The 72,089-nt window shown below is 37.3% G+C and overlaps 1 protein-coding gene and 1 pseudogene across 1 annotated transcript; both read left to right on the forward strand.

Moving 5' to 3' along the window:
* Positions 1–26,810: 26,810 nt before the first annotated feature.
* Positions 26,811–28,667, forward strand: LOC149234864 (protein RTF1 homolog pseudogene; annotated as a pseudogene).
* Positions 28,668–38,165: 9,498 nt separating this feature from the next.
* Positions 38,166–41,135, forward strand: LOC149234865 (putative disease resistance protein At5g63020). The gene has a single exon (XM_089368397.1). The coding sequence runs from the start codon at positions 38,268–38,270 to the stop codon at positions 41,133–41,135; it is 2,868 nt and encodes a 955-aa protein (XP_089224523.1). The 5' UTR covers positions 38,166–38,267.
* Positions 41,136–72,089: the final 30,954 nt, after the last annotated feature.

Consider the following 72,089-nt stretch of genomic DNA (forward strand, 5'->3'; position numbering starts at 1 on the left):
AGATAACAACAAAAGTATATCAAAGCTTATGCAAAAAATACATTGAAATGTGTCTAAGGAAAAATACTTCTAGAAAGTCTTTTTTTAAATTTATTTGAGTAATACTACGAATAATTTGAGGGTAGACCACCAAATACCAATGCCATTACTCATGAAATGAAATAAAAACAAAAAATAATAGTCATAAATTTTATAAAATTTTTAGAATATAATATTTTATAACTTAAATATTTTTTTTTCAAAACTTATAAATTTTATTGAATCTATATAAAAATTTCAAAACTAATTAAAGTTGATTTTTTTTTTACCTAAAACAAAAAAAACAATAGAACCTGCCTTCCACAAGTATAAATAGTGACAACATATATTTAAATAAAATTTGGGGTCTTATTGTGATTAAATTCATTTTGTCAATACTCATTGCATGCGAAACGTACTTTCTCATTTAAAATTGACACCAGAAAAAATAAAATATAATTATGGCTTAACAAATATAGTTTAAATTCATGGACCGAGAATCAAGGAGATGGGCCACTGGTCGGTGGTCTGTCCCTTCGAAACTTCTACAAGTGCAAAGTTATTTCAATTATGACCTCGACCTACAGGAATACTAGTAGTGTAGTTGGACTTGACCAGTCCACAAACAGAGTAAGGTCCCAGAACCCCAACCTAGAATATGGAGGAGAGGGGATGGAGGCTCCCATATTAGCTAAATAAGGTCTTGTGTAAGCGATTTGTGTATAAATTCTTATAATTATTAAGTTTGGAGCTATTTGCAACATGCGATCTGTGCATGCAAATTATTATGTAGACATTGAAGCATCGTTGTGTGGCTTGGAGCCTTGTACCATCAGGCAGTTTGAGACCAAATGTAACGTCACTCCACTTCTTGTTTCGACAATAAACCTCTGTAAATATCTCGTAGTCCATTTTCAGTTAACATATATTTCTTTTAACATTGTGTGTATATATATATATGTGTGTGTGTGTGTGTATATGTGTATATATATATAAGCATGTTTCGAGATCTAGTGGGTGCGAGAGGAGACAAAGGAAAGTAACAAATCATTTCATGTTATGCCCTGAGAGCTTTGTTGTGAGTTTCATTACTGTTGAATTTTCATTTAAGTTGTATGTAGTTTTTATTCTTTTAGTATAGGAATCCTGTGCAAAGATAATTGTCGTAGGTGAATCTGTAAGACGAAGGTCGAAATGAAGGAATGAATTGCTTTTTATTTGTGCTTTTGGTAATTTTACTATGGGCCGTTTTTCTGTAGGAGCTATATTAAATTCATATACTAAAAGTTCGCATAGGGTCCACCGGTGGTCGAGAGTCAGTGTTGTTACCCACTCCTAATGTTGTCAATGAGCCCAAGGTCTAGCATCTGACTAGTCGGGGTGAGCCAGTCAACTCAATTTTTTTTCTTTATTAGGTTGTTGATCGTTGGAGTACTATAGGTCGGGGTTAGATGAAGTCGGTCATACCTCCTATTAGGCTCATGTCCCAATCTTTTACGCATGGCCCGATTTCCTCAATTATTCAATAAACTGCACATAGATGTAGACTACTCATTGGCATGTGTATTTACAAGTTTTTTTTTTGTTGAAATGGGTGTCCATGTGACTCACAAGCTCACTCGTAATGTTCAAATATTGGAGAAAGTTGTTTAACAATAACTAGTCTGCAAAGCTTTAAATCCTTTGCATCATCATAATATTTATTATAATATTGAAATGATTGACAAAAATATACATTTTCAAGTTTAAACTACTTAAATAAATTATGATTAAATATTTTAATAATATATTATAAAAACATGTATAATTTTTTATTTAATATAAAGTTAAAAACATAAGAAACTAAATTATTTTTGGAAAATTTGATCTTTACCAAACACAACAAATCTGAAATCAAAATGAGAAATTTGATCTAAACATATTATAAATCCAAAATACGATAAACTTGCATTCAATATCTACATATTTTTTGGTCTAAATATGGCCAGATTTGATTGGATTGATGCTCTCTGAAGCTCCAACTGATTATAAGAAAAAAAGCATGTCACCATCTTGTCTGACAAAGTAATTTAAACATGCAGGTGAAGTCAAAACAAAACTCATAATATATTTTAACAACTCCCATGCCCTAAGAGTGTATCTTAGTGATGCGGTCAAATATGCCACGTCATTATTTCGTGCGTCAACCAAACAACCCAGGTTGGGTGTTCAGTTAAATCAGCAAACCCTTTGTCTTGAAGTTTTCCACAACATTATCGTAAATTTCATCAATGCCAAACTTGAAGGAGAAACCGCTTTCCACCAATTTCTTCGATAAAGTGTTCACTTTTAGGGTTTCTGGCACATCCTCCAACCTGGACGTATATAGACAAAAATGTTTCATCAATTGATGTATATACATATATACAAGCACAAAAATACATAAGAATATATTAATACTCACTAGGTGGGGACATTGTATTGCAGATATCGTTTGGACAAATTTTGTGCGAGTTGTGGGACAAAGGTGTTGGCCGATGAGTAGACGTAACGACCATGTGCAGGGGGGTTCTCCATTAAGAAAATCTGGGCACTACAGACGCTGTCCACGTGTACCAACGATATGGAGCCCGATATTAACTGCATCCCTTTCAGACCCGACAACATGTGTGGGTTCCCCGTGAGGAGGCAAAGTGCCAACTATATGATGGAGGGCACACTTGGGGTAATGGAAGGCCTAACGTTCAGCACGAGGATGATGCTAACCACATCCAGTCTGTACAATTTAGTGTATTGCATCATTGCTTGCTCCGCTAGTGTCTTGGAAACCAGGTATGACCGCAGTAAAGAAAATAGAGGATTTCGATTAGAAACAATTACATTTGTTATTATTCTCTCAAAATTTATGGAAATAAAGTTATATATTAATCCCACTTTGACTAAGAGATGAAATGCTTTTTTTGACATTATAATTTGGAGCAAGATTACGATTTCTTATTATTCAAAATGTATTTGATAGTTTGTTTTTGTTCACCAGGTAAGGGGAGCCAGTTGTATTGAAAATATCATGCGGACCATCGCATTTCGTCTAAAGAAAATGCCTCCCTGTGAACACCAATTGGACCTCCTGCTGCTACATAATATGTGTTCTCTATGCTTCTTGCAACATATCATAGTTCGTCAAATATGGCCATTTCCTCTACGAGTGGGGATTCAACTACATTTACAAGCTCCCAGACATGAACACCGAGTTGTAATCTGAAAATATTTTGTAATCCGAACACCAAGTTGTAATCTGAAAAAACTTCTACAAAGCAACGATTGATATTTGACAACGCTATAGAGCCGAGAAACTTTTACTGGGGATCTAAATAGGGAATTTGAAATCATAACCCCATGATTTAGGTTGTAACCAAAATGAAAACATAGTTATTTGATTGACTATAGAGATGAAATTTCACAGAACAAGAAAATTTTTAAGGAATATATATAATTTGTGTATTGTGTTTCTTTGTATTGTTTTTTATTATAAAAGAAACACTATCCACTAAGACTATTACGATGAGAGAACTCTTAACCGACTAGTTTCTTCTTGAAGGGGGATAATATGAAGATTGAATGAGAATGTTTCAACACAAAATCGACTTGTTGAGTTGAACTTTCATTGAAACAAAACAAAGTTGGCTTCGCTTTCAGAAGGAAAAAATCACAGAGAGGGTAGTTGTAACTAAGTAGATCTCCTTTGCATTTTTGTGCATCACCAGGGTGAACAGGGATTAGAGTCGACTCTCAACTTTCTGTGGGGTCCAGTTCGACAGTTAAATGTCAAACTTATGATGTATAGCTAGATCGGTATGAGAGGAAGTGATCCGGATTTAAACAGGAATGCAACAAAGTACAGAGATAACCATAAACACAGAGATGCAGCGACAATAATACTTCATTTCATTAATGTAAAATACTGAAATATGTTTACAAACAAGAATGGAAATAAACCAGCCAAGGCGATGGTAGCTTATCTCTGAGAAGAGATGTGGTGCTACATGCCTATGAACTTACAATGAGGCTCAAGGGACTTTTTATTACTGAACAATAAGAGAAAACCCTAAACAATCAAAACCCTAGCCCGAGGAGATGTAACACCAAGAGTTTATGGGCCCCGTTGGGGTGAGTTGGACAGCCAACTTCCCAGGGTTGCGACTTAGTCATATTATCTCCGTTTGACGCACATGATAGCCCGTTGGAAAGATCTCTCTGGAAGTTTAGGACTTGAAAAACTGCTAAAAATAGCAAACTGTGCTACAATTAAGGAAACTGAAAAACTGAAAGAAGCAATGGTGGAGATCCAAGTGGAATTGATGGGTGGCCACCAATATCCACCTGGATCATTCCTCCCCCCTTAGGAGCAATGGTCCCCATTACGTTGAGTTCCTCCATGAGATGAGGGAACTTCTGCTGAACTTGGTCCTTGGTGAGCCACATGCCCTGGTGAAGGAGTTGGCCTGCTTTGACAACTCGATACAGTTGGATATTCTGCTGGCGAGTGTGCTTGATCTGTGTGTCCATGATTCGATCAGTTGCAACTTGTTCCATGAAATTTGGATTTAACTCTGTGGGTGTGAACTATTTTGCAATGTCGGATGTGTCTAATAATGGTGGAAAGTATGGCCGGAGGCGGTCAACATTGAACACTGGGTGCAGGCCAAGGAATGGGGGAATGTTGAGCTCAAATGCATTGTCTCCCATAGCCTTGGTAATGGTATAAGGACCATATTGCAGTGGTTTGAGTTTCCAATAGGCTCAGGTAAAGCGTTCCTTTTGCAAATGCAACCAGACTTTGTTGGCCACCTGAAACTTATGTGGCACCCGATGTTGATCATGTCGCTGCTTATACTTGGCATTTGATTTCTCCAGAATGTCATGGACCTGCTAGCGAATATGTTGGATGTGCTCAATGAAGTTGTTTGCCTTATCTATTCAGACTGGAGATGAGCCAAATCTGCATGATTAGCTACAAATGGCATGGCCACATCAATGGGACATAGTGGCTGGAATCCCAAGCCCACATGAAGAGGGTTGTGGCCAGTCGAGCTGTGGAGAGCCCAGTTGTAACTGTGCTAAACATAGGGGAGGCTCTTGTCCCATGTGCGTGGATTCTTTGAGTTGTACATGCGCAGAATGTGTATGATCATCCTATTGACAACCTCTGTCTAGCCATCAGTTTGAGGATGGAAGGCTATGGACTTGGTGAGTTTGTTTTACAACATCGACCAGAGACTGGACCAAAATGTACTAAGGAACCTGTTGTCCCGATCTGAGATGATAGACTGTGGGATCCCAAAGTGTACCCACACTCATTCAAAGAAGAGTTTAGTATTGTCTTCTGCTGTGATATTCTTCTTGCAGGCCGCCATAATGGCCATCTTTGAGAACCTGTTGATGACCACAAAAACACAATCATTTCCATTATTAGTGGAAGGAAGGCCTGACGTGTAATCCATGGAGATGGATTCCTAAGGTCGACTAGGGGTAGGCAACAGGGTATAGAGGCCTTGCTTCTTGATGGTCGGTTTGGCAATGGCGCAGGCAGTGCATGATCTGATGTACTTCCCGACATCCTGTTGAAGATTTAGCCAATAGAAATACTTCTGGAGTAGTGCCACCATTTTCTCAACCTCGAAATTCCTAGCAGCCCGACTGTAGTGTGCTTCCCAAATCATCTTGACACGCTCGCTTGAAGGAACACAAAGGTGACCTAGGTGACATAACAAGGCATCTTGGAGGTGAAAATCTGGAACATGCTAACCCTCCAAGAGTGTCTGGTATGTATTGTTGAATTTCGGGTCGCTTTTGTAGAGAAGTGGCCAATTAGAAGTCTCGTGCCCACAAGAGTTGAGCACGATGGTTAACACCATGATCGGTGGTTGACTGAGGCAATCTGCATCATTATTGGTGCTGCCCTTCTTATACTTGATATTAAAATGGAACTATTGCAGGTGTGTGGACCACTTCTGATGGCGATCATTCTACAATTTCCCTTGGGTCTGTATGAACTGCAAGGGTTGGTGGTCTGTTTGGATGACTGTTTCCTTCCCCAAAATGTAATGCTTCAATTATCGGCAGGTCTGCACAATGGAATACATCTCTTTGTCATAAGTGGGATACTTCCAGACTGTGTCTGAAAGTGTCTCACTGTGATATGCCACTGGATGCCTGTGTTGTGTAAGGACTGCCCCAATAGCATAGTCAAAGGCATCTGTCTCGACTTCAAATGGTTGTTGCAAGTCTGGTAATACGAGCATTGGTGTCAAATAAAGGCGATCTTTCAACTCTGTGAATGCCTTCTGTTGAGATTCAGACTAAAAGAATTTTTCTTTTGCTCTTCCCTTAGTGACTTGACTCAAGGGCCAAGTGATATGAAAAAATCCCAACATGAACCTGCAGTAGAAGTTGGCAAGACCTAGAAAGTTGCGAAGCTCTGTTAGAGTGGTTGGAGATGGCCAATCCCAAATGACTTGGATCTTGGATGGATCCACATGCACTCCCTGTTCATCAATAATGTATCCCAGATACTGAACCTAGGTCATGCCAAAAGTGAATTTCTCCAAAGTGGCACATAACTTGTGTTGCCGCAGTGTTTGGAGAACCCATTGGATGTGGTGGAGGTGCTCTTCCCAACTCTGGCTGAAGATCAGGATGTCATCCAAGTATACCACTACAAATGAGTTGGTGAATGGCTGCAACATGTCATCCACAAACCTCATGAAGGTTGCAGGATCATTTGTTAATCCGAAAGGCATAACCAACCATTCGAAAAGGCCCTCCTTGGCTTTGAAGGTAGTCTTCCACACATCGGAGGGTTCGATTGGTACTTGGTGATATCCTGACTTCAAATCGATCTTGCTGAAATATTTTGTCCCCTTTAGTTGGTCCAGGAGGTCATCAATCCTTGGGATTGAGTACCTATTACAGACAATAATCTTGTTTAGCACCTGATAGTCAATACAGAGTCTCCAAGTCCCATCCTTCTTCTATACCAACACGATCGAGCTCCCACAGGGTGTTGAACTCGAACGGATGTGACCTTTTTGCAGCAGCTTCTGAATCTACCTCTGATTTCATTGTTCTCAGAACGGAGTGCCGATAGATTGGTCCATTGGGCACCGACGCAACTGGGGTCAGATTGATGGAGTGCTTGACCTAAAAGTGCAGAGGAACCCTTGCGGTGGAGGTGAAGATGTCCTCGTACTCCTCCACGACCTTGTCCATCTATAGTTGTCATGCAGAGGGGCCTTGTTTGGACGTCGTGGCCATCGTCTTCTTCTTTCCTTGAGGGCATATCATCAGGAAAATAAATTTCCTGGTTTTGGAAATGAGCTTATTGCATTGTTTTGCAGTAACCAAAGAGATGACGGTAGGCAGTGCTACCTCTGGTATCCTGTACAAATTATTTCCCAAAGTAACAATAACAGCATGGGCCTTGATTCATACACAGCATGTCGCTTCCACAATTACGGTTGTCCTAATAATACATCAAAAACTTCAAGGGGAGCAATGTCACACAATACCTCATCCGTGAAGGGCTTGATGTTGTATGGAAGGAGACACTGTTGGCTCATGCGAAGATCCCATCCTTGGTGAAGCCACCCGATGGTGTACAGTGTGGATGTGTTGTGGTCGGTAAGCCCAGTCGCTTCATGACCTCTCCCAAAATGAGTTTATTTTGGCTCCCACTATCAACAATGAACTATAGCTGGGAGCCCTTTACCCACATTTGGGAGTGGAAGAGAAGCTCCTCCTCCTCTGGATCTTCAGGTTGCTCCTTCTGGATCTTCGTGGTGGCAACGGTGGCATTGGGCTTCACATCGATAATATGCTTCCATTTGTCATTCCCCTTGTCGGGTTCTGACTCAGAGTTGGAACATGCATCTAATTTTGAAACCTTTAGCTCAGTCACCAGTGACTTCTTGGCCCGACACTCACTTGTGTTGTGAGTGGAGCTCTTATGGAACTCACACCACTTTCTCGTGTCCTTTTTTGGCTTCGCGGTGTTGTTCTTTGCTTGCAGCTTTGGCGGGTTGTCTTGGGCTGCCCCGCCTTGGCTTTGTCCTTTGTTCTGCGGTTTGGGGGCACCTTTCCCTTGCTTTGGATTCACAAATCCAAAGTCTCGCTTCTTCTGTTTAAACTTTTTCTCGACCTTGACGGCATATTGGTATGTCGTGCTGAGCAAGGAGATGTTCAGGAATTCTATTTCTTCCTGGATGTACTTGTGCAGGCAGCCGCAGTATTTGAGTACCAAATGTTGCTTCGTATCCTTGATACCCAACTTTGTGCGAAGGGTATGGAGAATATTGGTAAACTTTGGCACGTCTTGGTCCCCTCCCTGCCACAGTTTGGTCCACTTTATGTATTGATCCTCATAGCTTCTGACAAGGTAGTACTTCTCCTTAATGGCATCCCGAAATGAATTCCATGTGGGTGCGGCTGAAAATAGTAAGCCTGTACTTTCATCCTTCTGCTCGCAGTAGGTTTCCCACCAATCCTTAACGTGGGGGGCTGCTTTGAGAAGAGCGAAAATAATCTTTTCCCGACTGGAAAAATCATGAACAGAAAAATAACCCTCTAGCAGATTTAACCATTTATTGACAGCATCTATGTCTATTTGACACTCGAATATGGGGATTTCAAAATTAACTTGTACCTTAAACGATGTGGTGTTTCCAGAGTAGCTGTTGGAAGCCGATGCGTCGCCCCTAGGTAGCTGCTGAAGGATCTGGGCAAAGTTGTCCATCATCGTGTTCCTTTGTCGCTCTAGGGCTGCTTCGAGCAAGATTTTGATAGGATCTCCTCCCCCCTTGTCTTTCTTTTCATCTGCCATGGGAGGCCGTCGGGATTTGCGAGGCTGGTCTTGCAAAGGTTCGACCAGTTTGAGCCCTAACTCCTTATATCCTGACCTCGTTGGGGACATGCAAAGAAAAATAGAGAAAAAAAAACAAACCGCTCTGATACCATTGATCCAGATTTAAACATGAACACAACAAATTACAGAGATAACCATAAACACAGAGATGCAACGAAAATAATACTTCATTTTATTAATGTAAAATACTGAAATATGCTTACAAACAGGAATGGAAATAAACCAACTAGGGTGATGGTAGCTTATCTCTGAGAAGAGATGTGGTGGCTACATGCCTCTGAACTGCCTTACAATGAGGCTCAAGGGCCTTTTTATTATTGAATAATAAGAGCAAACCCTAAACAACCAAAACCCTAACCCAAGGAGATGTAACACTAAGAGTTTATGGGCCCCACTGGGATGAGTTGGACAACCAACTTCCTGAGGTCACGACTTGGTCATATTATCTCTGTTTGACACGCATGATAGCCCGTTGGAAAGATCTCGCCAAGGACTATGACAGAAAAGACGATTTTAAATTCAAAATCATTGGTGGTAGATTTCTAAAAAAACGTCGTTTAGGGCTTCAAAACGATTCCAGAAGTTTAGGACCTGAAAAACTTCTAAAAATAGTAAACTGTGCTACAATTAAGGAAACTGAAAAACTGAAAGAAGCAATAGTGGGGGTCCAAGTGGAATTGGCGGGTGGCCACCAATATCCACTTGGATCAGGAGGCAACCCGATTTCAAGTCAGGGTCTACTATAGTCAAGAGTGACATTACTTTGGCTGAGTGGAACAAAGGTCACGACCTTCACTTATTTCGGTAAATGTAAATGAGTTTGGAACCATGTTGTTATTTCCTTTGATTTGTTGCAGGCAATTGTTGAACCATCGTCAGGACGGCCAGGAGGAGCCATGACCCTGATAAACGCTTATTAGCCTCCATTGATACTCTCATATTCAACTCCACTGTTATTATAAATGGATGCTACAGGTAGTTTATAGCCACTGCGAGAGGCGACTGAAAATGGTAGCTAGATTACAACCTTGGCTCTGCTAAGCGAATGCTCCGCTAAAAAGGAAAAGAAGGCGAGCACCCTGCCATCTAGACATATTTGGCGGCCATGTACTATAGTCTCCTATTGCACAATGGTATAACTTTTACCAACTCTGCATTCTTTACCTGTACAGTAACAGACTATATGCTGCTCAAATAATAATAATAATAATGAAATAAGCACTAAAGGTAGTCGAGATCTGGAATAATCTCTGGCGTCGTGATATGGGAATACAGTTAGGCTTGTAAAAATATATCCGTTTAAACCACCATAGACTTAGCAACAAGTGATAAGAAGCTTGATTTTTTGTAAAAAGTGAAGTCCAATTTAGTTAAATTTTTTATGTCCACTATGGTAAGTAGCATTTAATGTTGTGTATATATCGTTGGATTTAAATTGTTTTAATTTTAATATTTAACATTCACGCTGCGTAATAGGGTAGTTAATAATTATTTAAAATTTAAAAATAATTTAAATTTTATAGGGGACAATTTTATTTCAAGACAAAACTCCTGCATTCAATCTCCAACAATAGGATCACATGGTTAGGAGATTGAGGAGCTCATGAAATTTTTTGGGAAAGTACAAAATGGCGGAGGGATGGGATGACTCTTTCAATGCAAGCTTATGTTTGACATAATTGCAGTGTACCTATACTAATCTATCCGTTGTTGGGATGACGTCTACCCTTGAAACTTGTAGACGGGTATGCAACAACGGGCTTATGTCACCAGAAAATTTTCAAGGAAAAGTATAATGTTAACTATACAAAAATGATCCACATGGGGTAGCTCAAGCGACAATGGCCGTGGAAATGAAGTCTCACCGAACCGGAAGTCTTGGGTTCAAATCTTGGGCTACGCTTCCCCCGTAGTGGGGTATGTAATGGACATGTAAATCGGAGAGTCCTACCAAAGCTTACAAAAACAAAACTATATAAAAATGAAAAAAAATTGCAATACGAACAAACTAATAGAACTCGACCGATCATAGATGTCATTGCGCAAGCACTAACATAATAATTATGTAATGATAAAAGTGTAAAGATTACTTGAGGTACTTGCACAAAATGATTTAGAGTGGAAAAATTAATAGAAACCTCATCTAATTTGAAAGAATCACAAGAATGATATTAAATTTAGTAATGTTTTTTTGGGAAATTTTAAAATGCAAGGGTCAAAACTAGTTCTTCTCATAAATCAAAGAGCCTACTTAAGAAATTTTGTCCTTTGGACATATCTTCCCGCCTATCTTCTGGAAATCTGGCTGCCCTATTAAAATCAACATTTTTGCATGGCTGGTTTTTCATAACCGCAATCTCACTTGGGAGAATCTCCAGAGGCGTCAGTGGTTTGGACCTGCTATTTGCCCCCTCTGCAGATCGAATTCTGAAAACAATGTCCACTTATTCCTACAATGTCCCCAATCTATACTGATTTGGCAACAGGTATCTGCTCATTTTGGTTTCACTTATGCCAACCCGCCTTCTATCATCGAGGCTTTCTATATATGGAGTAACATGTGTAAAAGGAAGCGGCTGATCCCATTGATCACCATATGGAACATCTGGAAATGGCGAAATCAGTTAATCTTTGACTCCAAGAGGAGCCCGATTAAACTGGTCTTTGAATCTGTCCTTCTACTTTATGAAGCACTTGATCAGCCTCGCCTACCAAATATCAAACATGGAGTGGATCAGCGGCCCACTGATAAACTCGAATACCCTTATGCCTTTTTCGATGGAGCCGCTCAGCTGGACATTTGCGCCTGTGGTTTTTTTATTATTCCAGTGGAAGGTCAAGCTTTTGATATTCATTGGAATGGTGGTCCTGGTACCAATAACAAAGCGGAAATCATGGCTCTGGCTGGTCTCATCATTTTCTCTGATTTCCTGGGTCTCAAAAACCTTCACATCTTTGGAGATTCCAAAGTCACCATTGACCATGTTTTATCCAAAAACCGCATCAGAAATATTCACCTAGCTGGTTGGTTGGACAGACTTGAGGCTATGTGGCTTAACAGGAAGGGCTACACAATCTCCCACATCGACAGGGGAAAAAATCAGAGCGCTGATGCATTGTCAAAACAGGGACTGTCAACGCCGCAAGGAATATGGAGGCTGCAGATTTCAGTTGACAACTCCTTCCACCAGATTCAAGAATTTTCTATGCAGGGTTCTTCTTTCACTATTTTATGAATTCTTCTCTGATAGCATTTTTGATCCCCAGCCTTTGTCTCTTTTGTTGGCTTATGATCACTCTTTCTCTGGCTCATGGGACTGCTTATCAATTTTTTCTATAACAAGACATCCCCAATATACATCTTTTTCCTCATGGCTACCACATAGCTGATCTGCCTGCAAGGCACATATTCTATCTCCTGGAGGTCTTATGTTTTTCTTTTTTCCTCATATCAGAGTTGCCCATGGATCACATTGCTGTATTTTTCATGATGTATTTTTTGGACAATCATAATATAACTATAAAGCTTTTTCTTTTTCTTTTTCATACTGGAAAAAAAAGTGACAAATCCAAAAGTCTCTCAATACTATGAAAAGAAAGAAATGAAAATTGAAGTAGAGAAATAATCTAAAAATTTCATGGTTGTGTTGTTCTAATGATTATGGTGATCTTCTAAATAATTAATCTTATATCTCATCCTAACCAAATATAATGCAATAATATATTATCTTGATATTTTAATTGTAAATTTTATTAATATAAAATTATGTGTTTTTATTATTTTTCATTCTAATTTAAATATATTTAAAATAAGCTAAAATAGCCACTCTGTAACCTGTGACAGCTAACTAATCCATATTTTTTAATATTTAATAGTTATACTAAATAATAGGGACGAGTGTCATTTTTATTACCATTATTTGTTATTAAAAAGGAACTCTTTGAATTATTTTACTTACATTTTTTTTTTAACGCACAAACATCCAACACTTGTGTTACTCTCTATAATAGTGTTGGGATATTTTAATATTGGAATAACTTTAATTTTAATTTTCTGTGAAATAGTGATAACCCGATATTTTGTTTACTTTGTCATTATTGATGTCGGGATACTTTAATATTGGAATAATTCTAATTTTCTGTGAAATAGTGATGTGCCCGATATTTTATTTTAGTTTACGCGCGTTCCAATTTTTTCACCATTTAAGTATTGTACCACCATGTGATGGTCACGCCAATATAATGACGACAACGATGTGATGGTGATGGAATATATTTTTTAAATTAAGTTTTGTTTTGTTTTCTTTTGAATGGATGCCCCCGTGATCTGGCTCTCTTTCCTTCAGAAACAACCAACGCTGCTTCCCATATATCTATTCAATATTTCATGTCATTATTGATGTCCAGTGGTGCAGGGTATGCTCGTGTTGGGATACTTTAATTTTCTGTGAAATAGTGATGTGCTCGATATTTTCTTTCCCGATTCAAGGAGTCCGATTGAATAAAAGGTCAAGCGAATACAATGACGACAACGATGATGTGATAGTAATGGAATATACTTTTTACAAAGTGAGTTTTGTACCATAATTATTATGCCCTCGGGGCCCACGGCGCACTAACTTTTTCTTTCTCTTAGTGAGGCTTACTGGGCAGGTGTATGTTAAAATTAAATTTCATTTAACTTCATTTCACATTATTCCATTCTTTTCTTTTCTTTTCTTTTGAATGGATGCCCCACCATCAGAAACAACCAACGCTTCTTCCTATACCTATTCATGGATTCTGTATCGCAGCCTCATCCAACCCACAGCGCTTGCTTCCTCTTTCGTCCCTGTTGTCTTGCGCCCTTTGTTTTCGTTCCAATCTTCACAGGTTTTCGTTCCATTCTCTCTCTGCCATTTGCTAACATGGCCATGGAGTTTGGTACCGGATTTAATCCTGTTGTCCTTGGCCATGGAGGACATTCTCTCAAAATCCAACTGAATGTTGGTATTCTTCAATGATTCTTTCAATTCATGGGCCATTGTGGCCCTGTCTACCAAGGTGGCATAGACCATTTCCCCCGTTTGTTTGTGCAGTTCAATTTGGTCCATGGGGTGAATGTCCTTTGCCATGACTTCCACCCTTGTTCTTACAAAATCTGCAGCTGATTGAGGCTGCGGCACCTTGGGTTTGAAGTGGCTGAGGATCATTTTCTCCTCTTGAATGTCATACACTGACATCAGTCTCTCTTGCTTGGCTGGTGTTGCTTTGAGGAATTGTTTATATACTTCTATTCTCAGCAAATCATTCTGTGCTTTTATCTGTTTGAAGGAAGCCTTGGTGCTTGAAGGCTTCTTGCTCTGCTGGGTGGAGGAGGACACCTCCAAGCCAAGCTGCAATCCTTGCTCTTGTTGGAAAGAGCTTGTGCCCGTTTTCTGACTGTCTCCCCCTTCCTTCCTTGGACTGTCCAAGACTTCTTCACTTATTTCTTCTATGACTGGGGAGTCAACCCTTTGCCTCTTGGCCTCAGGTTGCTGGGAGGATCCACTAGCAGGAGTGGACTCTTCTCTGTCACTTTTCTTGCCCCTCTCCTCATGTGCAGGAGTCTGCAATATAGGTGCTATTGGTGGTTCTGTTTGCAGTGGAGGGGTCTGCTCTTGTTGCTGCCCAGTTGAGGAGGCAGGCTGTTCTTTTGCTGTTTCTTCTTCAGCACCCATTATTCCTTTACCCTTATCTGTCCCTGATGCTGCTGTAGATGGCGCCTGGGTGGCTGGTGCAGTTGTTGTAGCTGAAGTCCCTTCTCCCACTGGATGTGGTTGCTTGAAGATTACCTGCTGCACAGAATCCAAGTCAAGAGTTTTTTCCAAATCCTTGACATTCTTTTGCATTATTTCTTCTTCAGTTAGTTTCTCAATTAATGTATCTTGCAACCATTCTTGTTGATTGGCATACTGCTCAATATGTGGATATTTACAATGTTCATAGCCTAGCAGCCTGTACTTGACCCTTCTAGCATAGATAAAGCCTTCAGGGTCATAAGGAACCCACCGGAAGCTTTTTGATAGCTTGTACTTGTCCTTGAGGATTTGCTCAGCATCTTGCCATCCCTCTTTTTTGTTCATAATGAAGGGGCCCAGGTGGTGCTTAAACTTGAGGTGGGCTTTCTTTTTAGCGCTATGAAAGTGGGTGAGGTCAGAATGAATGAGATGCCTATAGTACTCCAAGGCAAACAGTCTCATTGGTACATATTTTGGGAGCCTGTATGGACATAGCTCACAGCCATAAATTCTGATGACTGTATGATCTTGGTATAGGTACCAATCACCTATTTTATAATTTTTGGACAGCTGCAGAGTTTTCTGGATTTCAAATGAGACTCTGGGAGGAGGGGACCTCATCAATAAGCAAGAGACTGGGTATACAAATTGATCAATAAATTCACAGTATGAGTATGGTGAATCTTGGACTTGGTGAAAAACAGATGTCCAGAAGATAACAGATCTTCTTTCTCCTCTAGAATCCAGCTTCTTAATATGGCATTGAAAAGCCTCAGACTGGTAATACATGAACAAGTGGTAGATGTAAGATGAATATTTGAATATGCCCTCCCTGTCCACTTTGAAAAGCTGGTCATGTATCTTGTTGGCTATGAATTTAGCAAAATTATATTTGTAGGCAGGAGGTTGGCCTGGGCTATAAGCAGCTAATAACACCAGCACTGTCTCATCAACGAACTCACTGGTTTTATAGCCCAAGACATAAGAGATCATGTCAACTAGAAGCTGGCCCACATTAGTAAAATGGACATGCAAGAAAGGAGGTGGCCCTGTGGGCTGGCGGTCAGCTCTCATAAATGTCTGGGTGATCTTCTGAATGTCAGCAGTGGAAAGCTTGGCACCTGTATCCAGCAGATAGTTCATAGAGAAGGGATACAGCAGCTGAGTTTGTTTGAAGTTGAGCATCTGGTTGATGGACTCAGCATTAATGTGGAAGAGGATGCTCCCAGATGGAGACTTGACAGCTCTGTGATTTGGATCATAATTCTCAGCACATAGGCGGATAATCTCTGGAAAAATGTTGACAGATGGGAGGAAGTAATAAGGCAGATTAGATTCCCATATCCCATATGTATCATTGTTGTTCAAATAGCTATCCCTCAATTCCCGGAAGGTCTGCAAATGGTTCCTGTCACCCACAAAGTCTTGGATGAGGTAATCTCTGTCAGCAAGAGGCAGGGACTCAAGCTCTTTATTTGGTGGATTCATGGGTGCAACACTGAGAGCTGTGGGTGCAGGAGCAGCCATTGTATAGCCTTTGGGTGCTGCTTTAAAATGCAGTTTCTGAATGCAACAAGGTGAGTGCAATAGCTTGCAAATCTTCTTTAAAGGTTAGGTGACAGATTGAATACAGGTGATGCTAGATATGTTCTTCAAAGGGTAGGTGGATTGAGCAGGCTTGCTTCTGCTCTGCTCTGGTGAATTCACAGGGATTGTGAATAATGAAGATGAATTTCAGAGGGAAGACAGGACAAAAGGCTGGTGAAATGCAGTTGTTCAAAGCATGTACTCGGCAAAAGGGAACAATGCCAGGCAGTTTGGAGGATAAATTGCGAATTAAGGCCGCAAATGATTTCTCAACAGTGAATTTTGGAGCAGGGGGCAATGTAGGTTGTTTTGGTCTAGAAGTGACTGAGAGACAACCTTTAATTTGGGAATTACCAAGTGTTTAATGGACAATATTGCAGAGAAATGGCATAAACACGGGTAAAACAGGTGAATTCTGGAAAATACCTGGATAAACGATGCCGAGAGCCTTCGGGTTGGACAGTGGGTGCAGAACACAGTTGAATTGGTGAATGATGGCGTCCAGAGCTTTGAATTTGCAGCGTAGAGGCAAATTTTGGAGCGAACGAAAAACAACGACACTGTCCTTTTCGAATGAAAATGACAAATAACGGCTCTTTTGCGCGTTTTTAACGAAAATTTTGGAAAATGTGGGTTATTGGCGCTTTTCAAATGTGGGTTATTGGCGCTTTTCCGCCGATGACATCAGCATGACGTCATGGCGGGCCCGGGTACGGATGGTGACGTGGATGCTGAGCTGGAGGCCAGCATGGCAGGACACGGTGGCGGGATGTGGGGGCCGCGAGATGATGTGGAGGGTCACGAGGCGCGGTGGCGGGGGCCGGTGGTATGACGTCACGATGATGCGGGGGTGATGTGACAGGGGAGGCGGTAAGAGGGAAGGCGGTAAGCGGTCTCCCCGCACCGCTTTTGGCAGAAGGCGGTATAGGGGAGGGGGGCTCCAAACACCTCCGGTGGCTGCCACGTGTCCAGCGTACGGGAGCAAAACCACCCGCTCCCCGGACGCTAAAGCGCGGCGGGTTGAAATCTAAAAAAGACCGCCCACCGTTGGATTGGGGGCAGCGGGAAATCGAGGGCTGGCGGGCGCCCCGACCCATCGTGCAAGTTTGGGTGGGGACCCGCCAGCAAATAAAATATTCGTTTAAATATTTTGGGTTTAGAACTTTGGGTTAGGGGGTTTTTAAATGGGCTTTAACATATGCGGGTTAATCTGTCGGGGTTAAAAAACCTTTGAATTCTAGGTTTGAGAGGGGGGAAGGGGTTTTTCATGAATTTTTTCGGAAAAAGGGTAAATGAGGGTTTAGTGTAGGTTATTACTCTAACCAGAGGTTAGAGTAATCCCAAAGCAAGGGTTGACTGTAGTCCCTGGTGGACTAATGTCTCCCATAGGAGTGCTATTTAGCTATAATGCTAAAGGGGGGAGATATGTATACATTTTATGGGGTTTTATACACCATGGTGTTATAGTAATAGGGAAAGGGGAACATAGGGGATTTAGTGTAGATAGAGTTAGTAGCTAGTATTGGAGGGGAATGTGGATGGGAAGTGATAGATGCTAAGTTTTTAGGAAACAAACTTAGTTAGGGAGTAGATCAAAATGAAAAGAATTTTTACACAGGAAATGTGGCTGCTTTTCAAAGAGAGGAGTCACTTCTGACATGAAATTTTTACAAATGAGGAGTGTAAGGAGGATTGATCAGGCAGATCCTGCAGTGCTCATGGGGAGGTTAGTAAGAAACTTTTGAAGGGGATGAGGGAAGTTAGTGATGGTTTAGTACTTTTGCCAAATAGGCCATTGTTCTTGCCTTTCTCATGCTGGTGACATCATTGTGATTTTTCCCATATCATATGCTTAGATCTTGCTTTCTGCAACCTTCAACTACCTACCCTGCCTAATATGCCTAACATTTTTTCTTCCTTTGGATGGGTGCACTTAGCCTTGCAAACCCTGATAATTCTCTTTTCTTTTTGCTGCCCTCCTATCTAAGTCTACCCTTATGACTTCCAAGGGTCCAGATTAAGCAGTTGGGCTCCTTCCTTTCTCTATCCACCTAGTCATCTGTCAAGCTTGAACTGTTTGATCAGGTACTTCCTCACTAGTCTAGAACATGCAATTTAAAACATGGTGAGGCCCAGCTTGAGCTGTTGGACCACCCATCAAAGTAGTAGTGGAAATTTGGATTAGCCACTTTCATGGTCTTTATTTGGGGTTCATTTCTTTATTTTTTCTTTGACCAATTCATTTTCTTGCCTTTTGATTTTTCTTTTAAGGCATACCCTCTTTACATTTTTTAACTGTCTGCTTCTTTCACAAAAATGGAACCTTAGTAGCATGGAAGATGAACATTTTTGGCACTTCCACTGTCAATCATGAGAAATGAAAACCTATTGGTATAGGAGGCTAACAGTTGCAAAAACAAACTCATTTTTGTTCATAAATTAGAGAAAACTAATTTCCCACACATGCAGCTTTGCCGAATAGTTTAGGCATTTGCACTTGCACAGATTTCCCCGATAATATATTTCCTTAGCATGAGAAATACCATCACAAAAAAATTTATGATTTTCACATCAACTTCAATTTCATCTTAGGGAACTGTATAATTACTAAATTTTCCAGCCAAGCATGTAGAAAGCTTCTCATGGAGCTATTCGAATGCAGGAAAAAAAACTTTTTTCTATCACTGGCAGGGAGGAAATAGTTTACAAAATTTATTAATTGACAATTTAATTTGAGATTTATATTTCATATTTGCGCATCACATATCTTATACAGTTATATAGAGCTATGTAAATCTTCTGCACTCTGCTTTTGGATCCTGTAAAGGTCTTCCAAAGGCAATAATAATAGTTCAATTCATTCATACATCATTATCTTCCTTTAGCATATCTTCTCTCTTTATAAGCGGCCACTTCTAAACTTTAGGATATAAATTGGAAAAGACGAGCATAAATAATGAAGTCTATGAAATGAGGGCTCATTCAAGAGCACATATTTTGAACCTGAGAATTAATTGTGAATGAATGAAATGTCTCTACATTGAGAAGGATGATTGATTGCCAATGCAAATATATATTACCTTTCTTTGGGATATCAAGTCCTGCTTTAGCACTATTGTGAACAGATGGAAGTGTGCAAGGAAACCATCTAATGCTTCCCAAAGTTGGCCTTTTGCACCAACATTTGTGTATGCATTTCAACTTCCAAGGCTATTGTTGACCTTAGTGATATATCACACAGGGTTGACCTGAACTCAACACTGTCCCTTTAAGAAGCTGGCGTCCAAAAGTTTAATTTGTACTTTTGACTGTTATTTTACTTGAATGTGGAAAGAAGTTTTGTAAGATGTGGAGATCCTTCAGCAAAAGAAACAAGTAGCATGCTAAATTCTTTGCATACCGATCTCAATGAATTCTCAAATACTATTTCATCCAATTTTTATTGCCAAAAGAACATGATACAACTTCATCATATTGAGATGTCCAAATCTGTGATAGACATTATTGATTGCATTCGAACAGATTATGAAATGGTTTATGAGTTAGATAATGAGCTAAAAAGAATAGTAGATACATTTCCAAACCTCAAAAAGTTTTGTATTCTACATGTTAATCAGGTAGATCTAATGAGTTTGATCAAGGACAGGGTTTCCCAAATAGTTCCTTGAAATATGATACAACTTTGAGAGGACTAGGCACTATGCATATATTATAGAAGACAACTTTTGATGTTTGTTTCTATGGTGTTCAGATAGCATATCTGTATTTGATAGAGTTGGTTCAAAGCATAGAGTTTTTGGAAGGTTCTATAAAACTGCCATATTCTTTGCTTAAATATACCTACCATAAATCTGAAAATGGGTTCGCTGAAGGGCATCCTATGTTATCATCACTTGAAAGAATACTTAAAGCATATTTCTTGCCTCGGAGTGATCACGAGGTCTTGGTTGTGTCCAGAAAAAGTGCATTTTTTCCTCTATGCAAGAAAATATCTATAACAGGTTTTAAGCTTCATGACCTTGATTGGGATCAGGGAGAAAATTTGGACAAGTTTAATCAGACAATTTTGGACACATTGTAGCTACCTGATAGTATCACACAAGTAAGTGAAATATTCCTATACTTGAAAGTATGATATGAAGTACTTTAAAGTTGAGAGTGATCAGTATTCGGTTTAACCCATGCTGGGCACATGCACAAAGCATAGCTCATTATCAGAGTGGTTACAGATTATCCGAGTGGATACAGATTTCTTCAACTTCAACAAAATGTTCGTCTTGAGCAGATGGCAGCCGAATAATCAGAGACATTCATGGCTTAGCATTTACTATCTCAATTTTTGCCTTGTAGAATGTCTTTTCCGGCCTTAAATTGTTTGCGAAAAAAGGAGGGATTGAATTATCCTCTTGTATAGCTTCTTCAACCCGTTTGTTTTCATTTGAACATTCAGATGTGCTTACTGTTCCCATGTTCTCTTCTAGAGAATGTACTTGAAAATATATGTGACTAGTAGGATGTTCATGCCCAGTCCTATCATTAAGATATTTAATCTTCCAATGATCCTCCTTAACTGATATTGTTGATTTCTTGTTCATTGCACAAATCCCTACGCAACATGTTATGTGGGATCCCATCTTTCAGCTTGTCAAGTATTGCCAAATTCTGCGTGTGAACCGATTCTATGTATGGTTCCTTGACCTCCTCAAATTACTGAGTTCTCTCTTCTTCCATTGAACTTACAGAACTATTGACGGACCTATTAATGAGGCTGGCCTCTTAAGTGGGTCACCTTTTTCTTCAGAAATAGTTTCTCCTTCACAATTGGAATCGTAAATCCCTATAGCTATTCACAATGGACAGTGCAGACCATTGTCACTATGAAGCTCTGACAAGTTGTATGGTTCATACAGCTGGCTACTACTTCAAGTAGAAACATTTAAATTGTCAATACTTGCAAAAAAAATTATTCAACAGGATTCCAAAAAATTGGAATCTAATAAAGTAACAACACTGAACCATAGAAGAGTTAATTGGTTTGTGGAAAACCTTGTTTTCTTGGACTGGATCATTGTGTAATTACTTTTCTTTAGATGTTTTGTTTATATCTATATTACAAGGAACACCTTGAATGTCTTATTTCATTTCTGCTATCCTTACTAATATCCTTTCCATGCTTTTTCTTGATCAATTTGATGAAATATTCCATTATCCTTTGGTCAAAGTCCTCACCTGCATATTAGTGTACATCCCGGTAAGTTCAAAGCTCGAAAGCCAACCAAAAAGGTCAATGATAACCACCATGCACGTATTCAAATTCGTAATGTAAAACTGCCAAACAGAGTTCAGACAAATTACCTCCAAGATGAGTATCACTGTTTGTAGCCAAAATCTCAAAAACTCTGTTATCAATAGTCAGAACGCTGACATCAAACATGCCACCGCCAAGATAAAAAACAACAATATTTTTCTCCCCACCCTTCTTGTCCAAGCCATAAGCTATTGCTAAGGAAAAATATTTACAAAGCTAATAGTGAAACTGTACTTGCAGAGTGATAGTTCTACGTGATACAGAATCAAAGTTCTACATCATAAAAATTATGAAAGGCAAACCAAACTGCAAAAGACCTGAGACCCAGTACTCTGAAAACCAACCAGATCGATACAACCTGAGACCAAGTACTCTGAATACCAACCAGATCAATACAATCTTTTGTATGAGCTGAATATCCATGTATAAGCAATGAAATAATAAAGCAAGAACTGTCAAACAAGGCTGCAATTTTTCTTATAAAAATATCTCCCACTGCAACGAGTTCATAACAGAAATTTAATGGCACTCCCCTGCAATAATAAATTGAGAGGTATGTGGTAAAAACGATACCCCTCATGATTTTTAATTTTTCATTATTAAACATATACAATACAATTAAATCCAGTACAACCTGCCCCATACAATGAAACTCTCTTCAACTAAAATTGATGTGTTGTCCATCAAATTTCTACAATCTACAGACAAATGAACCTTTCACAAAATTCTGCAGTTGCATTCACAAGTACACCCTCTAGTTATCCACAGAAATTTCCTAGCTCCTGAGCTCTGGGTAGTTACTGTGCCATACAAAATGTGGATGTTTAGAGGTGGTGATATACAAGTGCGAGACTTTATTGTACCGCAGTGCCATATTGGAAAAGATGAAAAAAATGTGGAGACTTTATTGTACCATTGGATTGGCATTAGGTGTCACTTCATTGTCATTGATTATTTGTCGTGTTTCATTGACTACAATTTCTCGTTGCACCCTGCTACTTCCATCAGCTTATGCGGTTTCTAAATCCCTGTCAGAGTCCATCCATCTTGGATGCAGGGAAATGGTAATCACTTTTGTGAAGAAAAATGAGGGTTCCTAATATTGTTATCCATATGACTAATATAATATGAGAAATTTGTAAAAATAATTTGATTAATTATGGTTAAATATATTGTTAGTATATTTTTGAAGTAGAGGAAAGAGAAGGTTCGAAGTGAAATGGATTGATTATGTTGTTTGGATATTTTTTTTTAATGGAAAATGGGTGCGTTAATTTTCATGCCATATCTTGTGAAATATTTTAGCAATTCTATAACTTCTAATTAGAATCTTAAAATGATATGCTTGCAATAATTCTCTAAAGACAAATAAATAAGGAAGAAGATACAAAAATTACGAGGGTGAAGAGAAGATGATAGAGAAAAAAAATAGACATTGTTTAATGAACAAACGAAGATGAAGAGGGCATGCAAGGGGGTGTCGGGCACAATGGATAGGTGGAGTAATTTGTAGAATGGAGCATGGGCCAATAAGAAAATCATACATGGTAGTTTGTATGATAGAACATAAATCAAACATCAAATGTCATGTCTTGACACATTTGAGAGGTTATAGAGTGATGGTAAAACTTATCAACCACAAATGTTGTTTAGAATGGTTTCAATAGTTGTGCGTAAGTAATATAAAAAGAGAATTTTCTAAAGTTTATTTGATTTCGAGGATAGAGAGAGCTGCCCCTATGTATCATAAAATTTTCATGGGTAACAATAGAGTTTCGATAGACATTGGAAACTGATGCACGGTCATAAACCCTAGGCAATCCATTATTGATTTGACCCAAGGAGGTCATGAGATTTCCAAAGAGAGAAATCTCCCTCAGTTATAATTTGTATAGATTAGGGTTTTAGTGTGATTGCATGTATCTTGATTCTACAAAGAATCTAGGTTGTTAGGTTGTTTCGGTGAGCTTGCATTATGGCCAAGCGGGCCTTTGTAAAAATGGCAAGTGTCTGAGTTCAGGTGTTAGTAGTTTTAGGATAAATGTTCGAACAATTTGGCTCTGTGAAGATATTTTATGGCATGTATGAAGTTTACATGTTAGGATATTTTATGACCTGTTTAAAGTTTACATGTGTAGTAGCAAAAAAGGTTTTGGAGAGAAAAGCTCGGGAGAGACAGCTTGAGAAGAGAGGTTTCCTATGTTCTCTGTACATACACTATGTTTAGAGAAATACAATGTGTTTTTGTGAATATGTGTTTGTACATGTGTGGTGTATACCATGATTCCTGATGGAGCACATATTAATGCTCGGTCTGGAGAAGCTTGAATTTCCTTAGCATACTTGTACAGTGAGTATACGACAGTAATAGTCAATTGTTGATGTAGCACAGACCTGTCAATTTGCACCATATCAAGTTATAGGGCGAGTTTGAGTTCTTGAGGAGAGAACCAGAGTAGGGACCCCCGAGTTCGGGGTTGGCTTAGATGGAGCGAAGTTGATTGAAATCAAGAGTGTGTGTGACACCGATTCGATTTGTGTTTAGAGCCTGGCGTCGAAGCCATGCAATTGTGTTCCCTAGACCATGAACAAAGTGGGGGCATGAATAACAGTTTACCCATTTTACGCTGGAAGGAAATTAGTCGTTGATTCAAATATTTGATCAAGTATCATGAGAAAAAGAAGAGAAAGATCGAGTTGGTCAGCTACGGAGCTTACTGCTTTAATGCAACTTATTTCCTATCATGGAGGCATAGTTGAATCCCTTGTAACAATCAATCTCCATAATTCTTTCAAGGCCTTTTTACAGGTTATATAAGATTTTTTTTGCTCCCAAGATGTCAACTGAAGGTTTGAAGTTAGTGTAACAAGGAAGGACTCCCAAAAAAATTACGATTTGGGCCAAGATTGTAAATTAGCCTCTGCAGTCTGCGAGACCCCTGCACCAGGGAGGGTTGGATCTTGGTGGGGTTGTTCAACCGATAAGCATGATGGAATTCCTAGTAGGGTGTGGAGGCTGGGAAAATAGAAACGTTGGGCTGGCTGCATCAAGTGGCATTAGAGCTCATAGTTTCGAGCTCATGGCTGCCATCTGCATTGCGTGAAATGTTATCCGACCGCAGAAACGCTCTTTGGGATTGAGAAAGGTAAATGAAGTATTGTGTTATAGAATGTTTGTAGCTACCAAGTAAATAATTGATCCAAGTGCGATAAAACAATGATGATGGGAAATCACTATCCAAAACTTTGTGAGAAATCTAGAGAAGTGTTGAGAGGTAAAATTTGTGAATGCACTGGGGACTTGATTTTTTAGAGAATCTAGATGACTTCGGTAACCTTGCAATTTTAATATTGAATTGATTTCCAGAAAGTGTGGGCAATTTTTTTTTGTCTTTCGTTAAAAATTTAAAATGAATGGATAAAATCGATATTGGAAATTTTGTTGAACCATGGGAAATATTATTATGTTTAACATTGGTAACAAGTCATGTTATAACTCCAACGTTTAGATTGTGGTAATTCCAACAGAAATTGGAATTACAACTCCAAAACCATGGTTGACATTCTAGTGGAAAAGCGTTGTGGAATGGAAATGTTATGTTGAGAGAAACTTAATGGAGATTCTCTAAATTAAGCATAATAATTATGCCCAAACCTAAGTCAATCATGAATTGCACTAATGTTTAAGTGTAGGGTATTAAATTGGTGGACTGATTTGTTTGGTAATATGCCCACTATACAATATATTCAAATAATGAATTATGCCTAGCGCCAAGTTAGAGTAATACATTAGCACACTCATGGTTATGTCGGATTCTTCATTACTTATGTGCATAGTTATCCATTGTGGATGAATAATTGTAGTATGCAAGTGCATAAAAAAAGTGGAATGAACATGTCTAGGTTGATATTGTGAACCTAGAGCATTTATTGTAACAAATGTGACCTTGAAAATTAAACGATATGGTAGTAATCTACTGACGAACTTCAGATTTAGTAAGATGGTAGAGAATTATGAAAATGTGATAGTATTTCAGTGATCATTGCTTGACCCTTGCAATATTATGCAACCATGGTTTGAGTTGTAATGACAGACCTCTATGATGTTATTTTGATTAATACAATTTCTGATCTTCTAGGCATTTTATAGTTCTTGATCTTGCCGCAACCCTGATCAGGGAGTTGGGCCCACCCTCTTGACCAAGCATTGTTGGATTAGTTGTGTGCGTAGGTTTATTTATGTTGTGTTATTTCCTTGTTGTGCAATGATTTTAGTGTGTTGTTGTGAGTCTTAACTTGTTGTTAATATGATTGTTGTTATAGTTATTACTTGTTGTTACACATTGTTATGTTATGATTGAATGTTCAATATTGGGTAGGGAAACTGTGGCCTGCATATAACTTGCATGATAGTCTTGAAATAACCAGTCAAGCCCCAGGTTGACAATTAATGTGGAATTGGGTGAATTGTATGATTCATATGTGAATGCCAACATTTTGGCCCCATTGTCGAGGAGACTCGAGCTCTGAACCTCCGCCTCATGCGCAAAAAAAAGACCATCACGATGATGAAGCAGAAGAAATCCTCCCTCATAACGCTGGCGAGAAAAATGATATCGGCATCTTTCCATCGAAAATGTTGTAACTTCTCAGGTAGGAGCGGGAGCGGCCGAGGCCTTGAAATGTGAAGTTAGAAGTCTTGAATTCCTGTAGCCATGGCAGAACAGGTATTCCAACTCTATTCCTTCAAGGCTTCTTATGGTTTGTTTTATGTATTTTGGATTTTTTATGGTTTCCGCGGAAGAACAAGCGAGTTTCTGGAGTGGAGAAGATTTTGATTTATTGAGCTCTTTCAGATTCATGTTGTTTTATGGTAGCTGTTGTTTTTCTTACATTTGTTTGGCCCACAATATCCAGTTTTTATTAAGGAAACCCTTCTTTTTCATCCTGTCTCTCTTCCTATGAAAAACGTGGGATTGGGGCTTAAGCTATTTGCAGCAGTTTTGTTTTGTATGACTCTAGCGCTGATCAAGGACCATGTATTACAAAACGTGATGTCGGTGATGTACATTTATTAAGCTCCATGGTGTGGTTTGCCTCTCACAATTTTAATCTGTTTAATGGACAATAGGTTTTAGGTTTTGAAGATCCATTGAGGAGTGGTATTTGTAGTCTCTGCTCTAGCCAGGGAACAAAGGACTATTCAATCGACATGGATGTTTAGAGGGGAAAAAAAGTTATGGCTGAATTGGAGCATTTGCTGCTAGAAGCAGCTGGTCGAACATCTACCAATGATGGAAAGCAAAACATAAATCCTGCGAAAGTGAGACTGGAAGATTCTGATTCAGATGATGGCAGTGACTCGAAATACATTGATGACGATGATTCAGATGATGCTGGGACAACAAATAGGAAGGCTTTTGGGTCAAGAATGCCCTTGAAAAAGAGATTTGATTCTGGTGACAAGGATGATGATGACAGGGGTCGCCGTGATGATTCCGATAGCGAATTATCCATAGGAAGTGATTTATACAAAGATGATGAAGATAGGGAGTAGCTTGGGAAAATGTCTGAACTGGACCGGGAGTTGATTTTGGCAGAACGAGCAGAAGCAAGGGATAATTATTTAATGCGTAAAAGGGCTCGCCAAAACGAGATTAGAAATCAACAATGGAAAGAAACAGGGCCTCCATCTTCACGGATGCGCTCTTCTGTGAAATCGACAAGGTCTGTAAAAGAAAATGCTTTGAGTGAATTGGTAGCAAGGCGGCAGAAAGCACAGGATTCTGACATTCAGCGTAAGCGGAGAGATAATACTGGTTCATCTAAGGGGCGGGATTCGTCACCTAGTAGAAGAAAATCTCATGCGAGTCCGAGCCTTAGTTTGTCATCCTCTAGTGAAGGAGAAGGAAGTGGAAGCAGTGGCGAAGAATCAGATAGTGATGGTGATGGTCCCGGCTCTGCTGACACTCCCAGCTTTGAAGATATTAGAAGCATAACAATAAGGAGATCAAAACTTGCCAAGTGGTTTATGGAACCATTCTTTGAGAATATCATTGTGGGCTGCTTTGTAAGAATTGGGATAGGAATGTCCAGGTCAGGACAGAGTACTTACCGTCTTTGCATGGTAAAAAATGTTAATGCGACAGACCCTGATAAACAATACAAGTTTGAGAACCGCACCACATACAAGTATTTGAATTGTTTCTGGGGTAGCGAGAGCAGTGCAACAAGATGGCAGATGGCCAGGGTGTCTGATTCACCTCCACTTGAGAAAGAGTTTTCAGATTGGGAACGGGAAGTAGAACGCAGTGGTGGTCGGATGATTAGTCAAGCAGAAGTTGAGGAAAAAATAAATGCGCTAAAAAAGATAAATCAATTTGTGTATTCTGCAGAAACTGTAAAACAAATGTTGCAGGAAAAGAAGTTGGCTTCCAAAAGGCCATCGAATGTGGCTGCTGAAAAGGACAGGGTTAGAAGAGAGATGGAGCTGGCGGAGAGCAGGCATGATTATTCAGAAGTTGAGAGAATTAAAGTGAGATTGAAGGAACTAGAAGTCCTTTCTCTTCAGAGCAAAATCAAGGATGCAAAAGCCTTGATGCCAGCAGAAATGAATAAGAAAAACAAGGCTAAAAATTTCAAGAACACTTCTGAGATCAAGCCTCTAAACCTTAATCTTAAAGCAGGTGAAGCAGGGTATGATCCTTTCACTCGGCGTTGGAATCAATCTCAAAATTATTATGATACAAAGGCGAAGGTTGCTGAAGACAACACTGATGCGAACAAAGAGGCAGATGCAGCCAAAGTAGAGGAAGCCATAGCAATAGAAACTACTGAGGGTGATGGAAAGCTTGTCGACATTGATGCTCTTGTATCAGAAGATGCAAAGGTGTATACTTTGCATGATTTTGAACTTCCAATTTCACTTGCTGGACTGCAGAAGTATGGGGGTGCTCAAGGGGGCCCTTTAGCTTTTATGGCTAGAAAGCAAAAGATTGAGTCAACTTGTGGAGTGCAAGTTCCTAGCAATGATGGAAGGAGGCATAGTCTGACATTAACTGTGAATGATTACAAGCGTAGAAGAGGCCTGTTGTGAAAATAAATAATGATATTTTCTCTGCTTGTTTGTTTCCCCATTTAATTTTTATATGAAAGATTCAAAAATTTCCTTTTGGGATTGCTAGAAACATATGCAGAAAAGCCTTAAAGTGAACATTTTTATAAATTGCTTCAAATTCTATATGTAGTGTGCCATTATAGGCACTTTAAAACACAACTGCAATAACCTAGTCAACCAAGGATTGTCTTTTAACAGTAGCAACATCATGGATTTTTGGCAGGCATGAAATCAACAATGTGTTAGAAATATAGGCTGTATTTTCTTGACATCTAAAGTTCAAGGGTGTTTTTTTGTCTCAACCATTCTATTAAAAAATGGTATATAATGTTCCAAAAGGATTCCTTTCCTCTAAGTAACACTATTCCACTGCAAGTTATCATGCAGTTAGTGAAACATGGCATTTTATGTTGTTTGAGATTGATGTTGAGTGATTCCTTTTTCTAAATTATTGTTGAAATATGTAGTGTTTTTCATATTCATGTAATAAATGCTATGTTTTATTAATTTATGTTGTTGTAGTATAGTTTTCTTAAATGATTTTAGAGTTGTGGTTGTTTTGTTGTGCTTAGTTGTTTATTCTTTCTTTCGATTGATTGCAATTCTATCTAATAAGCAACTATCTTTTACATGGTAAAAAAGTTTGGTTGAATCGAGGAAAACATTCGAAAATCTAGAAGAACTTTGGTGCAGCCAAATAATTCGGTTCAGTTGGGATTCGTATAGTCAATCTGTTGTTTGTCCAAAACTGAACCAAACCAAACCCAATTTTAACCCAAAAAAATCATCTTCCCAAGAAACCCTAAAGAATTCTTAAGAAGATGCATTTTAACTTTCAAGCCACCAATGAATATGTTATTTTCCCATTTCTTCTCCCTGTCCCGCCAATGCCTATCACTACTCCCCCGTTTAGGAGCTAGCCATGGGAGATTTCAGGAGACTATGCTGCTACTGATGCCTAGAGAGGTTTGTCTATTATGTTCATGTGTGAAGTCTCGAGGAGACTACATTTGTAGTTGGGACACTGTTGCACCTTAAATGCCTGCTTAGACCTTCATAAACAAAGTTACACTCAAATGAAGCATGCCAACCGAGCCAACATACTAAACAAGTAACTTCCACTAGATATTTAGTCATATATTCTCTGTTTACTATGTGCTTATTTAATTTTTATTTTTCAACTTGAAAGGGTGTACATAATATCTATGCATATCCTTCTTACTTCCAGAACACTTAGAACAGGTTACATGACCTGCATTATCAAAAGTAGAATCACAACACACGTAAACAAATACATACGCCCACCAAGCACAAGAAAATAGTGTGATGGCTATCAACTTTTTAAAATAAAACTTGTAATAATCTCAATAATAAATCTAATGTTCTTTAGAGAAGACCTGCTACTCTAGTTTTTGCTGGGTTTCGTACAGTTTATAGTGTATGATAAGGAAATACATTTCTTGAATGGATTGCATCACAAGGCTCAACGGACCTTTGAGCATTTTTGTAGGGATTTATGTTATCCAATCATTAAAATTTTTGATAAAATTAGTCTGGACTATCCACATACCTATTTTTTTTCAATAAATTTGAAGAAGTGCATGCTTTTGCTTTAATAATATGTATACTCCTGAATTTTCTAAATTGTAGTTTTGTGGGCCAATTGTTTTCTGTATTGTATGGTATCCACATTTGAATTCAGATTCTATCTTGATAACTATCATTTCTTAGTATGTTTTTATGAATATATTGCATTGTAAGTGTTCTTTCTCTTCTTACATTAGACAAGAGAATACAGCTGTCTTTGACAATGTGAAGTTGTTGAAGATGCAAAAATTCCCTTTCTTTACATGAGCCAATTTGACCTTCAATAGAAACGTTGCTAAACACAATGAGAAGTTTCATGTTTCTTTAGAGAGCATCCCGAAAGGCTTGTGTAATTCCTGCATTGTTTTGGTTGATGCCTTGTTGAGGAATCATTGAGACTCATCATGGTTTTGTGGTCCAATCATACTCACCTTCATTGACTATATTAGTCAGACACAAACCCTGTCAAAACTCTCAAGCCAGTAGGGCTCGGGCACAATGTTAGTTCCTCAATATGGTGATCAAAGTCTGTCATCAACATTACAATTGTCTTCACGCATCCTTTTTCTAAATGAATCTATATTACATGCGCTTGAAGAACTAGCTTTGAAGTCTCTATTCTCCGGCAATGTTCAGGTCTAAGTTCATGTAGGCAATTCTATGTTGAAATTATACTTGCATACCAGAATCTTATATTGGCGGAAGACCGTTACTCAAATGTCTGCCAAAAAGAGCACCCATTCTGACACACCACCTATGCAGAGGAAGAAGCCTCACAAGTGTTTGGGCTCCTTTTCTCTATCATGGCTGGGGAAGTAGCCAAGAGTAAATATCTCTGCAGGCATGAAGTCCAATAAAAATAATGTATAAGACATATTTGACAACCAACAATTGCATCTAAAATGCAAAATATGTTCCCGACCTTTCAGAAAATGTGGAGTCCAGTAAAATGTGAGGCCAGCACTATCATTGAAATTCAAACCAAATATGAATCTTTCAGTCCTACGGTATTATGGGACAACAACATCACTGATATATGAACTATATATCAAGCTTTCAATCCTAAAATATAAGTGCTGGATGCTTCACTGCAAAGCCTAGAAGCCTTCTTTCAAACGTAACAACTGGATGATGCACAGAAGTTGATGCTAATAGAAGTCCGTATGGAGTGACCAACCCTTAACATGGTGGTGGGCTCTTGTACGAGAAGCCTTATTTCAAATATAACAACTGAATGATGCACAGAAGTTGATGCTAAAAGAAGTCAGTATGGAGTGACCAACCCTTAACATGGCAGTGGGCTCTTGTACGAAACTTAGTCAACTCAAATTCACCTCCTACACAAACTTTGATATGCTTCAAGAAAGAAATGCAAGATAGGTTATACCTGAAGGGGAAAGCAGAGGAAATCATGAAGCAATGGATTCACATAAGGCAAGTACCTGGTCAAAGGCATCAAACAATATTTTTGATGGCTTCAAGTCCATGGTGATGAACTTGGAAGTTCCTCGACTCACTTCTCAGAGGACTCTCAACCAAAATATCCAAAGAAAAATGGACCTGCTTAGTATAAATACTTTGGAGAATGCTTTACAAGTAGCTCTCGAGTTTGAGGCCAAAGCTTTAGAAGAAAATGTACTAAGCCTCCACCAACTAAAGCAAGGTTCTCGAAGCCTTATCTTTTAGAACTGTCTCTATTAGTAACTTAGAGCAGCCTTAAATCAGGGAAATGACAAAGGTAAGAAAAAGTATAGTAGTTATCATAAATATGCATGCATGATAACTACAGGGTATTGCTCAAAAATATTGAATAACATAGAACTAGTGTTATTGGAACCAGACTGGAACTGGTGAAATCAGCTGGTTCGATCTCTTTGACACCCAAACGAGTCTGGTTCGAGGTCTGGAACCGGAAATGGCTAGTTTGGTATTGCACTGGCTGGTTAGGTACCAAACTGGCCAATTCTGCACAATTTGATTAAAGATGTTCCAAACGTAATTATTTTTTAGAAAAAAACAATAATTTTTGAGTGGGGTAGCATAATATTCAAGCCTGTGGCTTTAGTATTGCTTATGCAATTCATAACATTACCATGAAATGACTTTGGATGTTTGAGAGTAGTTCTGACCTCATTGAATTTCATATGGAGAAAGTAAAATTTTAGATCTCACTCAAAATTTAGTAGAATTGACAACCTTTTTCAGGATTTCAAGATTGTGGGGATTGCCACATTTCCGTTGGATTTTGTTATGTATGAGGGTATGAACTGGTAATTAATCAAGAACACTAAGCTCTCTACGTACCTTAAAGTTAGTGACATTGGTTGATGAACTCTTCTCTCAGAACCCTACTAAAAATGTACCCATCACTGAAACAAAATCTTGACTTGAGATGGTACTTTTTTTTCTATCTTATTTTAATGCTTAGAGGGTGATATTGATGATGGAGATCCTAATATAGACAATGATTTTGATTATATGTAGGTATTTGTTGTAACATGATTTTTTATTTATTTTTATGCTAACGGTCATCTGGACCTTGTTTGTTGATGTTTTTTCGGTTTAGAGATAGATTGTACTACCTTGCTTGTTGATGTTTTGTTTCGGTTTAGAGATGGATTGTACTTGATGCTATTTTTGTTATTTGCTTCTATAGGACCTAGATAATGCAAGGGCCACACAATTTCCACTGAAGCATCGACTTGGGTTAGCCTCTATGTTTTGGAAGATTACACAATAGATAAAATTGGCTAGCACTTATCAAAAATTCCATCCAGCCAGATAGTCGATGCTCAATCCTACTTTATATTTTCTAAGCACAACCAATAACTCCAGGAGGATAACATGATCCCTATCTAGCAAATACATCGGTTGCCCGCTCAAATGGCTGGTACCTATAATCATAGCCCTGTATAGATAAAAACTGATGACTACGAGTTACGTTGGCTCTATACATTGATGACAATTTCTTTAGCTTTGCCAACAATCATTGTACTCTAGTATAGACTAAATGGACACTGGAATTTCCATTATCCAGAAGATGGAATCTTACCCAAGGCATTCACAAAAGTTGTTGCCAACCCACAACTGGTTGAAAATAATGTCCATCGTCATAACAAACTTTATGCCCATAATATGCAAAAACGGTAACACATGATACATCTCCCAAACCAACGGAGTCCAACTAAAGTCTAATTCGAGATCCTCCATTCTCAACACTTTATACATAAAAAAACTTTGCACTTTTTGGGCAATTGCTAGTTATATTAAGTTACTTGAAAAATTGGTCTCCTACAATGTATTTTAGGTATCAGAGGAGGGACACAGTTATTTCCATTGATTGAGGAATCATTTAGGCAATTTCACTCTTGTAGAAAAGATTTGTGTTGGTTCAACCTGGGCCCGAAATTTTTTCGTTGTCATCTAATTAATGAATGCATTAGGTTGACCATAACAAAATATCCATTTTCAGAATACACATTATCGTCCACCCTTGCTTTCAACAATGCCCATTCACATGTCGCTATTCTTCTCCACTCTATGTCTTACCACTCTATGCCTTATGGTGTTTCCTTTGCAACATAAGATGCAAATGCTAGTTTTAATTTTCTGTAAAATAATGATGTCCGTATATTTTGTTTACTATGTCATTATTGATGTCGAGTGGTCCAGGGTAGGCTAATGTTGGGATACTTTAATATTGGAATAATTTTAATTTTCTGTGAAATAGTGATGTGCCCGATAGTTTATTTTAGTTTACGCGCGTTCCAATTTTTTCACCATTTAAGTATTGTACCACCATGTGATGGTCAAGCGAATATAATGACGACAACGATGTGATGGTGATAGAATATATTTTTTAAATTGAGTTTTGTTTTCTTTTCTTTTGAATGGATGCCCCCGTGATCAGGAATTCTATTTCTTCCTGGATGTACTTGTGCAGGCAGCCGCAGTATTTGAGTACCAAATGTTGTTCCGTATCCTTGATACCCAACTTTGTGCGAAGGGTATGGAAAATATTGGTAAACTCCGACACGTTTTGGTCCCTTTCCTGCTGCAGCGTGGTCCACTTTATGTATTGATCCTCATAGCTTCCGACAAGGTAGTACTTCTCCTTGATCGCATCCCAAAATGAATGCCAAGTGGGTGCGGCTGAAAATAGTAAGCCTGTACTTTCATCCTTCTGCTCGCAGTAGGTTTCCCACCAATCCTTGACACGGGGGGCTGCTTTGAGAAGAGCGAAAATAATATTTTCTCGACTAGAAAAATCATGAAAAGAAAAATAACCCTTTAGCAGATTTAACCATTTATCAACCACATCTATGTCTATTTGACCCTGGAATATGGGGATTTCAAAATTAACTTGTACCTTAAACAATGTGGTGTTTTTAGAGTAGCTGTTGGAAGCCGATGTGTCGCCCCTGGGTAGCCGTTGAAGGATCTGGGCAAATTTTTCCATCATCGTGTTCCTTTTTCACTTGAGGGCTTCTTCGAGCAAGATTTTGATAGGATCTCCTGCCCCCTCGTCTTTCTTTTCATCCGCCATGGGAGGCCATCGGGATTTGCAAGGCTGGTCTTGCAAAGGTTCGACCAGTTTGAGCCCTAACTCCTTATATCCCGACCTCGTTGGGGACATGCAAAGAAAAACAGAGGAAAAAAAGCAGACCACTCTGATACCATTGATCCACATTTAAACATGAACGCAACAAATTACAGAGATAACCATAAACACAGAGATGCAGCGGAAATAATACTTCATTTCATTAATGTAAAATATTGAAGTATGCTTACAAACAGGAATAGAAATAAACCAGCTAAGGCGATGGTAGCTTATCTCTGAGAAGAGATGTGGTGGCTACATGCCTCTGAACTGCCTTACAATGAGGCTCAAGGGCATTTTTATTATTGAACAATAAGAGCAAACCCTAAACAACCAAAACCCTAACCCAAGGAGATGTAACACCTAGAGTTTATGAGCCCCGTTGGGATGAGTTGGACAACCAACTTCTTGAGGTCACGACTTGGTCATATTATCTCCGTTTGACACGCATGATAGCCCGTTGGAAAGATCTCTCCAAGGACTACGACAGAAAAGATGATATTAATTCAAAATTGCTGGCGATAGATTTCCAAAAAAACATCGTTTAGGGCCTCAAAACGACTCCGAAAGTTTAGGACCTGAAAAACTTCTAAAAATAGTAAATTGTGCTACAATTAAGGAAACTGAAAAATTGAAAGAAGCAATGGTGGGGGTCCAAGTGGAATTGGCGGGTGGCCACCAATATCCACTTGGATCAGGAGGCGACCCGATTTCAAGTCAGGACCGACTATAGTCGAGAGTGACACGACTTTGGCTGAGTGGAACAAAGGCCACAACCTTCACTTATTTCGGTAAATGTAAATGAGTTTGGAACTGTGTTGTTATTTCCTTTGATTTGTTGTAGGCAATTATTGAACCATCGCTAGAACGGCCAGGAGGAGCCATGACCCTGGTAAACGCTTATTAGCCTCCATTGATACTCTCATATTCAACTCCACTGTTATTATAAATGGATGCTACATGTAGTTTATAGCCGCTATGAGAGCCGACTGAAAATCGTAGTTGGATTACAACCTTGGCTCTGCTAAGCGAATGCTCCGCTAAAATGGAAAAAAAGGCGAGCACCCTGCCATCTAGATATATTTGGCGGCCCTGTACTATAGTCTCCTATCGCACAATGGTATATCTTTTACCAACTCTACATTCTTTGCTTGTACAATAACAGACTACATGCGGCTAAAATAATAATAATAATGAAACAAGCACTATAGGTAGTCGAGATCTGGAATAATCTCTGGCATTGTGATATGGGGATACAGTTAGGCTTGTAAAAATATATCCATTTGAACCACCATAGACTTAGCAACAAGTGATAAGAAGCTTGATTTTATGTAAAAGGTGAAGTCCAATTTAATTAAATTTTGGATGTCCACTATGGTAAGTAGCATTTAATGTTATGTGTATATCTTTGAATCTAAATTGTTTTAAACTTTAATATTTAACATTCACGCTGCGTAATAGGGTAGTTAATAATTATTTAAAATTTAAAAATAATTTAAATTTTATAGGGGACAATTTTATTTTAAGACAAAACCCCTACATTCGATCTCCAACAATAGGATCACATGGTTAGGAGATTGAGGAGCTCATGAAAATTTTTGGGAAAGTACAAAATGACGGAGGGATGGGATGACTCATTCAATGCAAGCTTATGTTCGACATAATTGCATTGTACCTATACTAATCTGTCTGTTGTTGGGATGACGTCGACCCTTGAAACCTGTAGACGGGGATGCAACAACGAGCTTATGTCACCTGAAAATTTTCAAGGAAAAGTATAATGTTAACTATACAAAAATGAAAAAAAAATGTAGTACGTACAAACTAATAAAACTCGACCGATCATAGATGTCACCACGCAAGCAGTGACATAATAATTATGCAATGATAAAAGTGTAAAGATTACTTGAGGTACTTGCACAAAATGATTTAGAGTGGAAAACTTAATAGCAACCTCATCTAATTTGAAAGAATCACAAGAATGATATTAAATTGAGTAAATTTTTTTGGGAAATTTTAAAATGCAAGGGCCAAAACTAGTTCTTCTCATAAATCAAAGAGCCTACTTAAGAAATTTTGTCCAAATGTTTTTTTATTATATTATAAAGTGACGAATCCAAAAGTCTCTCAATACTATGAAAGGAAAGAAATGAAAATTGAAGTAGAAAAATAATTTAAAATTTTCATGGTTGTGTTGTTCTAATGATTATGTTGATCTTCTAGATAATTAATCTTATATCTCATCCTAACCAAATATAATGCAATAATGTATTATCTTAATATTTTAATTGTAAATTTTATTAATATAAAATTATGTGTTTTTATTTTTCTTATTCTAATTTAAATATATTTAAAATAAGCTAGAATAGCCCCTCTGTAACCTTTATTAAAATGTGACAGCTAACTAATCCATATTTTTTAATATTTAATAATTATAGCCACTCTGTAACCTTTATTCAAATTTCAAATGTGACGGCTAACTAATCCATATTTTTAATATTTAATAACTATAGCCAGTCTGTAATTACTCAAATTTCAAATGTGACGGCTAACTAATCCATATTTTTTAATATTTAATAATTATAGCCATTCTGTAACCTTTATTCAAATTTCAAATGTGACGGCTAACTAATCCATATTTTTTAATATTTAATAATTATAGCCACTCTGTAACCTTTATTCAAATTTCAAATATGACGGCTAACTAATCCATATTTTTTAATATTTAATAATTATAACTACTCTGTAACCTTTATTCAAACGTGACTGCTAACTAATCCATATTTTTTAATATTTAATAATTATACTAAATAATAGGGACACTAAGTATGCGTGTCATTTTTATTACCATTATTTGTTATTAAAAAAGAACTCTTTGAATTATTTTACTTACATGTTTTTTTTAATGCACAAACATCCAACACTTGTGTTACTCTCTATCATTATTGATGCCCAGCTGTGCAGGGTATGATAGTGTTGGGATATTTTAATATTGAAATAACTTTAACTTTAATTTTCTGTGAAATAGTGAGGTCCCGATATTTTGTTTACTTTGTCATTATTGATGTCCAGTGGTCCAGGGTAGGTAATGTTGGGATACTTTAATATTGGAATACTTTACTGGGCACGTGTCTGTTAAAATTAAATTTCATTTCATTTCACATTATTCCTTTCTTTTCTTTTCTTTTGAATGGATGCCCCATGCCCCACCATCAGAAACAACCAACGCTTCTTCCTATACCTATATCTATTCAATAATTCATGGATTCTGTATCGCACCTCATCCAACCCACAGCGCTTGCTTCCTCTTTCGTCCCTGTTGTCTTGCGCCCTTTGTTTTCGTTCCAATCTTCACAGGTTTTCGTTCCATTCTCTCTCTGCTATTTGCTAACATGGCCACGGATTTGGGTACCGGATTAGCCACAAACGCCACTAATGCCATTATCGGTATCCTCTGGCAACAATTGAAGGATGTGAGGGAGTTGGGGAAGAACCTTCAACTTCTCAACAATGAACTCGACCGTATGGACGAGTCGTTACGCCATATTCAAACCCAATTCGAAGATCAACAAAAGAAGCTGCCGGAGTTAGTGGAAGGTTCTTTGGGAAGGATTAACAATGCCCTTGAAGAAGTCAAATCCCTCATCCATCGCGCCAACAGACAGCGAGAACGGTGTCGCGGTTGCTGCCTGTTTTTCAGCCCCAACATCCCCGCAGATATCAGAGAATGGAAGACCGGATTTGGTGAGCTCTTCCAACAGCTTCATTCTGCTCTTTCAACAGTTGCTCATACTGCACAGATTGTGGGGTCCGCACAGCCTCAAGCAGATGCGCTTCTTCAACCTCTTCCAGAATCCGGCTTTGTGGGGACTGGCATCGAGGCTGCTCAGAGGCAGCTGAGCGCATGGCTTGACGAACCTCATCCCTTGGCTCGTGTGGTTGGTGTGTGGGGCATGGCGGGTGTCGGCAAAACGGCATTACTCCAACTCATCTACAATAACTGCAAGAAGAAGGTGAGTGGTAGCTTTGATTTCGTCATTTGGTATACCATTTCTCAAAACTATCAGATTCAAAGTCTCCAGGATACCATTGCCGAGTCCCTGAATTTAAAATTTGAGCCAAGTTCTACTATTGACCAGCGAAAAATGAAATTGTATGCATCTCTTGAAAATAAGAGGTTTCTACTTGTGCTGGACGATGCGTGGAATCCAATTGATTTGAATGAAGTTGGGATCAACTTTGGCCATGATAACGGCAGCAAACTCTTAATGTCCAGTCGCTACAGAGATGTAGTCGAACTAATGGCAGAAAAAGAGTACTGCATGATGATACGACCCCTGTCCACAGAGGAAGGGTGGGAGCTGTTCCGGAGAAGAGCTTTTAGATGTGGGGCTGCTCCAGACAATAATCTAGAGGTTATTGCTAGACAAGTTGCTTTGGAGTGTAAGGGGTTGCCCTTGGCAATAAATACAGTTGCTGCAACTATGGCTCGGAAAAAGACTGCTGATGAGTGGAGTCGCGCCTTAGTTTTGATGAAAAATGTAGATCCATCCTTCCCCTCCACTCACAGGACCATTGATGCAGAGCTCTATCAGCGCATACGATGGAGCTACAATGATTTGCCCGATAATCTGAAGATGTGTTTCTTATATTGTGCTGCCTTTCCCGAAGATGAAGAAATTTCTATGAAGACGCTGGTGGAGATGTGGACAGCAGAAAGATTGGTGCCTCAAAAGGGGACAACTTACTTCATGGATGTTGGGCGGGAATACATAGAAGCACTCGTAGATAGGTGCTTGATTGAATATGCAGATAAGTATAAGCTGTCTATAAAAGTTCATGATGTACTACGGGATATGGCAATCTATGTAGGCCAAGGAGAGCAGAACTTGTTATTTGCAGCAGGTCAAGGTCTGCAACATTTTCCATGTGAAGAAGAGACCAGGGATCGCAAAAGAATCTCCGTTCTTGGCAATGAAATTAGTGATCTGCCAACAGATTTGAAGTGTCCAACACTCGTCAGTTTAGTGTTGGCCAAAAATGATCAGTTGAAGGAAATTCCAGAGGGGTTTTTGGTAAACTCCATGTCTCTCAAGGTTCTGGATCTGTCGTACACCTCAATAGAAACATTACCAACAACAGTGGGGCAACTTACACAGCTTGAGTTTCTTAATCTGGGGTATTGTGAGCGGTTAAAGCACTTGCCTGAGAGCATATGCAACCTTTCACATCTTCAATTTTTGAATCTCGGCGGCTGTGAAAGTCTAGATTTTTTACCTGATAGGATAGGGGAGCTCAAAAATCTTAAACATCTCACAGTATGGGGTTCTGGTTCTGTCAGGGTGATTCCACATCAAATCTATCAACTCACTTCATTGAACAAACTGTTGTTGCCTCGAAACTCAATTCCATTGAGTTTGGAGGATCTCACAAATCTCTCAAATCTGATCGAGTTGGATGTCACAGTAAAGCCAGAAATTAAAGAGGGTTCAATGAGTACGTGGTCAAAGATGAGAAAATTAAGGTTATGGTTCCAGTGGGGCGAAGATGAAAATAGAGATGATGCGGCGCTAGATATCCTTCCACACAACATGCAGAGCATGAAGGAGTTGCAGAGTCTTTTCTTAGTCAACTATGAAGGTGTAAGTCTACCAAATTGTATTTGTCAGTTTCAAAATTTGAAGAATTTGGGCTTGAGCAGGTGTATGAAATTAGAGGAGCTTCCAGCCTTGGAGATTGGGAGCGAGGCTGCACGTGACGGTTTTCCGAAGTTGGAGACATTAGATCTATCCTCCCTAGAGAGCTTAGAGAGTATAGTGTGCAATGCAAAAACAATGCCGCAACTGCACCGCTTAAAAATGTCAGATTGCGGCAAGTTGAAGACATTGAGAATCGAGGAGCTCACTGATTTAGAGAGCATAGGGATTTCCGCGTGCCCTCAGTTGGAGGTTGTTGAGATCAGCAGTCTTCCAATGTTAAAGGAATTGAGTCTTAGAGGTTTAGAGAAGGCAGAGAGTATTGCAAGACCATCGAGTGTATGGAATGAAGAAACAATGCCTAATCTGGAAGTTATAGAGATCACAGGGTGTCCATTGTTACGGAGAATGCCAAAAGAAATGGAGAAGCTACCTAAGTTGAAGGAAATTGTAGGAAAGTCAAATTGGTGGGATGGAATAAGTTGGGAGAATGATGATGTAAAATCCAAACTCTCTCACCTTTTTAAGGAGTTTGAGGGTGAAGAAGATGATCCTGAAATGTAATATAATTTTTTTATTATGTTGTAAGTGAATATAATGTAATATAATTTTTTTATTATGTTGCAAGTGAATATAATTTTTTTTTATTATGCTGTAAGTGATGAATTTTGATGGAATGTATTTTAAAAAAAATAATGATATTGATAATTTTTAAATTATAAATCTTTTTTTTTTAATAATGATATTGATAATTTTTAAATTATAAATTTATTTATTTTATTGAATTTTGAGAGAGGTTATGTATGTTATGTCAGGTAAATATTTTGATTTAGTTAAATTAAATAACAAAAAAAAATAAATTAAAATAAATAAATAAAATAATTATAATTATTAATTAAAATATTTTTCACCATCTCAAATTATATAAAATCAAAAATCAAAATTAAATTAATAAGTAAATCAATCTAAATTTATTTTAACTCTATATCTATCTAGTGTCACCAAGAGGGATCAAATCTCTTGAAATGCAAATCCCTTTTAAAATGAAAAAAGATTTGATCTCTCTTAGCTATTGGTAATCTAGACTAGTTTATATATAGATATGAAAATGTTATTAAAATTAATTAGTGTTTAAATAATTTATTAATTTCAATATTACTTTTTTAATATATAAATATATATTTATATGATCCCAAATAATTTTAAATATTTTATATTACTTTTATATCATTTATTAAAAATACAAAATCAAATATTATAATATTAATTGTTAAATTTTATATATGTAATATTTATTTTTGCAATCTTTAATATTAAAATTTATTGCACTGGGAATTTATATATATGTGTATACATGAATTAAGATTATTATAAGAATAGTTAATTTATGAAATTAAGAAATTTATGGTTTATATTATTAAGAGAAAAATAAGAGCAAAGAAACAATGTTCATCTTCAATCTTCCTTATATCATAAAATTTGCAATTTAGTTCATCTAAAGGTATTTTTGGGTTAGTTTACAAACTAGTTTCACAATAAAAATCATAATCTTGAAAAAGATGGCCAATTAATAAAATGAATTAACTAAAATAAGTATTCAATCAAATATTATTCAATCTTTCTTATATCATAAAGTTTACAAATTAGTTTATCCAAAGGTACTTTTGGGTTAGTTTACTAACTAGTTTCACTATAAAAATCATGAACATTAATTTTAAATTTCACAATGCTCAAAACATTGAAACACGTGGCTAATTACTAAAAGTGAATTAACTAAACTAATTATTCCATCAAATATTATTAGTTTATACAAAAATTAGTTGGTAGTTCAAAATCATTGATTTCATTTAATATCAATACATTAAATCATTTTTTTTAAAATTTCACCTTAATACACACAAAAAATTAATTACACAATGCATAAATTATATACTATGTTGTGGCCTAGTTTTGTTTAAGCATTGGCTTAAAGTCAAGTTCAACAAAAGACATGAACATGCATAATCTTGAATATGCAAAATTTATGGAATCATATGGAGTCATATGCCAAGTTTATGAGGCAATATATTTTGAGAATTTCTATAACCACTTATTTGGCCTATATATATGAGAATTATTATGTAAAGTAGAGGTTACTTGCAAAATTAGTTATTATTGTCAATGTTGAGTTATGTTATGAGAGAATCTTCTATAACCACTTATTTGGCCTATATATATGAGAATTATTGTGTAAAGTAGAGGTTACTTGCAAAATTAGTTATTATTGTCGATGTTGAGTTATGTTATGCGAGACCTGTGGTCCTTTTTTTACATGGTGTGTGTATGACAATATAATGTTAGTTTTTCTAATACAAAAGATTGGTTAGCTCAATTTTATGTAAGGAAAATTTTTGGGGCGAAATTTCGCTAATTGGTTTTTTTTTTTGAGATTTCTGAAAAAATATTCACCTTCTTTTTACACATATATGATTAAATGGATGATATTTGCCAAAAAATTACTAATTTTAATAGTAAATTAAATGTTTTTAATTGAATATTTGGCTACATCCTATATGTATGACTTTTCAAACCAGAATAATTGCCTATAATACTATAAGTATGCATAATATTTGAATAATTAGAAAATACCCTAATTCATGTGCTTGTGGCATTTTTGGATGATTTTTTCATTTGTCTTTACTATGCATAATTTGAGTTCCATTTGTTTAAATGAATGTGATTAAAGGTTAATAAATTCTCCACCACAATTAAATTTTTAATATTTGGCACATAACTAACACAACAACTATCAAGCATGCCTTGGATGAAACCCTCCCAAAGGTTGAAAACTCGATACATTCAAGTACATCATGCTTATGTCACACACTTCCTACGAACCTTGAGTCTACAATAGAGCCAACAATATTGTTTATTGTTGCAACCATAACAAATGCATAGTAAGGAGACACATTGGAGGTTGGAAAATGTAAAGATTCAAGATTGGTTGGAAATGAAAATTCATGCATGCCAAGAAACTGCATACTTGGGAAAGATATTGTAATATTCAAAAATAAATATGTGTTTGTGTGTTTTGGATGAGATTTTCCAATCTTGAATTCCTGGTGAACTTGCATGAATGGATGGAAAGACTTGTAAATAAGAATCTACATTGTTTTCCATGGTCAATAATTGACTGCACCACTAATAAATTAATAAATATTCAATGCTAATGGCCATAAGTTGACCAAAGATGTTCAGTTTTCATTTGAAGGTGTTATGAAAGGCTATGCTTTAGAGTTTGCAGTGAAATGACATTAGTCATTAATAAAGGCAGTGGAAACTTTGAAGAGAGGACAACATAGAAGGTTGATTGAAGACATACCTATCTAGATAAAGATGTTCATGGTGGAATGGGGTATGCTACCAAGCCCCATTGAGATGAAAGCATAATCCCTACATGGGGTGTTGGAAGATCAATAATGGTCTAAGTAGTGGAGCTTGAAAGAAGATAATAGAAACAACATTAAAAGTGTGTAAATCTTATATAAAGATAACACCGATATCCATTTAGAATATGGAACAATGCATAGGATGAGATAAAGAAAGAAGATTTGGCCAACCTTGAAAGAGATAAAAAAGATGTGTTGGTGTAGACAATTGAGGAGATTATAGAGTTGGGAGAAATTTTTGAGGAGTTGATATGGTCATTGAGTGATAACATTAAGGGACACATGTTGTTGAATTGTATGTGTAGATATATGGCTCAAGGTCATTGACCCAAATGATTTTTTGGAATCTATCGGGGACTAGGACTAGGAAGACACATTTGAATATGCATTTTGAGTATACATTGTGTTAGCACTTGAAATTTCACCTCAGGCTGAAAAGGCAAATCTCAAAGCTACATCAAACCATTCAGCCTCGTAGCTAGCCCTACGGGGCAGGAGAAGGCTCTCTCCGGTCAATCTCGGTAGATTTTCAATAGGATGAGATGACCAACAAGGTAACACTGATATTAGGCTAGTAAACTGATTTGAAGGTTGATTTGGGGGTTTTTGGGGTTTTTGGTGGCAAATTGAGGAGCTGCAATTTAGGGTGCGGGGATTTGACACAGTTTCTGCAGGGGGGTCTTTGGGGCGAGGTAGGAGCATGTATCGATGTCTTTAGCTGAAATGAATGATTAGGAAAGAAAGATAAGAAGGCTAAAGAGAGCAAACAATGTATTTGAATTCTCTTTAGACAGAAGAAAACATTAAAATTAAACAAATTTAAAAGCAGAGCATGGCTAGCATGAATTCATACTTTATCACTTCATTTGTTTAATGTGCAGCAGTAAAGAAAGGAAATGAATCACATGACAAAGCTTACAAGAACATGAAGAAACACACCATCAACACATGAGTCCACAAGAATCCCAAAGATGACTGCAAAACCCTGGTCTTCCTTAGCCAAAAATTGCAGAGATACAAGTGATAATACAATGATAGCTTCTCCCTCAAGAGTCCAACCATGAAAATGAGCAAGAAAGTACATAATATAGATGATCTAACCTCTTTCCCTGCCTCCATGGGTCGATCTCACTATCCTAGGAGCTGTTTGAACCACTTCTAAACTAAGCACTAGAAAATAGGCAGTCAAAACAACTTGCCTCTATAAACTTGGAAACCAGTTCATACATTCAATTTTTACCCTTTACATGCAAGAATCTTCTAGAAGAGTTAAACAAGAGTAAAAATATCCAAAAAGTGTCACAATTACATCCAAGAGGACCACCATCCACCTCAAAAAGTCAAACTGGAGCCAAACTGCGTTTTCTGGGTTGAACTGGTCAAATCTAGCAAAGTTTCCTCAACGGGTCGCGCACTTTGGAGCTCTGTTTGGAGGCCTTCCCGGTGTCAGAATGAGGTGCAAGATAGCGCGTTGGAAAGGTATCTGAGTCTACTTTCTAACCAAACTGGAATTTTTGGATTTGGAGGTCGTTTGCCCAGTAAAAAGTCAATTCTCCCAAGACTGCTTCTGCAACTCAAAAAAGGGGCAGAAAGTCAAATTTTGCCTGTATTTTGACCTTTTGGAGGCCCAAAACTCCATAAAAACTCAAGTCCATCCATAGGCATGTGTAACTTTGCATGAAAAATCTAGAAATGTTGAGTTTTTTCAAAACAGAGCTACGATGACAAAGGGTCTCACCGAGGGTGAGACCCGTTGAGAAGCCAAAACCTGTAAATTTCCCAAAAATACCAAAATTATCCAAAATTCTCAAAAAATGTTGGGATTTGTGCTGTAGATGATGCTAGTGAGTGCCATGATCCTTGAGGGATGCCTCAACCAAGATACGGAGTGGGTTGGTCTTCTTCTTCCGCCTAAGAGCCTCGGACAACCTCCTTTGGAACATTTTCATTTTGGCCTTGCAAACATGCATTCTTGCCCAATAGTGATTCTTCATGTTTCTCAGCAGCTTTTTCTCTTGGTTGGCCTTAGCCAACAACCTCTCCAAGTGGGCATTCTCCTGAATGAGCAATGACTCTCGGTCAGCAGGCAATGGATCACCGGGCCTCCTACGGTTCAAGACTCGGTCGCTACGAATCCTCCATAGCTCATCAAGTGCCTTCTCCTCCTCTAGCTGTGTGTTCCGCTGCTCCAGGTAGGTGATGGTCCATTGAGCACCCTCAAGTCTCCTCTGTAAAACATCATTTTCAGCCTTAAGATGCTGGATGATCTCCTTAGCCTCTTGGCTAGGAGAACTGGCCTCGAGATCAATCACCGGATCATCATGAATCATGGGCTCTTTGCCCCTCTGCAGTACCTATGCTGATGAAGAAAGCGAGGCCCCTTCCACCTGATGTGGAGATAACAATCGCTGAGCTGAAGATGAAGGCGAGACCCCTTCCACCTGATGTGGAGATAGTACTCGCCTAGCTGCTGCAAATAAGGCCCTTGGGCCTTTCTGATAAGTGACCAAAGGAGTGGAGCTGACATGTCGGGTGACGGGAGCATCAGGCTGCTGAGATGGTCCTCCCTCCTCATGAATGACCTCCTGATGTGGCTGAGGTGGCACTGTGAAAAACTCACGAGAGATGAACTCCTCCCATGAGATGCCCTGTTGTGTCAACTGATGCAATACTACTAGCTGAATCAAACCATAATGGCAAAGGCTCCTGTACTGTTGGGTCGGGGTCTTCCTCTGCAACATGGGCACCATCCTCTGAATGTTATGAAACAAGAAGACCATGATGTTCATCATCCTCACTCAGGTGAAATGCATCAAAAGGCGAATGTGATATGAATACACCTGTGAAAATCTGCCCTCACAGGTAAAATAATGCATAATAAGCCTCATGAGGGGAGCATACTCACTCCGGAGAAATCTGAATGGGAAAACACCCGTCAAAAGTCTCACAAATGATGGCCGGACATAGGGCTCAAAGTGAACAAAATCAAGCAACCTGCGCTTAGGCCAAACCTCACCCACATTTGGTATCCATGTAGCCTGTGAGATCACCTCAGGTGTCAATGTGAAGTTCACCCCTGCCAGAGTGACATGTCCATCATGGAGGTGTAAGACAAACAAGCGGGCCAACTCTCTATGATGCTGAATCTGAGAGATCCTCTCACAAAACTGATAGCAAGACATGTACTGGAAGCAATTCACTGCCAAAGGACAGGCCTGTATTTCTGCCAAAGAAGTAGGCTCCTCCCGCTTATGATGTCCTCCCTTAGCCCCTCTACGAGGCCTCCTCTGTTCCTCAACCTCTGTAGATGATGAATGGTCATCACTTTGCTCATAAGTTTCGGTTTCTGACATGGTTTTGGAGCAAAGTGGACAACCTAAACTGTTGTCTCTGCCTGCAAAAGTGCTGAAATCTATGATGTTTCAAGGGGAACCAAACATGAGGGAAATGTTAGGGGAGGGAAATTTTAAACCAGGAATGGGAATATATAAAAATAGCAGGGAGTTTTTAAGGGAAATTTTGCAAATCATATTCATATAGGAACACATATTTGTAATAGGGAAATCATTTGCAAAGAGTATTACATATGGGAAAAAACATGCATACAAGTGAACATGGGAACATATGCATACATGTTTAATAGGAAAAAACAAAAGGGAAACCATACACCACACATGTTGACATTTTATCAACAGTTTTTGTTATCTTGCATATGCATATGGTAGAGGGGAATTAGGGTTTCACTTTGTTTTGTTTTTGATGCTTTGGGAGAGGGGTAGGGTTTTTAGTTTTAGTGATTTAGGGATGGGAAGGGGATTTGTATTTCATTTATAAAATAATCATGGGGAAAAGAAATGTACATATGAGTGTGGGCAAAAGGAAAGGGAAAGGAAATCAACCGAAGGGAAAAAACAACTTGAAACATCATAAAACCCTAGCACAGTTTGCATATGAATATGGCAGTCATATAAGTCTTTTTCATTTGCATAATTTGAGTTTAAAATCATAGCATAGGGGCTTACATTCATCATCAACCTCAAATACAATGTGTAAAGACCCTACCTCGAGCAACTTAGATGATTTGAAGAGAAATTAGGGAATTCCTTTGAGGTTTGCAGGCCAGCGGCTCAACGGGTCGCGCAGGCCTCCCAACGGGTCGCGCACCTCCCAACGGGTCGCGCCCGTTGATTTTTTGAACTGCTGGAGCGCTCTGGACGGGTCGCGCACCGCCCAACAGGTCGCGCACCTCCTTGAACGGGTCGCGCACCACTCTGCTGCCCGAAATCACTGTAATTTCGCTCCTTTCTCCAATCACTCTCTCAAAACCTCTCTTGCAAGCTTTAGAATGCACAATGAGAGTGAAAGGAGGGAATATGACCTTTTATAAACTTCATTTGAAAAAATTTCATCCATAAACCCACTTTATAAAGTTTATTTTGACACTTTTTAAAACACTGATTTTTTGGTTTCCTTTATCCTGAATTTGACTCTTTGAGTGCTTTGACTTGATTCTTTTTGCAGGTAGATCATCTGAAGGACTGTGGCAAGGGGACCAGGGTTATTGCTGCCTTTTTGAAGACTTTTTGGAAATTTATTCTTTTTACAAAAATTTAACATGACCTTGGCTTTAAAAACAGAGTTTTTAAATCCAAGGTTAAAAATGAACTGTACATGATGAGAATATCAAAGAAACATGATTACAATCCTCTCTCTGGCTTGCTGGGCACTCAAGGACTTTCAAAGACATGACCTTGCTGAGACAAATGACCAAAACCCTAGACCTAGGACCTTTGACCTTAAGACAAAACAATACAAGCTTGAAAAACTCAATGACATGATATAACCTGATCCAGCAAAGCCAAGAGGGGTATAAATAGACCAGCTCCTCCATCAGGGTTATGGCATGCCTAACGGGATGCAAACTTTGACACTGATGAGACACCTACTAATGCAAATGCAAAGAGCTTTGATCTCTGATGGAGGGCTTTCAAGACCGACACTAACACATTGTTTACGTATTCTAACCTCGTGGATATTTGTGACAAGAAGGGAGCAAGCCTAAATCATAGTGATGTTAGTCCATCCTACATCCTACCCCCTATTCCTTTTGATATTTGCTAGAATCTAGTGACCCTTTTTGCATAGAGTGTGAGAAACTGCATCATTAGGGGAATTTTAAGGTCTAAATGGGCCTCCTAAGAAAAATGTACAACCAAAATAAACTTTATAAGAACCAATAGGATTCAAGATGATGATGTCAACCATGGGGGATGATTCACTATTTTTGGAGTAAAAAAGTAAAAATATTAAAAACTAATAAAATAATAAAACTACTTTTTCAACTCATATTTTCAACTTATCTCCCTAAGGTTTTACTCAAATTTCGAGCAAGAGTACTCGTTGGATGCAAAATTTAATTCCTCATCCAAGGACTACCCATGTTGCATACTTTTGATGGACCCTGCTACATGAAAAATTAGAAATACATGAAAAAACGTGATTGTAGTCACATTTTTCATGTATTTCTCATTTCTCGTGTAGAAGGGTCCATCGAAAGTATGCAACATGGGTACTCCTTGGATGAGGAATCAAAATTTTCATCCAACAGGTGTTGCCGCTTGAAAATTGTAATGGCAGAAGTGTCCTCAGACACGTAATTTTATTAATCAGAAAAAATAATTACATAATAGATTTTACAAGAGTTTACACCCGAACATCCAAACACTCTCACAATGAGCTATTTATAAGCTCCATGTCCTAACTACCTCTAATTATGGATCACTTATTAAATAACAAGTGTCCATTTACAATAAATGCTATTCAAACCAACTAGCTAACAAATCTCCTAAAATAGAGCCTAAGATACGACACATTTGGAGAGTCATATCTAGTTACAACAATAAACTAATTTTAAATAATTAAACATTCTAGAATAATAATTATTAATTTAATATCTTAAATTAATAATTATTTTATTCTAATTTTATAACCTATGATAAGATTTTATTTTTGGATCATCTAACATTCCCCCCTATGATCCAAAGATACATTAGAACAGATACCAAGTTCATCCCTGATCTTAGTAAATTTTATTCTGCCAAGTGGTTTCATAAAAATGTCGGAGATCTGATCTTCAGAAGGACAATAAACTGGCTTGAGGACATCTTTGGCAATGAGAGATCTGATATGATGATACTTGGTGTCCACATGCTTTGTCTTTGAATGAAAAACTAGGTTCTTGGCAAGTTTGATGGCTGACTAGCTATTAATGAATAATGATGTAGCTTCTGCTTGAGAAATGCCCAACCCTGCAAAATTCGGCGCAACCAAACAATTTCACATGCTGCTTCCCATGCTGAAATGTACTCTGCTTCTGCGGAAGAAGTGGCCATTGTAGCTTGTTTCTTACAACTCCAAGATACTGTTGTTGACCCCATGTTCATTAAATAACCTGATGTTGATGCTCGATCATCAATATTCCCAGCAAAGTCGGCATCGGAATATCCACCAAGTACAAAATTTTTAGTCTTTATGTAAAGAAGACCAAAATCTTTTGTTCCTTGGATATATCGAAGAACTCTTTTGGCTGCATTCCAGTGGCTGTCTCGTGGTTCCTGCATAAAACGTGAAAGAATGTTGACTGCATAAGATAGATCAGGACGAGTATTTGTCAAATAAATCAAGCTGCCAATCAACTATCTGTAAGTTGTACTATCCACCTTTTCCCCCCCTTCAAATTTTGAAGGTTTCAAGTTTTGCTCCATGGGGGTGAGAACGGGCTTGCAATATTGCATGCCAAATTGCTGAAGAACCTCTGCTACATACTTACTCTGAGAAATGAAAATATGATGTGGACGTTGGAAGACTTCAACTCCAAGATAGTAGTGAAGTAATCCCAAATCTGTCATCTTAAAACCTTCATGTAACTCCTTTTTCACCTGTGCGATATGATCATCATGGTTGCTAGTAATAATCAAATCATCTACATACATAACAAGAATTACCAGATACTTTCCCTGTTGTCGCACATACAAAGTATTATCAGATTCACTTCGTTGAAAACCAACTTTCTTAAGGTATTCATCCATCTTTGCATACCAAGCTTGGGGAGCTTGTTTTAATCCATATAAAGCCTTGATCAATTTGCAGACTTTATGTTCTTGCCCTTCAATTTCAAAACCTGGTGGTTGGGTCATATACACTTCCTCCTGTAAATCCCCGTTGAGAAGAGCACTTTTCACATCCATTTTATGAACTTTCCATCCTTTCTGAGTAGCCAATGCAAGTGTTAATTGGATGGTGTTCCATTTAGCTGTAGGAGCAAAAGTTTCCTCATAATCAATGCCTTCCTGTTGCGCAAAACCTTTTGCAACAAGTCGTACTTTATACTTTTCAAGTTATCCCTTCTGATTATACTTAATTCTGTAAACCCATTTGCATCCTATGGGTTTAACATTTGATGGACAATCAAAAAGTTTCCAAGTGTTGTTATCAATTACTGCTTGATATTCTTCAACCATAGCCTGTTGCCATTCTTTATGTTTTACTGCTTCTTTGTATGTGGAAGGTTTAGTAAAATCATTTGCTATCAAGGCAAAATGGCCTTCACTTCTATGTGCCCTTCTGGTGCCTGTTTTATTCCACTCATCAGGCTTTACATCTTTCAAAAGTTGAACTGTCCATTTCAGTAGTTGGTGCTCACTTGTTTGCACTCCTGTAAAGTCTTCATCATTGTAAAGAGGATTAATATAAACTGATGTTCTTCGTTCAGGTGAAGAGTCTGGAGAATCACTATCAGAAGAACTGCTGCTGCTTGGAGATGTGGATGAACTGCTAGAAGACCCAAATGATGTTGTTGATGTAGATGGACTGGATGACTCATCTTCAGAGGAAGGAAAATCAAGTTCATACCAGTTTGGTGAAGTTGGTTGACTTTGCATTTTTCCATTTCTTTTACTGCCCTTAGTTTCTAACTTGTGCAGAAGATTTTTTATTTCTTTGGCACTCTTACTCTCAGTTTCATCAAAAATGACATCCCTGCTCACAATGAATTTTCCATTGGTCAAAAGATGATACCCTTTCTTCTCATCAGAATAGCCAATCATTGTGCATTTTAAACTTCTTGAGTCAAGCTTAGTTCATTTTTCTTTTGGAACTAAGGCATAACATACTGATCCAAAAACTCTAAGATGTTTAACTCGAGGTTTGAAACCAAACCAAGCTTCATAAGGTGTGATTCTGTCTAAAGAAGCAGTTGGAGATTTGTTTCTTAAGTAGACAGCTGTATGTATTGCTTCTGCCCAATATGTTGGACTTAACCTCTTGAAAGTTAACATGGATCTCGCCATTCCTAACAAGGTGCGATTCATTCTTTCAACTACTCCATTTTGCTGTGGAGTGTAAACATTAGTAAGATGTCGTCTTATGCCATTTTCACTGCAATAATTTTTGAATTCATTTGAAGTGAATTCTCCCCCATTATCTGTCCTGAGAGTACCTATCTTTTCTTTGACTTCATTTTCAACAAGTTGGCGAAAAATTTTAAACTTCTCAAATGCTTCTGACTTGTTCTTCAAGAAGTAAACCCAAGTCATTCTACTGAAATCATCAATGAATAGTAAGAAATATTTGCAACCACCAAATGAAGTTTGTAGTGGTCCACAAACATCATTGTGAACTAGTTGTAGCCGCCTGTTTGCACGCCATGAACTTGTTGGAAAACTTTCTCGACTTTGTTTGCCATAAATGCAAGCTTCACATTTTTCATTTTCCCTTTTGAAAGTGGGGAGTCCTTTAACCATTCCTTGTTTCTACAATTGAGAAAGACTCTCAAAATTTAAATGTCCATATCTTACATGCCATAGTCTTATAAGTGAAATACCTGTAGTCACTGCCCCTGCAAAATCAGAATGCCTTGGAATAACTGTCCCTTTCATCCGTAACAGTTTTCCATCTTCATAACCTATCATGACAGTTTTCAAGTTCTGTTTGACTGAATTAATCTTGACTAAACCATCTTCCATAATCACCTGATGTCCTACTTGTTGAATCATGACTAAAGAGAGAAAAATTTTCTTAAAAGTTGGTACATACCATACATTGGAAATCATTTTTCTCCAATGCCAGGGAGAAAAACTTTAACTGCTCCTTTTCCATAAGGAGTATGTTTTGTATCATCAGCAAGAAAAATGGAATTAAGTTGGCAATCTTGAAATTTCCAAAAAAAATCACGTCGACAAGTCATGTGATGTGTTGCCCCCGAATCCAAGATCTAGGCATCTTCATAATCACTTCTAAGATGTGATGAAAATTGTGATGTTGGTGAGGAAGTAAAAACATATTCTGAGTTATCATCATCTTGATCATTTGCAAATTGCGCTGAGTGATGCTGAAACTCAGGAATTTTATTAAGAGATGTTTGACAATCTTCAGCATAATGGCCAACTTTATTACATCTTCGACACACAATTTGACTTAAGTCTCTTCCTCTTCCTGAAGATTGTCCTCTACCTCCACTCTGACTTCTATGTTGAGATTGTCCTCTATCTTGATTATTATTTCCTTGTCCCTAAAAATTGCCTCTTCCTTGGTAATTACTCCTTCCTGAACTGTTGCCTCTATTAAAGTTGTTTCCTCTGCTTTGGCTTCGACCTCAACTTTGTGCTGCTTGATTCTAATTGCCTCTGCCTCTGCCTCGAGAAATGTCTGCTGATGATTTACTAGTGCTGGCCTTTGTGAGAAAAAAATCTTCACCAACTTTCTTCTTCTTCCCAAAGGTTTTATCATGTTGAGTCAACATTTCACAGAGCTCATCAAACTTTAGTTTCTCTAATTTCCCAGTTAATTATAGAGTCTCCAAAAAATGTGTGTAGGAAGAAGGAAGTCCAACAATTACAATTGTTACCATAAAACTATCATCTATTGCTGGAAAACCAACATTAATGATTTCCTGCCTAATATTCTTAAGTCTTGAGATATATTCAAGTACATCACCTCCTTCAGTCAATTTTTGTTGTAACAATTTTAATTGTAGATCAACTTTCTTTGATTCAGGCTGAGTATCAAAGAGGTCTTTAAAAGTTTTCAAAGCAGACCATGCATCTGTAGCATTTTCTATATGGACATACATTTCATCATTCACAGAAGATTTAATAAGAGCTAAGGCTTTGACATTCTTAACTTCCCATTTTGCTAGTGCAGCTGCATCTGTGGCTTTATTCGGCTTAATATCTCCATCACATATACCCTGCCATAATTCATTGTAAATGAGAGTGCTTTCGATGATACGGTGCCATGTTTTATAAGATTTTGTGCCTTCAAGTTTGTCAGAATTAGAAAACAAATTAATCAACTTAGACATTGTAGCATTGAAGCGTCACACCAAGAATCAGACCAGAAATGACAAGATGGACAACACAACACACCACGCACAAAAAGAAAAAAGAAAGAAGAAGAAGATCTATCGGGGCTTGGCCTTGTGCCTCGTATAGTTGTTGAAGCAGGGGAAAAATGACTGAGCTTTGCACTTGGCTCTAGTCAATTTCTCAAATGTTTACAAGGTAACTTTCAAAATTTGACTTTTACAATGATGCTCTTGCAAAAACTGGTAAAAAAATATGTTACCCCCCTCAAAGTAAAATTACTTTGAGTTACAATGCCACACTTATCTCTCCAAGAACAAATTACAAACAAAATCTCCTTATTACTCCAAAAAAAAAATTACTGCCCTAAACATTTACAAATAACCCCTCACACCTTATTTCTCCAAAAATATTATTTTACAAATAATAGAAAAATCCTTCGCTCTCGAAATTACAGATTACAAACTATATAACAAAAACCTTATCTCTCCAAATTACAACCTATAAAAATCTTATTTCTCCAAATTACAAACTATAAAAAAAACTTTATGATTCACCTTATTTCCCCATTACCAAAAAAACTTTATTATTCACCTTATCCCTCCATTAACATTACTCTCTTTTCTTTTTAAAACTCCCATTAAAAAAAGGTGAATTTTACGTGAACTTTAAAAATGTGAATAAATCTACTTTTAAAGCATACATCATGCTTTTAAAAAAAACACATCCTTTGACCATTTAAACTAACTCACGCTGGCTTTTAGAAATCCACACTGTTTTTCTCACGCTGGCTCTTTGCAGTAAATTATGAATGCTCACGTTTTTGTCAAAAATCCTTGGGACGCTTGGGGTTTCGAAAGGCCTTAAAGTTGCTGCTGTTGCTGAGGGAAATTGAAGGGTCACTCCTTGAATTCAACCAATGAATTGGACTTTCTATAGGCTTCCCAAAGGTGAGAAGAAGCCCGCCGAGAAGAAGCTGGTTGCAGAGAAATCTTTTGCGGCCGAGAAGAAACCTATGCCAAAGGCCAAGAAGAAGCTCCCGAATTTCTCCACGCTGATCGGGTGAAAAAGTTCTTTCTCTCCTACTGATATGCCCCAATTCACAGCACACTATCCTGTCCTGATGAAAAAATCTTCTGCCAACTTCACCAAAAAGCAAAGCATGGTTTTGAAAATCAAAAGTGGTTAGCATATATTTGCATAACAACGATTCTCCCTCTTTTGGGAATAATCCAATCGGCCAATTTCAGCGACAATTTTTACATTACGTGGGGCAATGAAAACATCAGATTTTCAGATGGTGCATCTCATCTTGACCAACAACTCAAGTGTTGGATTTGGGTCGAAACATAATTGTTTGTTTGGCAGCATCAACATGAACATATCGCTGGTGCCCGTATACTCTGCTAGAACAGTCGCAACATAGATCAATTCATAAACAATTTTCAGTACAGCGTGAAACTTTTTCTTCCATTTCTAGTCCAAAACGCTTCAGACTCAACTTCTTTGGCACTGAATGGGTCCTTACTAATTCTACTGGGGGTATGATCATTGGTGTAGAGCGTTATCTGAAGAAGAACAAGTAGCAAAGGGAGGGATGGCAGTTTCTTGGATGCAACAACACATCATTATTTTTACATTCTCTTTTTTTATTCTTTTATAATAATACAGAAATTGGTTTTCAGATTTAACAATCTAAAAACAATAATAAAAATTCTTTTCTTTTAAATAAAAAAGGACAAATTCCATACCAATCATATGCTGAGCAATTCAATGGAGTTTTCAAAAACTTGTACAGCTAGAATCTCCTCTTCACATCCACTGCAGCATTACTGGAGCTCTGATACCACAATAATGGCAAAAGTGTCCTCAGACACGTAATTTTATTAATCAGAAAAAATAATTACATAATTGATTTTGCAAGAGTTTACACCCGAACATCCAAACACTCTTGCAATGAGCTATTTATAAGCTCCATGTCCTAACTACCTCTAATTATGGATCACTTATTAAATAACAAGTGTCCATTTACAATAAATGTTATTCAAACCAACTAGCTAACAAATCTCCTAAAATAGAGCCTAAGATACGATGCATTTGGAGAGTCATATCTAGTTACAACAATATACTAATTTTAAATAATTAAAAATTATAGAATAATAATTATTAATTTAATATCTTAAATTAATAATTATTTTATTCTAATTTTATAACCTATGATAAGATTGTATTTTTGGATCATCTAACAATTTGATTAAACCCATAGGGAGATAAGTTGAAAATACGAGTTGAAAAGATTAGTTTTTTTATTTTTTCCCTCTAAAATTTGATGATGTAATCTAATCTTATTTTACTATTTCCACTATTATTTTATAATTTCCTTAGGAGGCCCATTTTATACCTCAAAGTTCCCCTAATGTAAACCTCCGATAAATAAAAGGCACTTCAGGCTTCTTTTCATCATCACTGGTGGACTATTTTAGCTTTCTAGAAGAATTCAACATAACTCTTTTACCTTGTTACTATTGTGGAGATGTGAACTTTGTGAATATTTTGCAATTGGAGACTAGTCCTTATTTTAGAGACACCATTTAGGACAATTAATGATTGTTCATTTATATATTATGAGTACTTTTATTGTTGAATATCTTTTTATGGTTATTGTATTCAATATGTTTTGCTAGGGTTTCTATATCCCTTGTCTAAATACATATCTTTACTTGAAACTTTTGGTGAAATGTTGCATGCTTTAATTTAGAATCTTGAGAATCTCCTAGAGAGATTTTCTCTTGATTTTATCCCCGTATTGAATGATAGATAGGGTTTTAAAAATGGAAACTTAGGGTCTCCCCCCTTACTCCTTTCAAGGGTTTGATATCTCCATAGTAATTTTATATTAGACTCCATTACCCAAGTAGTTAGTAGGCATTAGTTTCCACATTGTTGGTCAAAACTATTTAAACTTCATATTTTCTCTCTTTCTTAACCAATTTAAGATTCAAGATTGGTTGGAATTGAGAATTCATGCATGCCAAGAAAGTGCATACTTGGGAAATATGTTGCAATATTCAAAAATAAATGTGTTTGAGTGTTTTGGATGAGATTTTCAAAGCTTGAATTCTTGGTGAACTTGCATGAATGGATGGAAAGACTTGCAAAGAAGAATCTACATTGTTTTCCATGGTCAAGAATTGAGTGCACCGCTAATAACTTAATAAATATCCAATGGTAATGGCCATAAGTTGACCCAAGATGTTAAGTTTTCATTTGAAAGTGCTATGAAAGGATATGGTTTAGAGTTTGTAGTGAAATGACATTGGTCATTAATAAATACATTGGAAACTTTCAAGAGAGGACAACATAGAAGGTTGATTGAAGACATACCTATCTAGATAAAGATGTTCATGGTGGAATGGGGTATGCTACCAAGCCCCATTAAGATGAAAGCATAATCCCTACATGGGGTGTTGGAATATTAAGAATGGTCTAAGTAGTGGCGCTTGAAAGAAGATAGTAGAAACAAAATTAAAAGGGTGTAAATCTTGTATAAACTAGCGTCGATATGCATTTAGAATATGGAACAATGCATAGGATGAGATAAAAAAAGGAGATTTGGCCAACCTTGAAAGAGATCAAAAAGATGTGTTGGTGTAAACAATTGAGGAGATTTGTTATGAAACCAGCTCACAAAAAGATAGAAAATATAGATCAATGTCTTAGAATTCAGCCTCTTCGAGGGGGAAACCTCCTTTACATTACACAAATGAACAATTCTTGGATGATTGAAATGACTAAAACTCCTTTCTATATAGGAGTTTAAGGGGTCACAATATAATCAAGCCGACATAACAGTAATAACATAAGGGCACAACAATAACAATAGTGGGTTTCTATGGGGCACACTAATAACAATATGGGGATAATAGGGGCACAATAATAACAATAAGGGATACAATGACAATAGTAATGGGGGAACCACTGGTATTATAGGGACCTAACATGCCCCTCTCCTTCAGAAAACCGTTGTCCTCAACGCTTGAGTAGTTCTAGATGCTTCTGTATAAAATTCTCATCCTCCCATGTCGAATCTTTAGCGGATAAGTTCTTCCACTTGATGATCCGTAATTGATCGATTTCGTAGTTTTCGAGTTCTTGTTTCTGTGACTGCTTCAGGTTTCAATATGATTTTTCGTTCCTCATCAAGTTCTAGAAATATTGTTTGAACTGGGAGCTTGTCACCTATAACCTTATTTAAACATGAAACATGGAAAACTGGGTGCACTCGGGAAACTGCAGGAAGCTCCAATTTGTATGCCATAGTACCAATCTTTTGCAACACCTTGTACAAACCATAATACTTTGGTGATAATTTATTATCCTTCTTAGATTGCTTGAGGGAATTTTTTTTATATGGTTGTAGCTGTAGGAATACCCAGTCACCTACATCAAAACTTATTTCACTGCGATGTTGATCTGCCTGTTGTTTCATTCTATTCTGCGCCAACGTGAGGTTATCCTTTAAGAGTTGGATAACTTCTTATTGATGCTCGATGTGATGTTCCACTGCTTGAACCTTAGAATTTTCTCTTAAATATGATGTGATGGATGGTGGATGATATCCATAAAGTGCCATAAATGGGGTCATTTTTGCTGCAATATGGAAGGAAGTGTTATACCACCATTCAGCCAGAGGCAACCATTTGACCCATTGTGTCTGTTTATCAGATACAAAGCAACGAAGATATCCTTCCAAACATTTGTTTACTATCTCAGTTTTCCCATCAGATTGAGGATGATAAGATGAGCTATGAGCTAACTGAGTACTGAGACAAGAAAATAATTTTGTCCAAAAATTTCCAGTGAAAATGGGATCTTTGTCACTTATAATAATCTTTGGGTTTCCATGTAGATTTTTAATTGTTTCCATAAATGCAGTAGAAATTGTACTGGCTTTAAATGGATGCGATAATGCACAAAAGTGTGCATACTTGGTAAGTCTGTCAACTACCACCATGATGACACTCTTTCTTCGAACTTGGGTAAGCCTGTGATAAAATCCATTGAAACCTCCTCCCATCGTTGGCTTGGAATGGATAAAGGTTGTAATAGACCTGGGGTCTTAATTGTTTCAACTTTATTTTGTTGGCAAACCAAACATTCCACCACAAAATTTTGAATATTCGATTTAAGGCCATCCCAAAAAAAATCCTTTTTAACTCTGTGGTAAGTTTTTAAAAATCCTGAGTGCCCTCATAAGGGAGAAGTGTGAGAATCTTTTGTTTGAGTTGGGAATTATTACATAGGTATAAGCGATCTTTGTACCATAACAAATTATTTTTCCAGCTAAATGTATTAGATGTACTAGGATCTTGTTGTAACTTTTGAATGAGTGCCCACACTTCTTCGTCATTCTTCCATTCATCCCTTGCTTCGTTTATCCAATCTGGTTGGATAATAGAAATTATGGCGCACATCAATGCTTCCACATCCTCATCCTTTCTTGAGAGTGAATCTACCACAACATTTTGCTTCCCTTTTTTGTAGATGATTTCAAAGTCATAACCCAACATCTTTGTGACCCATTTTTGTTGCTCTTCAGAGGATAATATTTGTTCTAAAAAGTATTTAAGACTATCATGATCTGTTTTTACCTTGAAGTGTCTTCCCATTAGGTAAGGTCGCCATTTCTTAAGTTCATGTAGTATTGCCAACATTTCCTTCTCATAAATAGCTTTGTGTAAATACTTTCCTTTGATTGGATGATTTTTGAAAGCAATGGGTCTTTCATCTTGCATTAAAACAACACCAATTTCATTTCTTGAAGCATCACATTCCACAATAAAGGTTTTTGTGAATTCCAGCGTAGCTAAGACCGGTGCTTGGCACATTGCCTCTTTAAGATGTTCGAGGCCTTTGTTGCTTCTGGAGTCCATGACAATGAATCTTTCTTAACTAATGTTGTTAGAGGTGCTGCTATTCTCCCATAATTCTTAGCAAACTTGCGATAATACCCTGTCAACCTGAGAAATCCTCGCAGATGCTTTATAGATGTGGGGATTTTCCATTCCTTAATGGCTTTAATTTTTCTAGGGTCTACATTAACACCTTCATGAGATACAATATGACCTAGTTATTCCACCTCTTGAACTCCAAAGAAACATTTGGAGCTTTTTGCATATAATGGTTTCTCGTCCAATAGTTTGAGCACCCTATCAAGAGGTTGAACATGATCCTTCCTAGACTTGTTGTAGATTAGTATATCATAAAAGAAATACTAACACAAATTTCTATGGAAGGGTTTTAAAATGGAATTCATCAAACCTTGAAATGTAGAAGGTGCATTGGTAAGGCCAAAAGGCATGACCAAAAATTCATAATGACCCTCATGAGTTCTAAATGTTGTTTTCGGAATGTCTTCAATCTTCATTCTGATTTGATGATATCCTAAATGAAGATCCAACTTGGTGAAGTAAATTGATCCATGCAATTCCTCCAATAATTCATCAATGATAGGAATGGGAAATTTATCTTTAATAGTGAGCTTGTTTTTCTCCCTATAATCTGGACACATGCGCCATGATCCATCCTTCTTGTGCACCAATACTACTGGAGAAGATAAAGAACTTTGACTAGGTTGAATTATACCAGCCTCTAGCATTTCCACAACCATACGTTCAATTTCACTCTTTTGGGCATAGGGATATATGTATGGCATGATGTTTGGAGGAACACTTATCCGAATCAAATGAATAGCATGATAATGATCACAAATAGGTGGGAGGCCTTTGGGATTCTCAAATACCTGGGAATGATTTTCCAAGGCTTTTTGGAGATCTGGAGAAATAGATGATTTCGATGTGGGAATCTCTAGCGAACATAATTGTGCAATTACGCCTCGTTGTTCCTTCTTTATAAGCTTTGTCATACCGTTAGAGATGATTATCTTTCTCGGTTTCCCTACAATACCCCTTAATTCAACTTCCTTTCCTTCCGCATAAAATTTCATGAAAATTTCTTAAAAATTAAAAGCTATTGTTCCCAAGGATTGTATCCATTGGACTCCTAGTACAACATCATCACCTCCCATTGGAATGGAAAGCATTGGGCTATTCAATACATATTATCCCATGGATAGCTTGGTATTATGGCACTTTCTAGAGAAATTTATGGTTCCTCCACTTGCAACCATCACTTGACACTCTGGTGCTGGATATAGGAAGCAATTCAATTCCTTTGCTATCTTACAATGAATAAAATTATGGGTACTTCCTGAATCAATCAACACTATTACCTTTTTCTTCTTGATATGTCCTTATATCTTGATAGTTTGAGGAGTGGTAATTCCAACCAATGCATTACAAGATATGATCAAATTCATTTCTTCTTTATCTAGGGTTTGTTCCTAGTGTATATCCTCTTCTTTTGACATTTCTTTTTCCTTTTCTTCCTCCTCTTCACAATCTATGTAGAATAATTTCTTCTCAGCACACTTATGACCTTTAGTGTATTTGCTATCACAACTGTAACAAAGCCCTTTTGCTCTTTTTTCTTCCAATTATTGTGGTGTCAACCTTGTAGGTTGTGGAAGCCTAGGGGAAACAACACTTCCATATTTATAGTTGTGAGTGGTAGGCTTACTGGTTGCCATAATTTTGCTTTCCATTTTTCTTGCTAACCTAAATGCCTTCTCCAATGAATCAGGTTCCCAAAGGTGAACCTCATGTTGGATATTATCCTTTAAAGTCCCTATGAACACATCAATCCTATGCTCCTCTGGAATATCTTTTACCCTTATGTTCAATTTTTGGAAGTCCTCAATGTTCTCCATCATTGAACCCTTTTGTTTGATATTTATCAATTGGCTAAAAAAGGTGTTGCTTTTTGTATCCTCATAATGTGCTATCATTTCTTCTGTAAAAATTTCCCAAGTGACAATTTGTTTACGAGAGAAAAGCCATTGATACCATACAAACTGATTTGGTTCCAAATATAAAGTTTCAATATGTACCTTTTGTGTGTTTTGCACATTATGGAGATCGAAAAATTGCTCCATTTGTAGTATCCATGTTCCGGGATCCTTGCCATCAAACTTCCTCATATCGATCTTTGGAACATCGTGGGTCTTCAATCCCACATTTGAGTCTATGAAATCATGATTAAAATTTCTTTTGTTCTCATCATGAGTTTCCTTTAATACCCTTTCACCATTAGTAACCATTTCTTGTAGCAACTTATTCAAATTTATCTTCAATTCTTCCATCTTAGCATCCATGCCATTCATCTTAGCTTCCATTCCATCCATATTAGCTTCCATGCCATCCATATTAACTTGCATGCCATTCATATTAGCTTCCACGCCATTCATCTTGGCTTCAACTACCTTTTGTGAGAGTGAAATTTGTTGTACTTGGTCTTGTAATTTGTTGTACTTGGTCTTGTAATGTTGTAATTCTCACAAGACCTATCAAAAATCAAGATTATAACCCAACATATAATCTAACCAATATTCAAAACTATTTGTAATGAAATAAAATGCTTCATTGATCCATTTGGAGTGAGCTCAATTCTCCTAAGATCAAAGTGACAAACTATTCTGTAAATCCATGAAAACTTGATCTACATGCATAAATAAGAAAATAATGATTTTAACTTAATCAGAATCAACACAGAAGAGGCTCTATATCTAGAGATCATGGTTGTCCTTCCTTTGATTTATTTTTCAACTAAAACCAAACACACCATAAAGCATAACAACTGATTAGCAAGAGGAAATGAATGCATAGAAAGAGATTTCAGTCCAAGTTCACAAAGAAGAGGCTCATACTTGGAGGCCCAGTTTGTCCTTCTTTATCCAAAATTAATCACTGAAATGAGATCAAGTCCAAAATCTAAATGATTATAGAAATTTACATCTAAAACTATAGAATGGAAATTTATGTAAAATGAAGCTTTATTCTATTCCATCATAAGTTGGATACATGCTCCAAGGGTCCTCCTCTTGGAATGGAGGAGGCACTCCTATTTATACATAAAATTGAGATAACTAGCAAAGATCTGAGATCCACAAATCTCTCATAAATCCACAAATGTCGCATGTGGTTACAACCATGTGCTAACGCTTAGCAAGTAACATCTCTACAAATCCTCTCAAAAATATCTAATATCTTTGATAATAAATCCTATCAAAAGTTCCATAATTCTTCTCCATAAAGTATGCTTGAAGGAATCTCCCAAATCTTCATCAAATCTTCAAGGAGTTGAAGACGAAATTCGAATTTGAGGCTTGGTGGTCAAATATGACTTTGTTGAAGTCTTTAAATACACCTACAAACATCACGAAACTCATCCCACTTCCATATATAAGTGAAAACATGTTATTTTTCCAAAATTTAATCATAAATTCACTCAAAAACACCAAAACATATGCATTGGAAAATAATAAGTCTAAACCCGATGTAATCATGAAAATAGTTTAAAGTAAGGGTATGGGAAAGAGAAATATGGTTTAAAAGTGAATTGAAAGGTTGGTAAAAAGATGGCATTTGGGCGACCCAACATAGGAGTTGATATGATCATTGAGTGATAACATAAGGGACACATGTTTTTGAATTGTAGGTGTAGAGATATGGCTTGAGATCATTGACCCAAATGATGTTTCGGAATCTATCAGGGACTAGGACTAGGAAGACACATTTGAATATGCATTTTGAGTATACATTGTTTAGGTATTCTAACCTCATGTATATTTGTGCCAAGAAGGGAATAAGCCTAAATCATAGCGATGCTAGTCCATCCTACATCCTACCCCCAGTACCTTTTGATATTTGCTAGAATCTGGTGACCCTTTTTGTATAGAGTGTGAGAATGTGTGTACACCTCATATAAATAAAAGGTCACCTCATGCTTCATTTCATCATCACTTGTGGACTATTTTAGCTTTCTAGAAGAATTCGACCTAACTCTTTTACCTTGTTACTATTGTGGAGATGTGAACTTTGTGGATATTTTGCTATTGGAGACTAGTCCTTATTTTGGAGACACCATTTTAGGATAATGAATGATTGTTCATTTATATATTGTGAGTACTTTTATTGTTGAATATATTTTTATGGTTATTGTATTCAATATTTTTTTCTATGGTTTCTATATCCCTTTTCTAAATACATATCTTTACATGAAACTTTTGGTGAAATGTTGCATGCTTTAATTCAAAATCTTGAGAATCCCTTGATGTTGAAGAATCTAGGGCAAAGTAGTGTAGTGTGATTCTTCGTTACTTGATAACAATTTGTGGATTATTTTTACTTTTCCTTATTATCTTATTCTTCTTCTTCTTCTTCTTCTTATTAGTGCATATGTGTGTACTTCATCAAACTGCTACCATAACATAAAAACAAGAACACAAGCTGTTGGCTCTCTTCCAAGGCCAAAACCTCTCTTCTCTTGAGAGGAAAACCCTTTAGTGAAGTTCTCTTATTGAAGCTTCTATTGATCAATGCCAAACCCTAGACCCCTGATAAGAATATGCTCCAAGCACAAGTCAAGTCCTTCCCTCTTTCTGCACCTTGTTTCCCACACTTCTTCTGGCACTTCGTTTCCCGACACTTCCTCCGAAACTTCATTTTCCGACACTTCATCTTCCTTCTTCCGACACTTCGTTCTTCTTTAAATTGTTGGTAATTCTTGTTATACTTTCTCTAGAAGACATACCTTTGATGAGACCCTTCCCTTATGGTGATCCCTTCACTCTCTTAGCCAAACAATGAACTTTTATGACTGTCAAGGGAGGGTTGTTATGATAGCAGGGACAACCTCTTTACCTTCGCACATATGACTATTTTGTTTGTGATGTAGACCTCTTCCTTCTTCGCTTGAGAGAGCTCCTTCTACGCTTGAGTGAGGGGCCTTATAGGCCTTCTTAGATTTCCCAACCAATGATATTATGTGACTGTAATGATAGTGTTGTAATGACCATAGGAAGAGGCTATGTTTCTCGCACGTGTGACTGTTTTCTACCCTAGAAAACATTCCCTTCAACTTCGGCCTAGATTCATCCTTGTACGTTGCACTAGAGGCTCCCTTTCTTGTCACTTGATCACCCTTTTTCTTCCTTGTTTTCTACGCTAATTTCAGAGATGAATTATGTTGTCTTGGAGAGGTGAAACGACTCTTATACATAGGATTTTGCTCCTTTTAGGCTGACTTGAGGTTGACTTGACTTTTATGCTTTGAAATTCTTCTTTTTATGATGTCATTTCTTGGAGGAGGCTTGTGAATTTGCTTGGAGGTATTCTCTAGACCATAATGCATACACATACAAGGTATAACATGCCCTTAAGGTTTTCAACCTATTCTTTTGACTATTTGACTCACCTATAGCACTTTAAATAATGCTAGACCTATTTCAATGAGCAAGAAACTCACTGACATATATTATAAAAATAATATTTCTTTTCTTGAATAAGTACAAATATCAAAATTACATTTATGAAGACCGAACCTAGTTACATTTCCTTCAACACTTGAGAATCTCCTAGAGATATTTTCTCTTGATATTATCTATGTATTGAATGACGGCCAGGGTTTTAAAAATGGAAACTTAGGGTCTCGCCCCTTATTCCTTTCAAGGGTTTGATATCTCCATAGTAATTTTCTATTAGACTCCATCACCCAAGTAGTTAGTAGGCATCAATTTCCACATAGGTGGTCAAAACTATTTAAACTTCATATTTTCTCTCTTTCTTAACCAAGTTTGGCCCTTCAAGGCAAGTTGCTAGGGCTAGGGCATAAGTCTAAATTTAACTAGGGTTGAAGCGTTGGATTTTTTTGAGGTTGTTCTTCTTGTTTGAACCCCATAACATTTAAAAATTTCATTTTGCATGGTTGGAATAGAATCTCTAGGGATGACATCATAGACCCTTGGCAATTCTACCTTAGGAAACCGTAATCTAGTATCAAGGATTCAACTTAGGGCTTGTTTAAGCCTTGTGGCTCCCTATTTATTGATCATACCTATCTTTCAAGTCTTTACTTGATCTTATACACCTAAGTGTGTCATTTTTGTAGCATATCATCCAAAATCTAGGATATATGCCTTCCTTGTAGGTTCCTTAGAGGGCATGTTATTCTTTATCATATTGGATTTATCCTTGTTATTAGCTTGAGTGCCCTTTTTGAGCCCATTCTATCTGTCATCTTTGAGCTATTACCTTAGAATATCTATTAGGTGACTTATACCGAGAAGCCTCCCTTGTGGTGAAATTACACTAAAGAGAAAGGAGTGGAGTACTGAGGTGATAGTGGCCTCCATCCCATTGTTATATCTTACTCTAACCCTTATCTTGTGAGGTATTTCACAATACCTACTAGATTTTGAGGCCATAATATCGTTTCTCTATTTTAAGGTTTACTATATGGATCAAATATTTTTTGTTTATGTTAAATTTACCCCAATAAATTACAAATTATTTTCTGTCAAAAAATCCTTGTTGATGGTAAATTTCATTTTCAACTTGTTGAACAAAATCTACTATTGGGATTTTAACTAGTGAATAAAATTTAATTTTCAGTGGAAGCAAAAATTCAAAAAACCAATTTCATTTGCATAAAAAACATAAAATTATTCCCTTAAAAATTCAACTTTTCATTCGAAAAATTTCCAAGCTTACAAAGGCTTTCCTAACTTGCAAAAATATGTCGACTAAGAAAATACATGCTACAACAATATTAAGAAATTTACTGAAAAATTATGGGCACCTGTGAAGTTGTATGGCCCTCTGATATCATTGAGGAAACCCAAATATGCAAACTTATCCCTACAATTTATTATACAATTGCACCTGTTGTGCATTGTACCTTTGTCATACTCATAGTTGTGCATTGCTACCTAGTTCTTCCACATGTGTGGGTTGGATCTGCTACTGAAAATCGATCCTTGATTTTTTATTGTTAGGTTTCCTCCTTCCCACAAATACTCTTGTTATTTTTCCTCTGACAAGTTTGCACACTTTAGTGAATTCCTTTCTCCACCCAATCATCGAGACCCTCACTTATTTCACTATATCGCGTGCTCAATAATGTGTCGTCTCCATTAACCCAAACTTCTTTTTATAAGTTTTAGTTATAACTAAACCAACAATCCTAATCTCCAAAGTAATTGGCGATTGAGATTAAATCTCAACTTCACTTGAAATTGACGGTTGTGATTTATCTAATTCACTAATGCAAACATCCTTTTAATTTCATTAGATTAGCTCACTTTTGTCATAAAAAAATTATTTTAATGAATAAAGAAATTACTAAGGTTAAGAGGTAATTAGGCGACTTCCACATGCCTTCACACTAAGGCCTATGAAAAAGTACCTGCATGAGGTACAAACATCAACAGTTTATTCGCGAGCCTCGAAATTTTTGCAACAATGAATCACACAATGAATGGAGATAATCTTTTCTTTTTGGCATCCAAAATTATTGTTTTAGAATACGGTTCTCAAACTCCACTTTTGAAACCCAAATATGAAACTATGAATTTCAATACAAATGGACAATTCATATGATCAAACCTTGTATGTGAATGCTCTAAAACTGCACTTAACCTCCCCTTTTTTGAGGAGTTGTAAACTATTGCTTGTAATAATGTTACCAACTTAACGATAACTTGCCCAAAAAACCCCTATTTTTGCACAAAAAAATGAAAAATCATCTTGAAATCGAAAGTGGTGATATTGCATCACCCCTTTTCGATTTTGAGTTAAAATTCCAATATTTTTTTGCCATGGCATTAAAAACCAATCATAAACATGGAAAACCTGAAAGTTCCAACAATTTCAACTAGGGTGTTAAATATCTAATAGCATGACTCCAAAAAACCTTAAATTTTAACAATTTTCAACACTGTTTTAAAATAAAATATCACAATTATAAAAAACCTAAGAATTTCAACATTTTTCAACCATGGGATTATAATCCAAACATCATGGCTAGAAAAACTCAAAAATCAACACATAAATCAAAGTATCATTACATTTTGAGAAAAAAAAAGGCTTAAAAGTATCTCTTTTGAGATCTTAGCATAAGAAAACTTGGCCCATTTTTTTTGTTTGTATGTCTACATATTCTATTAATTTAGAAAAAATTTACATTGTGGGGAGCATGAGTTCAAAAAACCATTGGCCTCATTCCTACCAAACTTGTTGGCCAGATGGTAAAGACAAAAAAAGATTGATAGTAATAACAAAAAACTTACAACCCATATACAGATTTTCAAAATAACCTGAACAATCTGCTAAATTACCAAGAGCTGAGTCATCTTGATCGTTGCCACGTGATGATTACACGACCAGGCCATCAAAAATAAAGAAAAAGAAAAAGAAATGATTGTACTAGTTATATCATTAGAAACATCACGTACCATATTATGAAAACATATTTTTTTGATGAAATTTTTTGAGATGAAGTATTTTGTGTCTATGATTAATGAATGAATGAATGAATGTTATATGTTAATGAATAATTGTTATATGTTTCTTTATGTACATGACCTTGTTTCATATTATGTAAACATATTTTTTATGATAAAATTTATTGAGATGAAATATTTTGTGGATTTATGAATGAATGAATGTTTGCTATTTGTTTTTTTTATGTATCTTAATGTCTTGCTTTCAACTATTTCCTATATAGTAGATAGATTGGGTACTAGGGAATTGAAAATGATGTGGGGAGGGGGGCATAAGATCTTCCACCTTCACGTGGTTGGCCTTGTTTAGTAGAGAATAAATTATGATTTGGATAATCTTGGAAAAAAACCCCTCGATCCAACAGAGCAACAACAAAGTCAATGTATTTTATTGTTGCTTCGTCATCAAGTGGAGGGAGGTTTGCTCCAAGATTAAACTACTCCAACAATTTATTCTCAAAACCAAGAGGAGCTCATTCAGGTATTCATGCACTCAAGTCCTTTTAATTATTATTTATTCATGCAATTAAATTTAATATTTGGCCAAATTTTATCTAAGTTTACCTCATTGGTCTCATGAATATGTGTAGGACAACTAGTATCAATTTGGATGTTGAAGTGGAACAACTATATGAAGCAAGTAGCTCAAAATGGTAAGGGTTTAGGTGAGACAACAAAATTTGTTTGATATTTGTGTTGTATGTCTTGGCTGAGTGGGATTTACATAAAGGTTTATAAGAAATAAGAGACTTTTCCATGAAAAAAAATCATGTAGTATTTGTTTTTCTTTAACCATTGTGTTTGTATTTGAGTGAAAGACCATAAATTGTCAAATTTTCATGCAGGGTATAGGAGAAACTCTTACTCTATTAATTGGGCATAATGCACTTGTATTCTTTTTATTCTACTTTATTAATTATTTATCTCATCTAACTTGTCCTTCTTCCTTTGTTTTTCACGTACTTTCATTCACATATCTAGATTTGAAAGATTAACTAGGGTTGGAGTCATATACATGAAAAATAATCATCAAAGTACTGCTCAACTTTAGCCCACAAAGCGCTTGGCTATTGGGTGTGAGATTTAGTTTTGTGTTGCATTTGATTTCAAGCAATTTTTTATTTCTACATTGCAAATCTTCCAAGACCACAGATGTTGAGAAAAACTAGGACAAACAAAATTAAAGTTTATTTTACAATGTTTTCTCTTATTTATTGATGATTCTTGTGATATAATGTTAGCTCATCATCATCATCATCATCATTATTGTTTTGTGTTCATTGTCAATTCCAATAAACAAGATCACAATGCAAACAAGAACACTAGAAATAGGCTCCACGCCAGGGCAAAACCTCTCCACAGGGGAAAACCCAAAAAATTATCTTCTTATAGAAATTCAAGGAAGACTTCCAAGACGTTTGATCAACACAACTCACCAAGTGATAGGAGAAACACACCCAAACAACAATTTTTCTCTCTATAACTAGGTCTACTGCTCTTCTCTAACTCAAAATATGAATAGAGATAGCTTTCTTCCCATACATGTGAGCTTGCCAAATAATGAACTGATGCCCAAGCCAAACAAATATACCTTCTTCCTTTCCTCATTATCCTTCTCCTCTTTCTCACTCTGAATTCGCCTCATACTTCTTAAAGAGAGTGAATTACTTGCATGACTCAAATGAGGTTGAATACCTCTCCTTTATATAGTATTTTGGTGGGTTTCAAGTGCCTCTTATGGGACCAACTTGATGGGATGGTTGACCCATCACTTGGTAGCTTCTATATCACATTTTACACTTAAAAATATTTCTTGTACATTGATTCAAGAGCCCTCCAAGGGACTTTACATCACGACCTTGACTTTGACCTTGTTAAAACTCTAGAGAACACAATGGGTGCTAAACCTAAGATAAAATAATCAATGGGAAAGAAACCCATTATTGAATAAATAAATTCCTTTTGCAAAAATATAACTTTCTTTATTATTTTGACAAGTACATTGATTACATCAAGTCATGGTACATAGACAATTATGAAGATTGAAGTTAGTTACCATTTTAAACAATCCCTCTTAACTAGGGAAGTATTCATAATTGACAACAATAGGTACATGTACAGTACAACCTTGAGAAGTTCTCATAACAAGAGTCAAATTGGTAAGCCATCTTAAGCATCACCATCATCATAATTAGCATTATCAAATGTCACATATGTAAGACCTTGACTGACAAGCTCTATCTCTCTATATATTAGAGCACAATGATAGGAGGCTTTACGTGGGACACCACACTACCTCTCAGGGCACATACCCCACCTGGGTGCTCATAAGGTATGTCCCTCTAGGACTATTCTTATCTTGGATTCCCAATCCTCAAATAATATTGGTCCTCTTCACCCACTCTTGTCTTGGATACTCTGCCAGGTCCTCAAAGAGTGTGATTCATGAGAGTACTACCTCTCTTGGATTCTCAATCCTCAAGGAGTATCGGTCTCAGATGCCTACCCAATCCTCTGGACGCCATTCTCCCTTCATGGCCTTCACTAAGACTTACGACTATCAGTCTTGGTCTAGTGCATGACACATGAACTAGAGAACTATGTTCTCCACTCCCTCCTAACCAGGGATGGGTGTCCAACATCATCAATCTCTCTCAAATAGAGAGGATATACCTATTCCCTTCGCATAGGGAATGCAACCAGAGCTCCCTCTTGTTGGAAAATCAGAAAGGCAGTAAATATTTTCTCGATATTGATAGTTACTTGTGATGTTTCTTATTATTATGATTCTTTATATCTTATTTATTTAGTTCATCAAGCAATTACCAAAAGAAGCAGCACATAAAATAATGAACACAAGATGTAGGCACATGCCAGGGAAAAACCCCCCCTCGAGGGGAAAACCCAGTCAAAGTAATTATTCCTTTCAATAGTATTATTTGAGACTCTTCACCCTAGACCTTGACCAAACCTTCCCTCCACACCAAGTTATCCTCCAGAAGATTGACCTCTTCCCAACAACTTCGACGATGCAACAACTAACAACTTTCAATAACAGTCCAACCTGGAAGACTTCGATCTGCCAATCTAGAGCACAAAACAGAGTGAGACTACCACCAAAATTTCTATTTTCCATAACTCCTTAGACTCACCTAAACTCACATTCACTTCGGCTTCCTAACAACAGACTTTCCTAGCTACCACTTCGCACTTCTTCCCAGCAAACAAATTTTCACACTTCTGCCTAGTAGATATAATTCGAACTTGATGA

This window comes from Pinus tabuliformis, chromosome 8 (assembly GCF_031772625.1).
Source record: "Pinus tabuliformis cultivar Carrire ecotype Pingquan chromosome 8, CPIR1, whole genome shotgun sequence".
Lineage (NCBI taxonomy): Eukaryota > Viridiplantae > Streptophyta > Pinopsida > Pinales > Pinaceae > Pinus > Pinus tabuliformis.

Bases quoted from the DNA above. Each gene is read 5' to 3' on its own strand.
- LOC149234865 (XM_089368397.1), top strand. From the start codon at position 38,268: ATGGCCACGGATTTGGGTACCGGATTAGCCACAAACGCCACTAATGCC.